The 72,089-nt window shown below is 37.1% G+C and overlaps 1 protein-coding gene across 2 annotated transcripts; it reads left to right on the top strand.

Moving 5' to 3' along the window:
* The first annotated feature begins 43,064 nt into the window (after positions 1-43,064).
* On the top strand, positions 43,065-67,435 carry SCRG1 (stimulator of chondrogenesis 1). 2 transcript variants are annotated; one of them, XM_047717411.1, is made up of 4 exons: positions 43,066-43,214; positions 62,726-62,824; positions 64,817-65,072; positions 67,202-67,435. In XM_047717411.1, exons 2-4 carry the CDS (start codon positions 62,761-62,763, stop codon positions 67,254-67,256), a joined length of 375 nt encoding a protein of 124 aa, XP_047573367.1. In that variant the 5' UTR covers positions 43,066-43,214; positions 62,726-62,760; the 3' UTR covers positions 67,257-67,435. The 2 variants fall into 2 exon arrangements, with proteins under 2 accessions (XP_047573368.1, XP_047573367.1); XM_047717412.1 differs by lacking the exon at positions 62,726-62,824 and having other exon boundaries at positions 43,065-43,214.
* The last annotated feature ends 4,654 nt before the right edge of the window (positions 67,436-72,089 follow it).

The raw sequence follows: 72,089 nt of genomic DNA, 5'->3' as shown, positions 1-72,089 counted from the left end.
AAGCAAATGAGTTAATAAGCCCTTTTGTTTTTCTTAACAAGGCATATCTTAAAATCTAAATGTTAAATCACAGAACATTATTACCAAATCTCTTATTTGATGACATGTGTGGCTAAATGCTTAGGCCTTTTTGTGTGTGGAGGTTATTGCATTAAATAGTGCTAGACAAAATAAGTTGGTATATATCTTATTAAACACGCTATTGAGCAAATGAGGTTAAAAAACAAGGAAAGGATGTCCAACTGTTCTGTTTTGACATGGAGTATGTGTGCGTGTGCGTGTGCGTGTGTGTTGTTTTATTTTCTTTTGGATGACTTACATAGTAAATTGTTCTAAAATTGCTGAATAACAGGACTGCATACTCTGAGAAGCTAGGGAAGTGTTTGCTTCTTTTCTAAAGTAAGTCTGCAGAGAGCATTTGGTAAGAAAAGGACAATGAAAACAGTCTATGTTAACATAAAGACAGGCTGCTTTTTATGTCCTCCTGGACTCTACAGAGAAGAATCCCACCCTCATGAATGAGCAATGAATATTTCTAGTTAATTTAGGCATGTGGACAAAACAAAACAAAACAAAAAAGGGAGAGGAGAAAGCCAGCAACAGGCTTGTACCGCTAACTAACTTAGCACAGTTTTTAGAGATGTTTAAGTAAGTGAAGCAATTAAAAAAAAAACACACCTGGGAGGCTAGGAAGTAAACTGGAGAATAATACTGAAAATGCACACATCAAAGTAGTTGTCACATCTACATGAAGCCTGTGAAGGTGGTGGATCAGCCCAGCTATGAGGGGTCTTGTAAGTGCTAGTCTCTCACCAGGACTCAAATACACTGAAAAACAAACACATCCACAAGTGGTCTGTGTACAGATGTGTACACGGCTTCAAGTTGACCCACCACACATATACAAATAGTTTATGCACTTTGGGGAATGCTATGTTTTGACACGGAAAAGAACGCACAGAGAACAATTGTTTTGCTTCAGTGTGGAGGTGAACTTTGATGGAACTTAGTAAAACACAGAACATTTATTACTGTGATGAATGGCTCTCTGGGGAGTCATTTCCATGCCCTCCCAGCTGGAGTAGAGGGCTGCAGTGACAGCGCTGGGTAAGAAAGGGACAGAACAATAGGTTCTGTGAGTTCAAGAAGCTGAGGTTGCCCTCCCAGAGTGGGTGGTATGAGCATCAGTCCTAAGCAGCACATAATTCAGAGGAGAGTGATGGATTCTTGTGGAATGTGGAAATAACAAAGAGGGTAAAATGAGAGCAAATTAGGAAAGTGCACTTGAATCACCCAAAGTGCTGAGGATTTTTTGTGTCAACAGATTCTAAGATTGAAAAGCCACAAGACTGGTGAGTTCCCTGATCAAATCCAGGACCTACGATCCCAAGCAACCAACAATATTCATCCAAACTGGATGCCACTGCAATTGGCCAACTGGAGCAACTGGAAAACAAGTATCCCTTCCATCCCTTTAAATAATTATTTATTCATTTGTTTGAATTTTTTAAAAATTGCAATACAGTTAAATCAGCATGTCTGATTCACTTCCATTCCTTCACTGTGCAACCTAGGGTCAGGGAAGGCATCAGTTTCTCTGTCTTCCCTCTGTCCAAGGTGTAAAGGTATCTGCCGTACTAAACTGCAAATGCAACATTATCCTTGGTTTTCTCCATCTTAACAGATTTCGCATCCTTTCCCCTGGCCTTGAGCAGGAAATTCTTGATTTCCTCAACTTTGCTAGTTTTGACTAGGAGGCTAACAGGGAGGGAGAAAGGACTTGCATGGCCAGATAGATGCCCTTTTTCACCTTTTCTACAAAACGTTTTTTAAAATACTGGTGCTCTCCAGGGGCGGCTGGGTGGCTCAGTCAGTTAAGGGGCAGACTTCAGCTCAGGTCATGATCCCAAGGTGCCATGATGGAGTCCTGCTTGGGCTCCCTGCTCAGTGGGGAGTCTGCTTCTCCCATCCCCTCTGCCTGCTTCTCCCTCTGCTTGTGCTCTCTTGGTCAAATCAATAAATAAGATCTTTTTTTTTTTAAGATTTTATTTATTTGACAGAGAGAGATCACAAGTAGACAGAAAGGCAGGTAGAGAGAGAGAGAGAGAGGGAAGCAGGCTCCCTGCTGAGCAGAGAGCCCGATGCGGGACTCGATCCCAGGACCCTGAGATCATGACCTGAGCCGAAGGCAGCGGCTTAACCCACTGAGCCACCCAGGCGCCCCAATAAATAAGATCTTTAAAAAAAAATAAAATACTGAAGCTCTCTAAGCAAGAAAACTGAGACCAAGTTAAATGAGACTCTTTCTTGCTGCTCACCTTGGCTATGTTCTTTCATTTATTTCATTGTCCATTTACTTGAGAAGCTCCTGGCAGGACCTGTGGACACGGATGGCTGTTTATTTCAGAAGTCAGATGCCTGGCCACTGTATCTTAGAATCCCAGGAAGGTAACGACTTGGGGAAAAACTCTGCACCGATTGTGAAAAACCCACTTGTAACTTAGAATCGCAGCACCCTGACAGCAGCCCCCCCTCACCCCCTCACCCCCGGAGCCCTCACAGGCAGACAGAAATGGTGTCGTAGTGTGGAAACAACCTGTCAGAACTGCCTTGGTTCTGAGGTTCCATGATTGGTTTTGACACTGGGTGGAGATGATCAAAAGCCCTTAAAAATCAGCCGTGGAGGGAAGTTCCATTGTCTTTTGTCTTTTCCAGCACAGGGTTTCCCTGCTGCCCCCTGCTAGGATAGAGAGGCTGTCAGCACCAGGGCTCCTAGCTCAGACTTTTAATAGAGGGGGAAAAAAAAGAACCCAAACACTGGATTTTGAATCTAAGTTCTAAAAACAAATTAGAACATTTTTATTCTATATAATAATGGATCCTAAATGTCCATTATCAGAATCTCTTGATCATATGGTACTTTCCAAAAATAACAGTTCCAGGAGCCCAACCCAGTAGAGTCTGAATCCCTGGTCCTGGGGTCAAATTTGGCCATCTGAAATTTTAATGACCTCCCAGATGATTCTAATGATTGGCCAAATTAAAGACACAGAGATTTAGTTATTTTTTTTAAACCAAATATTTTTAAATGCATCCCTAGAGATTCCACGAGAACATATGCTTGCATTTTCAATATTCTAATTCCAATACCAAGTCACACTATCTCTTTCCAGTGTCTTGGAATGGTTAGTCTGTGTTTAAAATTATGGCAAATATGGCCCTGCAGAAAGGTTACATTTCATTACATTTTTACTAAAATTGCTGAGTAACTTAATAGATGAAAAAGGAGTTCATAATTCTATTTTAATAACACTCCAGAATGTATCCTATTATTTCAAGGGGTGCTGTGAAATTTTCAAAATGAAAATTCTTTGAGTTCACTTGAATTTCTAAAGTCTGAAAACCACTGCTTTCGATTCAAGGCAAGAATGGAAGGTCTTTCCTCCACTGCCTCTTCTAACCACTCTCCCAGCCTCCCTCCATCTCCAAAGGCACTCCAGTGAAGGAGAAGCTCTCATGGGCATTCTTTTTCCATTGAGGTCCGGTCAGGAAAATAGATACCACACTAGGTGTTTTAACAGAGAGAATTTGATATGGGAAATTTTTTGCAGATGTTGGAAAGCTCGAAAACAGCACAAAGGAACACTAAGATAACAGAGTTAGGTGGCCAGCGGCTTTCTACTCTTGGGGAAGAAGCTGGAATTTCCAGAGCTGGAAGTTGGGGGAGGGCCCCATGGAGGTGGGACCCAGGGCTTAGGGTAGGGCCCTGACAAGCCACTGTTGGTATGTGGGTGCTTTGAGGAGAGGCCTCTTGGATTTGGAGCTCTGACTCAGAAGGGGGCCCCTACCTAGAGCCGCAGCTACCTCACCTCAGACTCCAATGAGGCTCTGCGAGTGTGGAGAGAAGGTGAAGACAGCAACGAATTACTGCCAAGTGAAAGGCCACTGATAGGGTGGTATCTAGAAACAGCCCACAGAAAGGAAGAAGGAAAAGCCCTATCCCTTCCTCCTGCTGCCCAGTCTCTCTCAAGTGTATCCCAAAGGGAAGCCAGATGAACTAAAGAAAAATGTGCTCTCCAGGGTCTTGGCCCTGCACCACAAAGTGGAGTAGAGTAGGGAAGGTTTGGAGCTGGGGGATAGCATGGTAGTCAAGCACAGCAACAAACAATCTCTTTTTCTTTTTTTAAGATTTTATTTATTTACTTGACAGACAGAGATCACAAGTAGGCAGAAAGGCAGGCAGAGAGAGAGAGGAAGGGAAGCAGACTCCTCGCTGAGCAGGGAGCCGGATGCGGGGCTCCATCCCAGGACCCTGGGATCATGACCTGAGCAGAAGGCAGAGGCTTTAACCCACTGAGCCACCCAGGCGCCCCAACAAGCAATACCTTTTGAGTCGAGAGCCGTGAAACTTGCATTGGCAGGAACAAGTTTAAAAGTTTTTGTTTCCAAAACAAACTGGTCAAATAATTTTTTTTTGATGGTCAAATAATTTTCAGAAAAGTATAATCCACTCTTGAAGTGTCACAATGCCCATTAGTATATTAAAGGAACTGAAAAGTCTTGCAGTAAATAAACCTGCTTTATTTTGTTTAATTAGCTATTCCTAAAGTGTGTTTAGTGCGAATGCCTTATTTTTTCAGATATAAGATTCTACAGAACATACAAACTGGATTGTAAATGCTCTTCTAAAAAAAAAAAAAAGGCACTACTTAAGTCTAAACTGCTTTCTTATCTGTTAGTGTTTAAAGCTGGGGAAAAAAAGGACACATCCAAGTGAAAAAGGAAGACAAATAGAATTCTATCTGTAAAGGATTAGATCTATTTCTCTTTCATGTTTCCTGATATCTGTAAAAGGAACATCCTCCTCCGCCTTTAAGCAAACTGTTAGGAAAAGAATTCCTCACTCAACCCCCAGAACACTCACTATGACTAGTAACAGAAACCACCAGCTTCAACAAAATCTGAAGGAGACAGGGGAGTGTTGCAGGAAACTGTATGAATCATCTCAAGAGCCCTGGGATACCAACTGCTCTTAAATACACAGGGTAGCTGGAAAATTACCCCAGGGGCAAAGAACAACTCTGTATTTAAGCTGATAAAAAGAAACTCTATTCCTTTTAGGATTATGGTTATTTCTACCCTGCCCATGTCTGCCTCTGGCTGGAAGAGGCATCTGACTGTAACCCCGGACACAGACTGAGTGTGAAGCACAGAATACAGCACGGTAAACTTTGGGAGTGGGTCTGAGGCCACCATGTGGCAGATACAGATGAGTGGGGAGAAAAGTTTGTCTGCAAAGGTGGGTGCTGAGAGAAAAGGAACAGCCAAGGATGGAGGGAGAGGGAAGGAAAGAGAAAAAGAGAGGCGGGGGGAGCGGGGGAGGAGGCCAAGGAAGAGAAGGAGGAAGCGAAGGAGGAGGAGGGTAGGGGAAGAAGAACGGAAAGGAGTGGGGAATGGAAAGACGGTGGGAGAGAGGAAGGAAAGTATTAAAAATAACTGCCTGATGAGTTTCCTTGGGGATTGACTCTAAATTACCCCTATTTAACTAGAATATTTCATTCCAAAACACCACAATGTCCAACTAATATGAGTGTCTCCTCAAGTTATGCTAATCTGGCTTTTACCTTTGAGCTGGATTTTGTTCATGAAGACAGCTGATTCTTGTCTGGAAATCTGGAAATTTCTTAAGCAAAAGCAGTTTAAATTAATTCTATCTATTCCATTCCTTATCCTAAAAACAGGTCCCAAAATGTTCCAAGCAACTGACTGTGAATGTCAGTAGCCACCACATGACTTGAGCACACTTCCTTTCATCATGACATGCTACCTACAGATCTGACATGATATTAAATCATAATAGGATACGATATTAATACCCAATTCTGGTTCTGAGAAAGTTTTTCTGTCCCACTCATTTAGAAGCTGATCAGTTGAGACAGAAGACTCTGATAGTTGTGTCTCCAACAACAACGTGACAAAGGACAGACGTTCTTGGGACAGAGAAAGGAGAAACCAAGCCTAGTCAAAAATGTACAATTCTAGGGATTAAAATCTACAAAGGGACCTATCTGGCTCAGTTGGTAAAGTGTGTGACTCTTGACCTCAGGGTTTTAAGTTTGAGTCCCATGTTGGGTATAGAGATTAGTTAAATATAAAGCATTTTTAAAAATAAAATAAAATAAGATCTCTTATTCACATCTTAGCAGACACAGTCTCCTTCTGAAATTAGATTTCTTTCACTTTATCTGGCTTCACTTCATAGCCAAAACAACATTTCTGAATATTGCCACAAACCGCAGTCCCCTTTGAAGGTGACATACAAAGGGTTGTTTCTATCCTATTTGTATTCTCTTGCCTTAAAGAACACCACAACCTTCACCTCCTAAATTCACTGGTTTTCTCTTGCTTCTCTTTTATTTGGTTCTCACTCTTTCCACCCTTTTGGAATTAGTCTGCTTTCCAAACCTGACTTCAGCTGGAATACAAATTTGAACTTCCCTTTGCTCACTGGCCTGGAGTTGAAGGCTAGCAGCTGTGCCCCTTCCCAGTGAGCCTTGCTCATGGAGACCCAGCACACGTAAGAAGGAATATTTTGGAAAATAACATGGAGTCCCCTCTTACCCATAAGCAGAACTCTGGTCTGGGTTATTTCATAAGTAAAATATCCTGCAAAAGAACACACAAATTAACCCCTTGATAAATTACCCCAGAAAAAATTACCCTTAGTAAATATTTTAGTAGTGTTTGTTTCTTCTCCTTAATAGTTTTAAAATTTTATAATCTATTTCTGAAGTTTTTAGGGTCTAAGAAATTGATTATGATTACTGTTAATGATTCTGGATTGCTTCTTCATGTTCCTTGTAATTTAGAACTGTGAGTTCGTGTTTGGTGGCACTTTATCTAGAGGAATCCTGAGCAGTGTTGAAAATATGTCTTTCTAGAGAAGACTTTTGGTTATTTTTATTGAGAGCATGGGCATTGTTATTAGCCTGAGGTTGTTTTTATTTGTTAGAGAATGTAGGTCTTTCAGAAGGTGTAAATTCAAACCTCAAATTTGAGTGAGGGGAGCCTAAGGTTTTCAGATTTTTCTTCATAGTCTCAGGATTTTCCTTCCTTTCCCCCTTCCCCATTAGATCAGGCTAAACAAAAGAATTTGCCTTAAACCTGCCTTTGGGAGAAGCTAAACATTTTCAGTTCTCTTTCACAGATAAGTCTCGTCATTCAAGTGTTCTTTACAGTCTTTGATCCAAATTTCTGCCCTTCATAGACCCAAAAATGTGTCTCCTGTACTTTCATAGCCATTAAAACTCAAACACATTATTAACAAGACTGGTAAAGGGGCACCTGGGTGGCTCAGTGGGTTAAAGCCTCTGCCTTCAGCTTGGTTATGGTCTCGGGGTCCTAGGATAAAGTCCTGCTTCCCCTTCTGTCTGTGCCTGCCTCTCTGCCTGCTTGTGATCTCTCTCTGTCAAAATAAATAAATGGAATCCTTAAAAAAGAGAGAGAGAGACTGGTAAAAAAATAAATCCAGAAAAGTCAAGAAGTCATTTCTGAAAATGGATTTGCTTAGTAACCACTTTTGATCCCTTATAGACTTATATCTTCTTAGGTAAAATGAAAAGATTTGTGCAGTTATCTGCTAGCCTCTATCAACAGAAACAATCAATATGGAGAGTGCAGCACCCCTTTCTGAACACCTCTCACAAATATTGTTCCTAAGTTTTCTGGTACTCTCCAAAACAAAACAGATATAATGAATGCTTCCTTATGAGAAAGGTTCTTTGGAATCAGCTTTGAGAAAGAAGAAAGAAAGACAGAAAGGGAAGGAAGGAAGGAAGGGAGATTCTTTTCTTTTTTTAAAAAGATTTTATTCATTTATTTGACAGAGAGAGATCACAAGTAGACAGAGAGGCAGGCAGAGAGAGAGAGAGAGGAAATCAGGCACCCCGATGAGCAGAGAAACTGATGGAGGACTTGATCCCAGGACCCTGGTATCATGACCTGAGCTGAAGGCAGCGGCTTAACCCACTGAGCCACCCAGGTGCCCAGGAGGGGAGATTCTTATCCGCAAAGAAATCTATGCTCTTCCTGGGAAAATCAGGATTTAGACCTTAAATCTAAGATTTAAAACTCTCTCCATTTTCAATTTTTCTTTGGCTTGACTTAAATGGAAATCTTTGAGTGGGAAAATTATAAGACCATGTCTTTATAACTCTAAAATTAACTTTCAAATTGATCAATTTAATCAAACTCAACCATCCATTAAATATATATATATACATATACATACACACACACACACACACACACACACACACACACACACACACTGAGTAAGATTATTTAGAAAAGAATTATTTTGAAAAATTGCCTAGGGTAATGCAAATCTCATATGCTGGATAAAATATCCATAAGCCCTTATGAATTTGAAAACTATTAACAATTCAATTGCTGTCATAATTTTACAGATCTTCTTAGGAATGGTATTACTTAGCCTTTCTTGGGCATCTATTTTACTGATTACCAATACAGAGAGTATTTGGATCTAGCCTAAATTCTTCCTTCTGCAAATCAAACATATTTCCTCTTGTTCTACTCTTAATGGAGACCAGATTCTTACATAATAACCCTTCATCTTCTTGAAGACTCACCCTCTCAGCCATGCATTCCACTGCATTGTCTTAGTTACCCAGCCGCCATGGAGGATATCCTGAAGGGAAAAGTTCAAGATCAAACGAGATGACTCTCCTCATGAAAGAGCAAATACAATTTTCTCCTTTCTAGTTTTATTAACAGTGAAAATTTCTCTTCAAATAACACTCTAAAGCCAAACGTGCACAGAAAATATATCACTTTTAAATCCCACAGAGGCTTGAAAATGTTACTATAGTAAACATTTTTCAACTAACGCTGTTTGTAGAAAAATTATAGTCTGTGTTTTTCTGTCATCAGAATGTGGCAGATTCTCTAATGACTCTGTTTGCTCTACAAACACAATAATTCAGACTGTTTCTGGCACAAATTATATTGTTCAAGGGTAAACTTTCATTCTGTATCTCCCTTTAACTCTGCTTTCAAGGTGAGGTAGAACCCAGCGTTAATCAATTCAAAATCAATCAATCTGGGTAATTAAATTCTATGCCCTTCATTCACCATCTACCTATATCCCTGCTCTTTCCCAGCTCCACCCCAAATACATGCATAAATATAAAGCCTTTTACTCTCAATAATTGGTTCTTATGTCTGACATATACTGTATATTCATACATTTTCCCCATATAGACCCTCTCTTTATAGGTCTATTAATCCTAGAGAGTAACCGTGTATTTATAAGATCATTACAAAGAACAAAAGGTAAAACCATCAATAGTAAGTATACAATTGCTACTTAAGTACTTCTCACAACCAAAGATTTCCATTAGGTACTTTAAATAAGTTACCATATTTCATTCCTTTAGGAACCTGTTATGAGTTGAATTGGATTCCTTCCAAAAAGATACATTAGAATCTTAACTCCTAGGACCTCAAAGTGTGATCTTACTTGAACATAGGATCTTTACAGGGATAAGAGGGTTAAAGTGAGGTCATTAGGATGGGTCCTAACCCATTAGGACGAGTATGATTATAGAAGGGGGGAAATTTGGACACAGAGACATACATATGGGGAGAACACCACGTGAATATAAAGACAGACATCCACAGTCTGAGGAGCAAGTCCTGGGACACATGCTTCCTTCAGAGCCCTCAGAAGAATTCAACCTTGCCAATACCTCAATTTCAAACTTGCAAACTCCAGAACTGTGAGAGAATAAATTTCTGCCATTTAAGACACCCAGTTTGTGATACTATTTTACAGCAGCCCTTGAAAACTGAAGCACAACCCTACAATTTAAGTCTTAGGCTTTTTTTGTAAATAAGGAGACTGAGGACTAGGAAGATTAAAGACCTTCCCCAGAGTCACACTGGCAGTAAGAGCTGGGCTGTCACTTAACAAAGATCTGCTTTGCTCGAAAGCCTGGGTCCTTTCCTCTATATCACACTGTCTCCCAATTTAAGTTGTTGGCTACTTTTTTTCATCTATGTATCTAAGAAAGCACCCACAAACACACACATTGTATATGGACTTACAGACTATACCTAAAATAGTATAGTCAAGGTATTTCTATACTGTTTTTCCTGAGGAGAACTTGCTGAAGACCATTTCACCATGTTTCAGGAGTTACTACAGAAAGCTTAAGACGTAGAAGAATCATTGACCTGGTCTGGGAAAGGCAAGATTATTCACTGGTGCTAAGGGCATCAGTCACCTTGCTCTGGACATTAATTGGCAATTGAAAAGTCATGAGTGGGAGGTTATTAGGATGGTGGGAGACTTTGTCCTTTCCTGATGAACTGAGGTTGGATATGGGGAATACAAGGAAATCTTTGATTAATTTTCCTGGGACAGAGCCCCAATTCAAGTTGGGAGGGACGCGTAGTAAGATACCCAGAGAGCAAGTGGTTAAAAAACAAATATCTGAGAGGAAAGAAGAATTTCCCAACTTTAACAGCTCCTCCAGCCAAACTCTGGACCAATGGCCAGCTATGCCAAGAAAGGAGCTATTGCCTATGGAGGAGTGGATTGTCCACTCCATGAAGTGTCTGGCCAAGGTGGCAAATGGGGACTGAATTTCAGGCTGCATTCCCCCTACCAAGCCGTCTGCCATGGAGTTGTTCTGTGCCTTGTTAGCAAAAGGAGCATCCTTTCCTAATCCAAACAAAGGCATTGTAAATGTTACCTGTGGCCCAAGAAATCATTACCTCAACATCAGAGCATTTATATCAGACCCTCAGATCACTCCTCTGTTCTGGGGAGTAGAGCAGAGCTTGTTGGTTATTGTAGAATCAGAAAGTAGTAGTATATAAACATAATAGTTTTATGTTTTTGAGACTTTCTTTTAAAGTTTTTGGTGGTGTTGCTATTATGGCAGAGTTTCCATTTTTCAGCTAAAGAACTAAAGAAATACAATTCTTACTCTTCCTTTTTTCAGATTAAATTTTGAAGTGCTGGGGCTCACCAGTTGGTTAGATCTTCATATGAGGCCCAGCTCTGCTGTGCAAATTGGGCCAATTTGCAATTTCCTCACTGGAAAATGCAAGTTTGTTCATTCACCCAACATATACTTTTTAGGTGGCTACTATGTGCCTGGTATTGTTTTAATATTCCCAGGGCAAGGTCCATATTCTCATGGAGATTAAATTCTAGATTGGGGGGGGGGGCTCCTGGGTGGCTCAGTGGGTTAAGCCTCTGCCTTCGGCTCATGTCATGATCTCAGGGTCCTGGGATCGAGCCCCACATCGGGCTCTCTGCTCAGTGGGGAGCCTGCTTCCCTCTCTCTCTCTCTCTGCCTGCCTCTCTGCCTACTTGTGATCTGTCTGTCAAATAAATAAATAAAATCTTTTAAAAAATTCTAGATTGGGGTGGGAGGAAAGGGAAAAGACAGACAAGAAGCTAAAATATATGTATAATTTAATAGACAAATTTCTCCCCTCACAAATACATCAGTATGAATTTCTCTTTTGCATTCCTTGGTATCCTCTCAGAGCCATTTATCTATCAAGTAGTGGGGGAGGAGATACAGTAATGGAGTTGGAATACAAAATGATTTAAAGAGTATTTAGTTGCTAACATCCAAATAGGACCTCTAAATCCGCAGCCGGATAGTAATCTGTGAAACCCAGGTGTTTTTTAGCAAACCCAATCAGGAAGACTGACTGATGAGATTATAGAGTTTTACATATACCTGGAGTAATGAGGAGGAGGATATGAGGTGGAGGAAGTTGAAAGTCCCAGTGAGAAAGGGGAGGAGAAGAGGAAGTCATACAGCAGTGTTTTTGTTCTCTGTGCTCATTTCCTTGGGCAGAACCTCAAACACCTGCATGGGTGTGGAGAAGCTGGAGGACATCCGGGTTTGAGGCTCACTCCCACAGATGCAGCACAGGAAGGCTCCCAGATAGGGTTGCCAGATAAACTACAGAAAGTCCAGTCAAATTGGAATTTCAAATAAACAATAAATAATTTTAATGTAAGTACCCTCCACCCCAGGAATATTTGGAATATACTTCCACTGTTTTGTTTTGTTTTTTCCCCCCACAGTTTATCTGAAATTCAAATTTAGCTGGGCTTTCTGTATTTTTATTTGTGAACTCTGGCAGCCCTACCTCAGGAGAACTTTTAGCTTGGGGTCCCTGCCCCCACTGGCATGGAAGTGATGGCTCAGGAGTGTTGATAGCTAGACCTAAGGAAGTATTCTTTAAAAAAATATAATAATAATATTTTACTTATTTGAGAGAAAGAATGCTAAGGAGAGCAAGAGAGAGCACAAGTTGGGGGTATGGAGAGGGAGAAGCAGATTCCCACTGAGGAGAGACCCTGCCGAGGGGCTCGGTCCCAGGACCCAGAGATCATGATCTGAGCAGAAGACACATGCTTAACTGACTGAGCCACCCAGGCACCCCCCAAAGGAAGAATTCCTGTTCCACATGTAAAGCTCTTGGATTGACCTTGAACATAGTAGTCTCTCAATAAATACTTAATTAATTAGTTAATTAATTAAAACCCAATCAATTTTGCCTTCTGGTTATTACCATATCTAACCAGAAGTTGATTATAACTTAATACTATATGAAACTACCAGTGAGCATAAATCATATTTTAAAAAAATTAATGTGAGAATTAATACCCACTCTAAATGCACATGTGCTTTATTATTCCAGTCTCACAAAGCATATGAAAACCACAGCTGTTGATAATGTTTTTGATTTGCCAGATCCTGTAACAGTCCACTTACTTTGCCTTGAACATGGCATTTGTACCACATTAAAATTTGGCAAGCTTAATCTTTGCTAACCACTGGCAAATGTGAACATGCTATAAAACATAAAAATATATTTCAGCCAAAGCCATTATCAGGTATATATTTGTTTGGATTTGACTAAGAACCTCTAATTTGTTCATGTGTACTTGGCATCTTTACATTCTTTGTGGTGATTATGCTTGCAATGAATATATTACATGCTTAACAGTCAACTAGAGCTCTCAGTGCAATGGAGGAGGAAGGGAGAGAGAAGAGGAAGAAAGTTCTATTTCATTTCTGTTGGAGTGAGAATGAACCTCCATAAACTCTTAGAGAAAACTCTTCCATTGGCCACTCTTGTCCATCCGCCAATCCGACCTGCCCCCCACTAAAAATATTTTTGAGTAGTTTGTGTATTCTCTTTCATATGACTATCTTAAGAGAATCTACCTTTGTATGTATCTGGCCAACAAGCCTCAGAAAAAAATTATGTTTTCTGGCTATTGACCAACACAAAACTCAAGAAAACCTTCATCTCTAATATTCAAACCCAATGGAGTTCTTCAGTCTGGAAATCCACACCACCCCTAAAGGCAGAAGAGGTGTAGGTGGGATATGATCTTGAGATTACTGTTCTGATTTGCTCACCCACTCATTTAGACAAAGACAGCTAGAGCATCATCATAGTCCCTCCCCAAAGGACATCATAGAAAAATTTTCATCAGGCCCCCATCTATGCACGTTCCCAAAATTTTAATCACCTCAAAACCTTTCATATATGGCATCTCGTATTTATCTCAGGACATGTTGTAAAGTAGGAAAGGTGGGAATTATGTAATTATTATTTTCATTGCGCAGAATCTATGGGAAAGGAAACGTTTCATGGCAGGACCAAAATTAACATCCATTTAATTTAGCTTTCTATCCATGCCTACCTTTCAGTATCTTAGTGAACCACACTGTATGAATTTTTTCCAGTGCCCTGAAATGGACACATGTAACGAAAGAGGAACACTGAAGATAAATGTACCCACATCCCTGGTTTAAGTTGGATTTAGTTCTATCAAAGAAACACAACAAATCCACCCTCCCAGACAAACTAAAGCAAAACAGAGAAAGAGCTCCTTTGCCTAAAAGTGATTACTCATTCATATATTCAGTACCGAGCTTCTACTAAATTCTAGGTGCTATCTTTGACATTGTTTACTTCACAGAGTGAGTGAGCTAACAAGAACTACTTATCACAAGGCCTGACATGTGGGAGGTAACCAATAACAGCAAATTTCCTTCCTCCTCAAATTCTTATCCTTGAATTAATCAATCAAAATCAATATGCAAACTGTAGAAAACGATCTGCTTCCAATCCAGTATCAGGGTTTAAACCCTCCCTCTATGCAGATGCATACTGTGGCGTTTGGGCCTGAGCTATTAAGCCAGGGAGACTAAAACACACTCTGACAGCATCACGATTTGTGATTCTTGGCTTGCCATTTTGTGTTGTAAAAGAGGAGAGGAAAAGGCAGTCAAGTGTTCTAGTATTAATGGGCTGTATCCATAAACACACACACACATACACACTTCTGGAAAGCTGTGTTCTTAATCTAGGCAATAGATTTGTAATTGAAAATAAGCATTTACTATCTTCTCTGGCTGTTTGACCAAATGTAACTTTTATGTACAAGCAATTTATATAAAGAAACATAACCTTGAAACCAACACTTTCTGCTCCATCTTGCATCCTTTTTACCTCTCTCTCTTTTTAAGATTTAGTTAGAGAGAGAATGAGAGAGTGCACATATGTGGGGGGAGGGTCAGAGGGAGAGAATCTTCAAGCAGACTCCCCACTGCCAACTGGGGACCCCATCTCAGGGCTTGATGCCACAGACCCATGAGATCATGACCTAAGCCCAAACCGAGAATCCAGCACCCAACCGAGTCACCCAGAAGCTCCTTGCATCCTATTTTCTATTTCTATTTGCTCCCACCTGCCCCCCCTCCCCCCACTTGGCTCCCAAGACTAGGTCATATATGGGGGAGAAACCAATCTGAGGCATTATCAGCTTTTACCTTTCAGTGGCTTTCATGATATATGCCAATTGCCACCACTCTATTGATTATGTAGCAATCTACACTAATTCCTGAGACATCCAGGGTGAACAGATTCTTGTATAAACACAGATATAAAACTGGTTGCTGGTCTAACAAGGTATTTAAAGGACTCATCTCTGACCTCTACTGGTCATCTTATTAAAATACAACATCTACCATTCTTTCAGAAGTACTTTCACACCTTCATGCACTCATTTAACAAATGAGTACCAGGCACTGTCTAAGGAAGGACGGTAAACAAAAGAGATTAAAAACAAAAAACAAAAACAAAAACAAAAAACCCTTCCTTCTTAAAATTCAACAGGGGAGACATCTAACCTACATTCATAAATAAATTGTAGAGTATTTTGGAAGGTAAATAAAAGCACTGTTATGAGTGCTTTTAAAAGGAGAAAAGATAAATCAGGTAAAGGGAATCAAAAGCACTGCAAAGGCAGAGCCAGAGAAGCAATTTGCAAAATTAAATCAGATGCCCGGACTAAGTGTCAGAGAGTAGAATGAAGCAGACTTGAAGGAGGTGAGAACCTCAGCAGCTTAAGACCTAACACATAGGTTCTCAAATAAGTTAAATTAAACATCACCCCAGGAGCAGGGTTCTTTTTTACATAGTTTCCAGAGAGATTTTCAAGTCAGCCTGATTTGTGTTCAAACCTGGTATTGGTCAGCTTTTGCTGCAGTAACCAAATTCTCAGTGGGCTTACAAAACAGTATTTATTTTTGCTCACGTTTTATGAGGACTGCAGGCTGTGGGTCAGCCTTAACTCTGACGAGTCAGCTTATCTGGCTTCAGCTCAGCTCCATGTGTCTTCTCATTCCAGAAGCCACAACTGAAGCAACAGACACTCTCTAAGCTATGTTGCTCTCACGGAGGAAGCAAGGCTGAAATACACCTAGTCAGACCACAAAACTTAAAGCTTCTGCTCACATGTGGCAGATATCAAGTCCATTCATATTCTGTTGACCTAAGAAAGTTGAATTGGCCAAGCCCCAAGTCAATATGGACAGGAGAGTATCTCTATGGCTTGTACATAAAAGTATGGCAAGGGCAAAGAGGGAATGCATAATTGTGAACAAATAATATAATATAACTTTAATGAGTTCCTCAACATCTCTGAATCGTAGCTTGTCCATCTGTGAAACAGAAATAAGAACAGACTATCTGTAAAGAATAAATGAGATATTTCTAAATGTATTTATTATAATAACAGGATTATGGTAAGGGATCAATTATTATGTTTTTGTCTTCTTCCAAAGGTGGCATCATCACTCTGGCCCAATCTGTTGGAGGTTGAAAAGGCTATGAGACTGTGTTAGAAAATTAAGAAGCATGGAATTCAAGAAATCTGGATTCAGTTCTTCCTCCAAATCCTGAATGAATTACTAATCTATAAAATGAGGCAGTGGTCTAAATAATCTCTAAATTTCCTTTCTGCTAAAGATCTGCAATATGAAATGTGTACAGCAGGTGGTTTGTCTCTAGAGCCACTGTTTAGTTCTAACACAAGGTGGCGCTAGACAACAACTTAATGAAAGCAGACAAAGGCTTTTTTGTGGTGAAGACTGGAGAGTTCTAAACTATTATTTTCTTCTTATAGATTGTTATAAAACAGAACTCTTGTTATAAAACAGCCTCAGAAAGCATCATTTTGAGGAAATGGCATCCCAAACAAAAATAAACATTCTAGTCCTGGGACCTTGTACTTTGGGAGAGGACCACAGGAACCTAGCGACTGCCCCAGGCAATTTCTAGGGTTTGACTTGGGAATTTGTCAGCTTCTTTTTTTCTTAGCAGAAGGATGAGATACTCTGAGCTGTGATTTAGGATGATACATCCAGTAGCCATGTTACGGGAGCAAGGAGTGTCTATCAAGGGGGAGAATTATTTAGGAGACTCATAACAGACCAGAATCCACATACAAGGATCTGAAATAGAGTAGTAGGAGTGAGCATAGACATGGTAAGATGCTACAGTGAAAGAATCTTTAGAACTTGGCAACTATTTAATAAAGAATTCTTGGGGTGCTTGGGTGGCTCAGTCAGTTTAGCATCTGCCTTCAGCTCAGGTCATGATCCCAGGGTCCTGGGATGGAGCCCCATATTGCATCAGGTTCCCTGCTCAGTGCGGAGCCTGCTTCTCCCTCTCCCTGGCTCTAGCTCATGCTCTGACTATCTCTCTCTTTCTCTCAAATAAATAAATAAAATCTTTTACAAAAAATAAAAAAAGAAAGAAGATTTAAGTAGGAAAAGTCGTTTTGAAAGATGACTATTAGAAAACTAGGTAAATGGTAGAGTCACTGACAGAAAGTGGCAGAATGACTCTGAGTTATCAGTATTGTTGTTATTCCTGTACTTCTCATAAACAGAGAAGAAACCATGAGTGTTTCTGCCTATTAGGTACTGAGGCCACCCTCTGGTATGCAAACGCTGGTCCTAAAAGGGCCAGACTTGCCTGCTGTGGAGAGCATTGAAAGGCTCCCACATGACAATTGGTGTTTCCTTAAAAGATGGTTTTTTACCCATTTTATTGGTGGTTATTTAAAATCTTGAGGCATTTCTCTATTGATAATGAAGAAAGCTGGGCATGTAAGGCAGGGGGTATATGGAAAATCTGTCTTTTGCTCAATTTTGCTGTGAACTTAAAAAATGCTCTAAAAAATGAAATCTATTTTTTAAAATCCTAGAGGATTCTGGAAAGATGGTAGAGTAGGAAGCACTGAGCATCTGTCCCCTCTACTAGGCACTGGTGAAATTAGTCTTATGTAACTATTTTGGAACTCCGGACAGTATACTGAAAGCTTTTAATGTCTGGGGGAAGACTTGGACAGTTAATTTGGTCTCCGTTGTGGGCCTTAGCACAGTAGCAGCTACTCATTCCCCACCCCCAGCCATGAGGCAGGCAGCTGTTCACACGCTCCTTAAGCAGCTTGCATACAACTTGCAGGAGCTATGATAGGCAAAAAGGGACCTATCCTCCAAATATCAGGGATCTGTGCTCTGATCACTGATTGCTGCTTCTGATCACAGAGGTGCAGACAAAGAGGCAGGCAGCCATTGTTGTTGCACCTCCCCCCATTAAGCAAATCTCTCCCCATCTGGGTGAAATGACATCCAGGAGACTTAAAGGGTTAGCACTCTTTCTATACCCCTTTCATTTTCCTTTCCCCCTCATAGTAGTCAGACAGTGAAGACCAGAACATTAAAAAACAACTGTATATATAGGGAAACTCAGAAAGTAACCAGGCACCCAGAGAAAGGCTTAGAAAAGATCTAAGAAGACCTTAAATTTATATCTTGGCCCAGAGACTGCCTACAGAATCAAAAACAAAAACAATAAACAAATACAATAAAAACAACAGCAACAACAAAAACAGTAAACCCTGGAAAAGGAGGAGAATCTGATTTTCAGGGTTACCACATTATTAGAGTCAAATGTTCAATTTTCAACAACAAAACAAAACACAAGGCATACAAAGAAACAAGCAAGATCAAAAGAAAAAAAATATATCTTTAGAAACTGACCCTAAAGGATGCCTAGGTGGCTCAGTTGGTTAAGCCACTGCCTTCAGCTCGGGTCATGATCCAAGGATCCTGGGATCGAGTGTCGCATGGAGCTCCTTGCTCAGTGGGGAGCCTGCTTCTCTCTCTGCCTCTTCCTGCCACTCTGCCTGCTTGTGTTCTCTCTCTCTCTCTCTGACAAATAAATAAAATCTTTAAAAAAAAAAAAAAAAGAAAGAAACTGACCTTAAAAAAGACCAGATAACAGAAATACTAGACAAAAACTTTAAAATAGCTATCTTAAAGATGCTCAAAGAATTAAAGGAAGATGTGAGAAAGTTGAGAAAACAATGTATGAACAAACTGGAAATAGCAAAAAGAAATACAAAACCTAGAAAAAAAAAAGAAGAGAAAAGAAATGAAATTCTAGAGCTGAAAATTTCAACAAATGAAATAAAAAATTCTCTAGAGGAATTCAAAGGTAGATTTAAACAGGAAGAAGAAAGAATCAATGAATTGGAAGAATGTACAATGGAAATGATTGAATCTGAGGAACAGAAAGAAAAAAGACTGAAGAGAAATGAACAGAACTTAAGGGACCTGTGGGACATTATCAAGTAGACCAACATACACATTGTGGGAGTCCAAGAAGGAGAAGAGAGAGAAAGGGGCAGAAAGAATATTTAAGGAAAATAGTGGCTGAAAATTTCCCAAACTTGTGAAAGACATGAATATAAACATCAAAGAGTCTCAATGAACTCCAAGATGAACTCAAAGAGACTCACACCAAGACATATTATATTCAAACTTTCAAATGCCAAAACCAAAAAGATAATCTAGTAAACAGCAAGAGAAAAGCAAATAATCACATAAAAGTGACCGTCAATAAGATTATAAGCAGATTCTTTATCAGAAACTTTGGAGGCCAAAAGGCATTGGGCTGATAGAGTCAAAGTACTAAAAAAAAAAAAAAAAAAAAAAACCTGTCAACCAAGAATCCTATATCCAAAAAATTCTATACCCTTCAAAAGTAAAGGAGAAATTAAGACATTCTAAGATAAACAAAAGCTGAAGGAATTTGTTACTACTGCACCTGCCCTGAAAGAAATGTTTAAGGGAGTCCTGCAAGGTAAAATGGAAAGACACTTGAAGCCATAACAATAACTCAAAGCTGTACTGAGAAATAAAGATAATTGCATGAATAATTATAAAAGCTAATATTATTATAACAATGATTTGTAATTGTACTTTTTGTTTTCTACATGAAGAAACTTATATAATTAAAGAAGAAAAATTCTAAGGCTAAAAGCTAGTATTATTGTAACTTTGGTTTGTAACTCCAAATCTTGCTTTTATATTTTTTAAGAAACTGATGCATTTAAAAAATTATCAGTTTATGTTTTGGGGCACACAATGTATAAAGATGTGATTTTTAAGACATTAATAGCTGAAAGAGGTGGGATGGAGCTATAGAGGAGCAGAGGTTTTGTATATTAAAGTTAGGCTGGTATAGGGATGCATGGGTAGCTCAGTTGAGTGTCTGACTCTTGGTTTCAGTCACGTCATGATCTCAGGCTTGTGGGACTGAGCCCCCCAAAGGGCTCTGTACTGAAGCCTGCTTAATATTCTCTCTCTCCCCTTCCCCTCCCCCCACTCATGAGTATACACACACGTTTTCTCTCTCTCTCTAAAATAAATAAATATAATCTTTTTAAAAATAAATTCAAATTATAGTGTTATAACTTTAGGATATTAACCATGTCCTTTGTTGCCACAGAGAAAATAGCTAAAGTATATTAAGAAAAGGAAATGAGGAAAGAATGTAAATACTTTACTATAAAAATTGAACTAAACACAAAAGAGGATGGTAATGTTGAAAATGAGGGATAAAAAAGTCTATAAGGCATTTAGAAAACAAATAGCAAAATAATAGAAGTAAACCTCCTAATTAGTAATTCCCTTAAATGTAAATGGATTAAACTCTCCAATCAAAAGACAGAGATTGGCAGAACCCGATCTAGGGATCCAACTATATGTTGTCTACAAAAGACTCACTTTAGATCTAAAGACACAAATAGATTAAAAGTGAAAGGACAGAAAAAGATATTCCTTGCAAATAGAAGCCAAATTGAGCACAGGTGGATATACTATTAGACAACATAGAATTTAAATTGAAAAAGTTTATAAGAAGTCAAAGAAGTACATTATATATTAATAAAAGCATCAATATAGCAAGAAGATATAATGATTATAAACCTTTGTGTACTTAACGACAGACCATCAAAATATATGTAGTAAAAACTAACAGAATTGAATGGAAAAATATAACAGTTCTATAACAATAATTGGAGATTTTAATATCCATTATCATAAATAGAAAACTAGACAGAACATAAGTAAGGAAATAAACACTTAGCACAATAGACCAACTCAATCTAACAACCATACAGAACACTTATCCCCAACAACAGCATACCACAATCTTCTGAAGTTCGCATGGGATATTTCACAGGATTGATCACATAATAGGCCACAAATGAAGTCTCAATAGATTTTTTAAAGGTAGGTATGATACAAAATATCCTCTCTAACCACAATGGGTAAAAGAAATCAGTAACAGAAGAAAAACTGGAAAATTCACAAAATTGTGAAAATTAAACAATACACTTTCAAACAATGAGTCAAAGAAGAAATTATAAGGAAAATTTAAAAATCCTTAGAGACTAATGAAAATAAAACCACTACATGTCAAAAATTATGAGGTGCAGAGAAAGTGGTGCTGATGGGGTAATCTGTATCTGTAAGTACTTACATTAAAAAAAAAGAAGACCTCAGATCAACAACCTAACTTTATAACTTAAGGAACTAGAAAAAGAAGAACAAACTAAATCAGAAGCTAGCAGAAGGAAGGAAATAATAAAGATTAGAGCAGGGATAAATGAAACAGATGATAGTAAAACAATAGAGAAAATTTGAAAAAAAAAAACAAAAGCTGTTTCTTCAAAAAGATCAACAAAATTGATGAACAAACAAAAAGGTGGGGGGGGGCTAAAAAAAAAAGAGAAGAATCAAATGACTGAAATCAGAAGTGAAAATGGAGACATTACTACTGATTCTACAGCCATAAAAAGGGTATGAGAAAGTACTATGAACGATTGTATGCCAACATATTGGATAACCTAGATGAAATGAACAAATTCCTGGAAATGCAAAACCAACCAAGACAAAGTCACAAAGAAATAAAAAATCTGAATAAATCTATAACTAGTAAAGAGATTGAATTAACAATAAAAACCTCTTGACAAAAAGAAGCCCTGGACTCAATTGCTCTATTGGTGAATTCTACCAAACATTTAAAGAACTAATACCATCCTTTTCAACTTTTCCCAAAAAAAAGAAGAGAAGCAAACACTTTTTATTTTTTCATTTTTTTAAAGATTTTATTTGTTTATTTGACAGAGATCACAAGTAGGCAGAGAGGCAGGCAGAGAGAGAGAGAGAGGAGGAAGCAGGCTCCCTGCTAAGCAGAGAGCCAGACATGGGGCTTGATCCCAGGACTCTGGGATCATGACCTGAGCTGAAGGCAGAGGCTTTAACCCACTGAGCCACCCAGGCACCCCAGGAAACACTTTTTAATTCATTCTATGAAGCCAGAATTATCCACATACCAAAATCAGACAAAGGCACTAAAAGAAAACTAAAGACTAATATCCCTTGTGAACATTGATGCAAAGGGCCTCAGCAAAACACTACCAAATCAAATTCAAGAGTATATTAACAGGATTATGCACCATAACCAAAAGGGATTTATTCCTGGAATGCAAGGATAGTTCAACATACAAAAAAAAAAAAAAAAAAAAAACCAGTCAGTGTAATACATCACATTAACAGAATAAAGGGGGGGGGATATGATCATCTCAACTGATGCCCCCAAAAAAGAACCTAACAAAAATTTAACACCATTCATGGTAAAAAAAAAACAAAAACAAAACAAAACCTAACCCTCCAAAGACCTAGAAGTAGAAAGAAACTACCTCAACACAATAAAAAGCATATATGAGAAACACACAGTAAACATCATACTCAATGGTGAAAGATTAAAAGCTGTTCCTCTACAATCAGGAAAAAAGGCTAGAATACCTACTATCACTACCTCTACTATGCATACTACTGAAAGTTCTAGTCAGAGCAATTAGGCAAGAAAAATAAGTAAATGGCATCTAAGTTGGAAAAGAAGAAAAATGTCTCTGTAGATTACATGATCTGATATGTAGAAAACCCTAAAGATTACACACACCTTAAAAAAAAAAGGATAAAAAAAAAAAAGGATAATAGAATGAATAAACTCAGCAAAATAGCAGGATGCAAAGTCAACACACAAAAATTTGTTGCATTGTGGGGTACCTGGGTGGCTCAGTCATTAAGCATCTGCCTTCAGCTCAGGTCCTGATTCCAAGGTCCTAGATCAAGCCCCACATCGGGGCTCCCTGCTTGGCAGGAAGCCTGCTTCTCCCTCTCCCAATCCCCCTGCTTGTGTTCCCTCTCTCATTGTCTCTTTCTCTGTCAAACAAATAAATAAAATCTTTTTTTAAAAATTAGTTGTTTCTATATAGTAGCAATGAACAAACTAAACAGAATATTACAAAAACAATTGCATTTATAATAGCATGAAAATGAATAATAAAAATAAAACTTTGGAATTAAGCTAACCAAGGAAGGAAAAGACTTGTACAATGAAAAATATAAAACTCTCTTGAAATTAAAAAAGACAAATGGAAACACATCCCATGTTCATGGATTGGAAGACTTAATATTGTTAAGATACCAATACTAGGGGCGCCTGGGTGGCTCAGTGGGTTAAGCCACTGCCTTCGGCTCAGGTCGTGATCTCGGGGTCCTGGGATCGAGTCCCGCATCGGGCTCTCTGCTTGGCAGGGAGCCTGCTTCCCTTCCTCTCTCTCTGCCTGCCTCTCTACCTACTTGTGATCTCTATCTGTCAAATAAAAAAAAAAAAAAAGATATCAATACTAGTCAAAGCAATCTGCAGATTAAATGTGATTGCTCTCAAAATCCCAATGACATTTTTTGGGCAGAAATAGAAAAACCCATTCTAAAATTTATACAGAATCTCAAAAGACCTTGAATAGCCAAAACAATCTTGAAAAAGAAGAACAAACTGGAGGACTCACACTTCCTGATTTCAAAATTTACTACAAAGCTACAATAATCAAAAGAGTGTGGTACTATCAGAAAGACAGATATATATGCCAACGGAATAGATCAGAGTCCAGAAATAAACCCTTGCATATATAGTCAACTGGGTTTTGATAAGGGTGCCAAGACCATTTCAATGGAGAAAGCACAGACTTTCCAAATAGTGCTGGGGAAACAGAATATCCACATGCAAAAGAATGGAGTTGGATTCTTACTTAATATTAATATATAAAAATTAACTCAAAATGAATTAAAGACCTAAATGTAAGACGTAAAACAATAAAACTCTGTGGAGAAAATAATCAAAAACTTCACAACATTGGATTTGGCAATGATTTTTTAAATGTGATACCATATTGGATTTCATGAAAACTAAACAATTTTGTATATCAAAAGACACCATCAACAGAGTAAAAAGGCAAACCACAGAATGGAAGGAAATATTTGCAAATAATTTATCTGATTAATAACTTGATTAATATCTAGAACTCAACTCCTAAAACTCAACAACACAAAAAAAATCCCATCAAAAATTGGCAAAGCACTTGAATAGACATTTCTCCAAAGATGTACAAAAGTCCAGTAAGTACATGAAAAGATGTTCAACATCACTAATCATTAGGGAAATGCAAATCAAAATCACAATGAGATACCACCTCATACCCATTAAGGTGGCTACAATGAACCAACCAACCAACCAAACAAACAACTACTGGCAAGGATGTAGAGAAATTGGAACCTTTGTGCTCTGTTGGTGGGAATATGAGATGGGACAGCTACTACAGAAAACAGTATAGAGTTTCCTCAAAAATTAAAAATAGATTTATCATATGATCCAACACTTCTACCTCCAGATATATACCTAACAGAATTGAAAGCAGGGTCTCAAAGAAATATTTGTATACCTATGTTCCCTGCAGCATTATTCACAATAGATAAAATCCAAGAGTCCATCAACAAGTGAATGAATAAGCAAAATGTGGGATGTATATACATGGAATATTATTCAGCTTTAAAAGTGAAGGAAATTCTACAATATACTACAAAATGCGTGAACTTTGAAGACACTATGCCAAAATAAGGCAGTCACAAAAAGACAGTTACTGGATGATTCCACTTATGTGAGGTTTTTGGATTAGTCAAATTCATAGAAACAGAAAGTACAATCATGGTTACCAAGGAGGGGGGAGGGGGGCAGGAATGGGCTGTTACTGTTCAATGGAAATAAAGTTTCAGTTTTATAAGATGAAAAAAAGTTATGGAGATGGATGGTGGTGATGGTTGCACATTATGACTATATTTAATACCATTGAACTGTACCCTTAAAAAGGTTAAGGGTAAGGTGGTAAATTGTATGTTATGTGTATTTTACCACAAAAATAAAATTGAAAAAAAAAAACAGTAAAATTCAAAAAAGAACAAATGAATTTTGTGGCCATTCTCTAGCTTCTTGTATGTTAATTGTGGCAACATGGTACCATGAAAAGAGCAGTGGTTAGGGGTGAGAGAGACTGGGTTTAAACCCTAATGTCCAGCTCTACAGTATAATCACTGTACTTCTGTATAAAATTGGCCAGAAATCATCTTCTACGTTACTCTATTGTCTTCAATAAATTGCTGAAGCTCTCTGAGTCTCAATCCCATTTGTATTATAAGAGAAAGAGCATCAATCTCTGAGATTTATCAATAAATCTACAGAGTGTGGCTACAGAGTAAGTAATCAGTAAATGTCCATTCTCTCTCCCTTTAAAGAAAAAAACTGTTAGGACGTTCTTATGTGAACTCTGTCAGATAAATTCAGTATCAGCACAGCCTTGATTACCTGTAGCTACTTTTTAGAAAAAATGCTGAGTATTCCAAGATACTCAAAAATTAAATCTATGAAGCTGGCCTATAGCTTCAGACTTAAGATCTTCACTGATCCACAGTAAATAAAGAGGAAGAAGGAGTTACACAATGCATCTGTGTTCTAATTGCTCAATCTCTACCCAACTGAAACTTTGCTTCATAAGAGATTAGCCATAGCCCCCAAGAGCAATAAACATCCTGAATTGCAAACCCCATTTTGTCACCTCACAGAACCCTTAAAAATCTCAGTTCCAGTGGCTGTATCTCTTATGTTATTTATGAAATGAATATTTTGAGAGAAGTTTCACAATAGTTGTCATCCTTAGTCCTTCAGCCAACTCTCCAGTATAGGAGAAGAAATCAATGTGCAACACTATTATTTCTATTTTGCATTTAAAGGGGAGTAGTTTGCTCTTTTCAAGGAACACAGGGCAATTTCTGGGATGTAAGACTAATAGATAATTTCCAGAGTTGGGTCATCGCTGCTTTCATCTCATTTTGGAGATGGGCAAAAATAATTTATCACCAAAAGACAACGGACAAATGCCCGACAGCAAACAAGTATACAGTATCCACCAAGGGGTGCACAGTGCCAACTGTTTACTCCCTAGGAGGGAGGCAACTAAGCAAGAGTACATGAAGTGTTGGTGTTCCACTTTTATAAGAGTCGAGGATGAGAATGCCAGGACAAGTCATAGAAGCACACATTCTCTCTGATGGAGAGAAATGGGCAAAGTGCCACACTCTCCCACAGCTCCAGTGAGCACTGCTGGCAGAAAGTAAACTTTGGCTTTTACTCTTTTGTATGAGAACACTCCCTGTTTTCTTCATTTAACCCAATTATGTTCCCTTTCAAATTACATGTCCCTTTATTTGATCACATGAGGGGGTCTGCATAGGAACTGTGTTTGGTAGTGTAACATTTCCTTTCTCCCCGCTGGTTGAAGGACATTGGGTACATCATCATGTGGCCTCACTCTAGCCCACCCTCTCAAGATGAAGAGGACAGCAAGGACCACAAGAAGCTAGAAGTTTGCTACTTGGTAAAATTCTATGGTTACAGTGTACTCAGTGAAACTACATGGTCACATATAATACGAATTGTTTCCTGAGGTTCAGGGCTATGAGACTCTAGAACGCATTACAGAGAACATAATTTAGAATTATCTTCTGCTGATTTTAAAGAAACAAGTAAGGAGATGACTTTTGGGGATAGTTTGTGTTGAATTTAAAGAGAAGCATAGATGTTACAGAAGGTGGCCCAGGGCTGCTTGGGTACAGTTTACAGGATGGAAATATGGGGGCAGTGATCCTGGTGTTGTGGGGTCTGATATTCAGCTGTGTAGGTCCAAAGAGTGGATTTTGTTCATATTGTTAGGAAATTAGGTTGCAGAACTAACTTATGCTAACCAAACCCTCAAAAGATTGACACAAATGTATTTATTTGTAACAGCGTGTATAATAAATCTCTCCAGTGACCTCCAAACTTGTTCCCTCAATCCTGCCCATTATTAGGGTAACTGAGAAACCAAATTCATAATCAGAATGTTCCTTGTTGAATGAACATCTAAAACAAAAGAGTTGGATCAACTTAAGGAGTGTTTCATCTTGGTAGTAGAAAAGTCTTCTGAAGGGAATGTGCTTTCTGAGTGATCTGAACACTGGTAACCTCCAGGAAAGGGGTCCCTCTCCTCTGGAAAATGTGAGATGGTCAGCAACAAATTCTCACTGCGTGGTTGCCCCTGTTCTAAACAAATGCAGATGACCTATACTGATTTGTTTTATATCCAGTCATTTTCCTGAACCAGTTTCTGGTTCATCTTGACTCTCCTCAGTCTTCTCAGTCCCTCATTACCAGCTCTCAGAGAAGGTTAATGATGGGTTGTCTCTTCAATTATGTTTTGGTTCTTATTACTTCCTCTGACAGAATGATTTTCAAGAGCTGGGGGCACTTTAATAATCATATGACAAGCTCCTACAGCCTGCCTAGGGGCAGGAAGATGCCTCCAATAGGCTTGTTCAGCGCCATTTATTCTGTTCATCTGTGGAATGTGTTTGTAATGTGTTTTGTTTATTTTGCCTCCACACGTACTTGCTTTCCTAGAGGAAGAGATGAATAAACCACCCTGCCTTCCCCCCAAGAAAGTAATTTTTTCACCTTAGGTGGGCCATCTGTTTCTCCTAACACAGCTCTGCTTTGAGTAGAATTGAATACATCTTGTCCCAGGCATTTTGCCAGCTGTAGGCTCCAGGAAATGGAGCAACTAAAAGTGGTTTCCTTGTGATGTCAGGGCTTTTTTTTTTTTTTTTTAAATGTAACTTATGGAATTGCCATAAAGGAAATTGTGCATCACTGTTCATAGGAGTGGCTCACAGAGTGGCAGGAATCCCAAAGTAACCAAACTGTTTATGAATTTCCTAAGAATTAATCCTGTTGAGGCATGAGGGTACATCTGGCAGTGGGCCTAATGAATGGAGGGGAAAAGTGAGTACTTGCTTTGGAGCCAAAACAGACCCCTTAAGCTAAGGGTTTCCAACCCTGGATGCAGAGCCAACTGACCTATGGAATTTTCAGTCTTCATGCCTTGGTCCCACACAACTAACTGCTTCTGAGGCCCAGCCATGTTGAGAACAATTCTCCTAAACCACTGGGGATCAAAGATCTCTACCTAACTTCTCAAGCTATTGGGGAGAAATTATCTAGGACAAAATGAGTGTCAACATCTACAGACTGCACAACAAAAGAAATGATTAATAACCTATAGAAAGGGGAAAATATTTGTAATCACATAGTTGATAAGGGGCTATATCTAAAATATATAAAGAACTCAAGCAACTCAACAGCAAAATACAATAACAAAAGCAAATTATCCAATTAAAATGGGCAAGCTTCTGCTTTTCATTCCATAAAAATAGGACTACCCTATGCTCCAGCAATTCCACTTCAGGGAATATATGGGAAGGAAAGGAAAACAGTATGGTAAAGAGATATCTGCATCCCCATATTCATACCAGTAATATTTACAATAGCCAAGACACAGAAACAACATGTCTATAGGCAGATGAAGGGATAAAGAAGCTGTGGTATATGTATATATACAATTGAATATTCATCCATTAAAAAAAGGAAAGAAATCCTGCCACATGTGACTACATAGATGGAACTTGAAGGCATTATGCTAAGTGAAATAGGTTGGACAGATAAAGGCAAATACTGTATGATTTCACTTACATGTGGAATCTTAAAAAAGAAAACACCAAACTCATAGAAAAAGAGATCAGACTTGTGGTTACCAGAGATGGGGCTGTGGGGGGAAAGAACTGGATAAAGGTGGTCAAAAGGGACACACTTTCAATTACAAGATAAATAAGTACTGGGAATGTAAGGTACATGATTACTATATGTGCTGTGTGATATATTTGAAGGTTATTAAGAGAGTAGACCCTAAGAGTTCTCATCACAATGAAAATATTTTTTTCTTTTTTTTTAATCTATATGAAGTAATGCACGTAAACCTTTTACAATAAATAGAAGTCATTATCCTATACATCTTAAACTTATACAGTGATGTACGTCAATTATATCTCAATAAAACAGAAAAGAAATGTACAAGCTTAATCTAAAAAATGGCGAGCTATGGGAGGCAAAGCAAACTGAGGGTGGTATGAGGCTCAGGTTGTTTTCTGATATAGTTATCCAGAGACTCTGGGTTGTAATAGGAGTAAATCACCAAGAGAGTAAGGCAGCCTTAGTTTGGTAACCTTGGGCAACTCAGGCAACGAAGGGGATTTTTTCCAGCATTAGCTCAGAGATAGAGCATTGGCAAGAACAACATATTTGGGAGAAGACTGAGATTTTCTGAACTACTAGGAAGAAACTGGGTCATGGCTGATAATTCAACTAATACACACTGGCATAGCATTCTTACAGGTTAAAATATAGAAATACTGACCTAATGGTTGGTAAGTAGCTTAAATTAGACCGTATATTACTGAATGATATCATCCAATGGCCGCTAAGTAGGGGGTAAAGGGATTAGTGCATCTAGACAGTGGGGCATGAGTTGAGCAGACCAAGATGGTAGCTGGGAGGAATCTAGCCCCTGCCTGCTGCCCAGGAGGGACCAAGGTTTGGCAGGAGTGTGGGACAGGCCTGCTAGGAGCAGTTTTGTAGGCGGGGGCAGAAGCAAAGGCCCCCCTGGTATAGGCTCTAGAACATAATGGACAGCCCACCTAGTCACCCTCACACTGCAGCCTGGTGCCAGAACCAACCACCATCAATTTCATGAGGAAGTCAATGAAAGAGTTTGGTGCAGTTTCCTCTGTAAAACCGTAGCTTAGAGACAGGCAACATTTAGTTTCGTGATTGCTTATTAAACATAAGACTACACAAGTAATTTCTAAAAAATAATGACTTAAGAAATCATTAGAATGATTTGATGACCATTTTGACTTACACCACATGGTAAGTAGTTTAATGATAATTTAGAGAGCAGAAAGGAAATATTTTTAATGTTTTGCCTATATACCGATTTATTGAATTCACTTTATTTATACAACTTACAATTGTTAAATATGTTACACTTGTCCTTAGATTGGGCACAGAGTGGAGCTGGGGAATAGTGATTCAGCTGGTGGAGTTTGAAATGGTTGGTTCGACTTGGGCAAATGTGGGTTTCAATTGATTTTTAAATGAAATGTTATTTTCCATTTGTTTCAGAGAATTGAGCCTACCAAACCTAGTCAAGATTTCCAAGTTATTACTCTTCTCATACTTCCTGAATTTTCAGAAGGATCTGCTCTGCATCTGCAAGGTATAAACTACACACACACACACACACATAAGAAAGACAAAAAAAGGAAGAAAAGAAAAAAGAAAAAAAGGCCATGTTAAGTTTTTTTTGTTTTTGTTTTTGTTTTTTAGTTTAGTTTTTTTTTAAGATTTTATTTATTTATCTGTCAGAGAGAGAGAGAGAGCACAAGCAGGGGGAGCAACAGGGAGAGGGAAAAGCAGGCTCCCCACTGAGCAGGGAGCCCGACGTGGGACTAGATCCCAGGACCCTGGAATCATGATCTGAGGCAAAGGTAGATGCTTAACTGACTGAGCCACCTAGGTGTCCAGCCATGTTAAGTTTTTAATAACTTCGCCAGTGCAGTGAAGGCCAGAAGTTCATTCATTCAACAGATAGCTATTAAACACTTACATGGTGCCAAGCAGAGCTCTAGGCTCTGAGGATACTTAACACAATAAAACAAAAATCCTTACTCATGGAGCCAACAAGAGATTGCCGGCGATGGTCATTATACAAAGGCAAAGGACAGATGGAATCAAGGAGAAAGCTATGATCTCTTTTCGGCACCCTCTCCCTGTGCACTCTGCCCTCCTTGAATTAGAGTTACTAGAATACTGTCATTAGCATCACAGAACTGTGGAACTCAGTCTGTCACAGTTAACAATCATTTGAGTGGGTGCCAGGAAAAGGTCCTTGTCCCAGGTGTGTTGCTCCTTTTAGTATCTAAAATTCTACCATTTGAGATGCATTTTCCAAGTGTTCCTTGGGATCTAGTCCCTCAAGTTGCTTACTTTAGAGGAAAAATATTTGGTGGGTAAATAAATTTGACAAACACTTAATCTCTTGGAAATTCACAATAAACTAATATTACATATAATCTGCATGACCTCTCCCAGTTTGGATTGCAAAACGGGGCATCTTCTTTATTTTTCTAATTACTTGCTTAAACCTCCATTCCTCCTTATTTTACGTGATTCCGTATCTCCCTCTCTCAAGGACTCACTGTTCCTCAAACTGTCCAGGAACCCTGGGAAGTTACTTAGTCCAAAAGGAGCTGTATTATTTCAAAGTTCCACGTGGAAAGAACTAATCAGTCCATTTAAAGTTCTGATTTTCATCACTTCTACACTGTGTCATTATTAAAAACTTGCTTATAAGGATGTCCTTTCAGCTGTAGAACCCTGCGCAGGCAGCAGAGTGGCACTGAGGACACAGACTCCCAAAATGACAGCTTACTGGTTTTACACTCACAGAATCAGCCACTGTTCCCTAAACATGACAGCTTTGCCAAAGTGGCCAGGCGTAATTGGGTTTCTAACCACAGCTACACTCTGTATCTAGAACACGCCGTCCCCACAAACCTCTGGGGCCTGGTGTTAAGCCTAAGTCACTATGCCAGATTCCTTATTTCTTCTTGGAGGAACTTCAAGGGGTCTTGCTACCAGGGGATCTCTGTCAGGGTTTTTTCAGCCCTTCAGAAAGTTCTAATCTCCAAAGGACAGGGAATAGGTTCTTAATCCATTTCTTCCTGGAGGATCTTTGGCTTTAGTTAAGTTTAATTTAGCATATCAGGGGGATACTGGGAAGAATAATCTCTGTATTTTCCTTTCCTCTGAGACATATATATCAATTTACCTCATATTGGCATAATTAAGAGTATTCAGGGAACTATTAAAGAAGATCCAGGGAATAAACGTCTGATTCTGGCTTGCTGCTTTTCCATCTAAACAAACAAAGGAACAAAGGTTCAAATCACTGTGAATGTTTCTGGGAAGTTGGAACACTTAAAAACTATTGGTTGTAAATAGTTTGGCCCTATTTGAGAGGTAGCTAAAACATGGGAGTATATGAGCCTGTCACTTATAAATTTTAATGGGAACAAAGGGTAGAAAGAGATTCTAGGAAGTTGAAGGTAATTAGGCATCTGAAGGGCCCCCTGTTACATGGGGAAGAGAAAATGAAAGAGAGAGATTTTTCCCTGTTTAGTTTTTGTACATTAAAGGGTGCATGTTAATCTACAGAAGCTCCCATGTGATACATCATAAGGTATGTTCTGCTTCAGAGAGAATCAGACTCCCATGAACTCTCTCTTAAATTCCTTCTGCTAAACTAAAGCCCTCAAATCCTCCAGGCTTCTTGGTAAATCAGTCCTCAACTCTCAGTGAGTCAAGCTCCTAACAGAGAAATCCCAGAACCTTTTTGGTCAGGGAATGCCAGCATTTGCCAACATGGCTTTAGAATCATCAATTTTCTGATACTAAAAAAGTCATGTATTGAACTAGTATATATTTTTTTTAAGATTTTATTTATTATTTGACAGAGAGAGAGAGAGATCACAGTAGGCAGAGAGAGAGGGGGGAAGCAGGCTCCCTGCTGAGCAGAGAGCCCAATATGGGCTCGATCCCAGGACCCTGAGATCATGACCTGAGCTGAAGGCAAAGGCTCAACCCACTGAGCCACCCAGTGAACTAGTATATTCTTAAGCCCCTCATTCTCCTGGTACTTGGTCTTCTCCAGTTTTTCAAATATTTTATGTCGGGTAACTAAATACACAAAATAAACATACCATTCAATGTTAAAGCTTCCTTGATGCCAGGATATTTTATACTCGAGCTTGACTGGACCAATCAGCATAAGCCACTTGGATACTATGGGAAAATACAGTGAAAATTCTGTAAGGTGGTAACAATGTGGGGGCAATTTTTGTTAATGCATCCACAAAGAAGGAACAACCTTTGAATACTAGTATTAAAGGCAAAGACTAACTTGCAATTTCATAGAAGACAGTGTTACATAAGACTTTTTTTCCTTTTCCTTTGGTAGAACTGCTACCATGTTTTAAAACTTTAGTGAACATACTTGTTTCCCACTCTAATGTATACCCATATCCTATAGAACCACAGTTATGTTTTAATAGGAATATGCTGTATGTAAAACATCATGTGTTAAAAATGAAATGTCCAGGGAAAATATTTCCATTGCTTACTATTTCTTAGTACTTCATGTATCCTATCTGACATGTACACACAAAAAGGAAGCTGGGTTTACTTATCTAATATGGTGTTGTATTTATTACTTCAAGTTGCAAAGGCCTGTATTTGGATTTCCAAACATGTAATTCTCAACATGTTTTGTTAGTGAGGGAGCAATAAAAGGAACATTTTGCAGCTAATTCAACACCTATAAATTTCCTGTTTGTAATATGAAAGAAATGGCTTTGGTAGACCACAGGTCTGCTCATATTCTAAAAAACATTAAATGTAATATTTCTAAATTGCCCTATATTTAAAGTTCTCTTATTCCATAAAATATTTATGGGTTCATTATTTATATTTTTATAAAAGATGGTACCTGATTCTGAACAGATTTTTTATGTGCAACTGTTCATTATTTTTTAAATAACTATATTTGAGAGGCATCTAGGTGGCTCAGTTGGTTAAGTGACTGCTTTCAGCTCAGGTCATAATCCCGGCGTCCTGAGATCAAGTCCTGCATTGGGCTCCATGCTCAGTGGGGAACCTGTTTCTCCCTCTTCCACTCCCTGTGCTTATGCTCTTTCTCTCTCCCTCTGTCGAATAAATAAATAAAATCTTATTAAGTAAATAAATAAACAAATAAGTAACTATATTTGAGAAGCCATATAAAAGCTAGATGATTACAAACCAACAAATTGAAAAAAAATATCAAAAAAGATATTGATCAACTTATTTCAAAATTCATGTCCAAACAAAAACTGCTCATAAATATGTATAGCACCTTTATTCACAATTGCAAAAGCTATAAGTAACTAAGACATTCTTTTTTTTTTAGAGTTTATTTGTTTATTTGACATGGATCAGAAGTAGGCAGAGAGGCAGGCAGAGAGAGAGAGGAGGAAGCAGGCTCCCCGCAGAGCAGAGAGCCCAACGTGGGGCTTGATCCCAGGACCCCGGGATCATGACCTGAGCCGAAGGCAGAGGCTTTAACCCACTGAGCCACCCAAGTGCCCCACTAAGATGTTCTTTAACAGACAAAAGGATAAGCAAACTGTGGCATATCTATATAATGGAATATGATTCAGTGTTAAAAAGAAATCAACTATCAAACCATAAATATATGAGGATAACTCTTCAATACATATTGCTAAGTGAAAGAAACCAGTCTCTACAGTCTACATACTATATGACTCCAATTATATAAGAGTCTGGAAAAGGTAAAACTAGAAATGGTAAAAAGATCAATGGTTGGCTGGAGTTCCGAGCAAGGGGAAGGCCAAGTAGATGAGGCACAGGAGATAATTTGGGGCAGTGAGACTATTCTGTATTGTAACGTAATAATGATGGATACATGATGCCATGGATATAGCATCATAGGCCTTTATAGCATAGCATGCAAATAAAAATATTAAGAGGCTGGGGTATCCCAGGATGGAATGCAGAATGTGAAAACACAATCTAACTGTATTTAACATGTAAAAAAAAAACAAAAAAACACCCTCACTGAAGGGTGTGGTGGAGGGAAAGGTGCTGACCTAAGTAACTTTGGAAGTAGAATCTATAAGACTGAAGACAAAAAGACACTACACAGCGACCCCTCCGTGGCTGTCGGTTAAGCGTCTGCCTTCGGCTCAGGTCATGATCCCAGTGTCCTGGGATCAAGTCCCATGTTGAGCTCCTTGCTCAGCAGGGAGCCTGCTTCTCCCTCTACCTGCTGTTCCCCACCTTCTTATTCTCTCTCTCTCTGACAAATAAATAAAATCTTGAAAAAGAAAGATACTATACACAAGTACTCTTGATGTACTCTACTTGATAAAATTATTTATCACAGGATACAGATTGATAATTCTGATACTGCTATACATGCATACTGTAATTTAACAACTGAATAAATGGCAGATGGTAAAGGACAGGCTTCTCACTGTCTGGGTAGGAGGAGGTTACAGATAATCAAAGGGAGGAGGTTAGAACATTTCATGCAGTAGTGGATTCAAGTTGGAGACATCAGTATAAACTCATGTTTAGCTTGATACAGATAAAATCGTTATATAGAGAAATTTGTATAGATATGTGTACATATATAGATTAGTATACACAAGGAAAAAGTATATATATTTCCTTGCTCTGTGAGCTGGCAGGGTCTAGAAGTTATGACAAACCAGTAGCATTGAGCCTACCTAGTAACTAGACTTTGTTTCTAATCCATTCTCTCTTAAAAGAAACCAGGGCTTTTTGGAGAAATAGTTGATTCTGAGACTAGGACAGGAAATATACAAGATCAGTCTAGAGCACCTTCGAGTAGCAGGAACATAAATGTTGGGGCAAAAAAAAGAAAAAACATAAAACCCAAACACCTGAACAGGGTATATATCAAAAGGACACAGGATATAGTTTGAAAGAGCTCCCAGTGGCCAAAGCTGGAACAATTAGAGCAACAAAACACTTTCTAAAAGTAATACTTGATTATAATCCAAAGTATAAAATAAATATCCATGAGTCCATACTGGGATAAATAAACAAATAAATGAATAAATAAATAAATGAGGGAGAATAGATAAATCTCATGTACAGAGGAATTTCAAAAAATCTACGTAGATACTCTGTCCTCAGGAAGATGGAACATAACTCCCCACTCCTTAAGTGTAGGCTGCATGCACATATGACTTCCTTCCAAAGAGTGCAGTATGGAGAGGGGGAGGACAAGAATAACTTTAGAGGAACCCAGCAAACACTACCCCAGCCAGATGACCAAAGCTACTATCAACAGTGATAAGTCACATTCACAGTATGTACCCTTCATATGATGTGATGAAAATGGCACTTTAACTTTGTGGTGTTCTTCCCAAAAATGTATAACCCAAATTTAATCATATAATAAATACTAGCCAAATCTTGTTTGAGGAATATTCTGTAAAACTCCTAACCAGTACTCCTCAAAACTTGTCAAGATCAGGGGTGTGTGGCTGGCTGTCAATAGAGCATGTAACTCTTAATCTCTGGGTCGTGAACTCAAGCCCCACGTAGGATATAGAGATTACTCGGGAAAAAAACTTGTCAAGATAATCAAAAACCAAGAAGAGATTAAGAAACCATCACAGCCAGAAGCCTAAGTAGACAGGACAAGTAAACATTATGTGGTGTCCTGGAGGGGATCCTAGAATAGGATATTAGGTAAAACTAAGAAAAAAAAAGAATAAAGTATGGATTTTAATTAGTAATAATGTATTAATATTGACTAATTGTAACAAACACACCACACTAATGCAAAATGTTAAATAATAGAGACTGCGGGGTATAGCGTATATGGGAAATTTCTATATATTAGCATTTTTTTCAGTACATCTAAAACTATTCTAAAATTTAGAACTTTATTAAAATAATATTGAGAATCATACAACGATAGAAAGTGGAAAGTGGAAGGGACCATAAAAAATCACCAGTTAAACCCTCTGTTTTATAAGGGAGAAAACAGGGTGCATAGCAGAACTTAATAGCCTGCACTTTGGAAAAGGCCTTAAATAAACATTGGTGGCTAGCTGCTGAACTTTGCCCTCAGTGACACTATAATATTAGTCATAGCACATAATAGACACTCAATAAATAATTACTGAATGGTGAATAATTTCCAAAAACCTACCCTCTACCCAAGTATTTTGTCCATTCAGTTTATTTATTAACTCATTCATTCAACAAATTTGCGGAGTGTCTGGTATCATAATTTTACTCCTGGAACTACAATTTCTTAGAAACTCTACCAAAGGAATGTCATTTTGGCAATTTTCCATATCTGACTTTGTAGGAAACTCTATTTAGCTGATTCAAGTTTATAAGTGTCCAAGGAAGAATTGTTTCAAGCCACGTATTAACAGGAAATAGATTGAGGAGGCATGAAAAGAGAAGGATGGCTCTTAGGAATCACAAAGAAGGGGCGCCTGGGTGGCTCAGTGGGTTAAGCCGCTGCCTTCGGCTCAGGTCATGATCTCAGAGTCCTGGGATCGAGCCCCGCATCGAGCCCCGCATCGAGCCCCGCATCGAGCCCCGCATCGAGCCCCGCATCGAGCCCCGCATCGGGCTCTCTGCTCAGCAGGGAGCCTGCTTCCTCCTCTCTCTGCCTGCCTCTCTACCTGCTTGTGATCTCTCTCTGTCAGATAAATAAATAAAATCTTTAAAAAAAAAAAAAGGAATCACAAAGAATATGTGTGGTTCATTCACACTCAAGTTATGGGCTACAGCATTTTTGAATAGTACTAGGATCTCCAATCTCTCATTCTATTCCTTTTACTACTTACTGAGGCAATAAGCTAAGAGTATAGTTTTGTCTTGCTTTCCAGTTTCAGCTGTGTGATCTTGGCCAAGTTACCTAATCTTTTTGAGGTTCAGTTCCCTCATCTGAAAAATTACCTCATAAAAGAATGTTGCTTAGTTTCAATAAATCAACATTTCTAAAGTGTTTAGCACACTTGGCAATGACATTATTACTACTAGTATTATTAGTATCATTGTTATCTTTACCAACCAACCAGATGCTTGTACCTCTGAAATAATTTAGGGCAATAACTCAGGAACTACAAAGAACACATGTTGGCACACTTAATCTTTTGATTTTTCTAGGTTTAATAAGTGGGTTGTTTCCAACAAACCACAGAATTATTGTTGGGATCTGGGCTATGACTTTATTTACCGTCAGTCCAGTGCCTCTTTTAGACTGCTAGAAAACTAAAGGGGTTCTTTTCTTTTCTTTTTTTTTTATTTATTTATTTGTCAGAAAGAGAGAGAGAGAGCGAGCACAGGCAGAGGCAGAGGGAGAAGCAGGCTCCCCACAGAGCAAGGAGCCCGATGTGGGACTCGATCCCAGGACGCTGGGATCATGACCTGAGCCGAAGGCAGCTGCTTAACCAACTGAGCCACCCAGGCGTCCCTAAAGGGGTTATTTTCAAGTTCCTTTCCTTCTTGTCCTCTTTCCCTGCCCAAGTTTGTTTTCATGTTAACATTATCATTCATTCTAAATATTCCATGGGCTCCCTAAAAGTGGGTAAGTTTTTCTTGATAAATTTCTCTCCTGATGTTTATCTTTTTTACTTTATTTCTATCATACTTAAAGATCACATTACTCGGGGTGTTTACCACCTCTATGTATAAATGCTGAGAAAAAGTCCAGCCCTCCCAGAGGGTGCCTCCCTCTCCGTGCCCACATAAAAGAGGGCTTGTGTTTGCTATTCTGACTGAAAGTGTCTGAGCAAGAACTCTCCCTCTCCAATCCCCATTAGAGCCCCGACTGCCTGTGTGGGAATTCCAGCAGTTCCTGAAGACATCAGCCCTCTGAGACTGCCTCTTGGAAACAGTGCGCTCTGCCTGTGGTGGTGGCACCAGCTCAGCTCCTCCCACAACAGCTCCTTGGTACTTCTGCTGCCTCCTCCAGGGCCTCCCTTGAGGTTGCTCAGTAAAGTCTGCTTTCATAAGTTCTACTTCAGTGGCAGAAAGCTAAGTTTGAGTAATAGAGGTTATTTGTTCAACCCAGTTGCAAAAACCATTCTAAGCACAAATGTTCCAACTTCAGAGGAAACCTTAAAGGAAACTTTAAATAGTTTTAATCAAAAAGAATACTATTTTACAGGGTTCAAAAATAATTAAGTTAACACAACAGGTTAATTGTTTCTTTTTAACTGATTTTAAAAGGGATTTTCAAAGATCATTTTATCTGTGGCTCATTATCATTGCAACAAGCAGAATGAGGATTCATTTTCCACTAGCATAATTATTTTGAAACTCCTTTTGTCAAGAATAGTCACAAAAAACAGGTCCTACTTCTCTCTTAGGAGGAACGTGTGAAGGTTGAAACCAGCAGCTGCTTCCCCACACTGCCAATCTTAGTGACTCCAGAAGGATTTGGGCCCGAGGGAGATAAGAGAAAGGGGTCAATTACGGAACAGAGGAGCAGTAGATTCTAAATCAGGGCATATGCATGAGCTCCCAACTAGAAACCAGAGGAAGAACTTATGTGTGTTCCCATTTTCTTCATAAGCTTAGGATGTCCAACATCTAAAATTATTTGTATTTAAGACATCTCCTGAGACTTCAACTGATTGGAAGAATTTTGTTGTTATTGTTTGTTTGTTTATAAAATACTAATCAGCTTGCTTTTCAAATTTAAAAACAATACTTTTAACATAATTGCTTAAGTTCTATATCAAACGTTTCTCTACTCATGAATTGACTCTGTCATTAATTTGCAGGGTTTTCTATTTGTAACAAACCTGATTGGACATAAGGGTGATAACATAACCTATATAAATCACACACACATGTAGTAAATATCACATGAAAATCTAGCAGAACATATTTTCTAGAAATGTGGACAATATATTTAAATGTCCTAACCTATCACACTTAAGAGGTTTACTTTGGGAGGCCCCAGAGACTGTCTCAAAAAGAGAGATGGTCTCCAGAACAACATAAATCAGGGTTTGACAAGGTCTTAGTAACTGATAGTCAGGAGAGAAAACAAAAACAAACAAAATGCCGTATATAAGAAGATAAATAGTGGCTTCAGATTTGAACCCCAAATTAAAAGTCACAAGGGCAACCTCTCCAATTGCAGGCCTTGGTTTGCAATTCCATTGCTTTTCAAATGGGAAAATCTGTGTGAAGGACATCAGGATAAATAATAGAAGATGTTTTTAAATTTAACAACATTCAATAATTCTCCCTAGAAATGGTGGGGTGTCTAGAAAGTAATAAGTAAATGTTTGAGACACAACAAGGGACTAGGAAGCCAAGATCAAAATGCGTTGTTTAGGGGAAATCTTTCCTAAGTGTCTAGGAACATGATCCAAAGGCATTAGGTAGTCATTTCATTGTCTAGAGCTACTGGCACCACTTGAAGCAGGCATGTAAGAAATATGGCGGCAGGCATATTAGGATTTGAATATTGTTGAATATAAAAATGAGTCAACAATTCTCACTAGCTGTGGAATAAATGCAAGGAAACAAAATGAGCAGTGCAATAAGGGAAATAAAAAAGAATCAGACACACAGGGAAAGAACAGTAAAACAGAGAAAAAGAGAGAACCTGTTTATAGTAAAAGCAATTTGGGTTGGCACTACACTTCTAGTCCAGATTAACTGACATGGGGGAAACAAGATGAACAGCTCTTAAGATGGAGTGAAGGCTGAATAGCTTCTATTAGTTTCTATTTTCCTCTTACACTTATAAAACTCCACACCCACAACCCACATAGTCCAATTTTAAAATGGGCAGAAGACCTGAACAGACATTTCTCCAAGGAGACATTTAGCTGGCCAGCAAACACATGAAAAGATGCTCAATAGGGATGCCTGGGTAGCTCAGTTGGTTGGGCATCTGCCTTTGGCTCAGGTCATGGTCCCAAGGTACTGGGATCAAGTCACGCTTCGGGCTTCCTGCTCAGCAGGGAGTCTGGCTCTCCCTTTGCCTGCTGCTCCCTCCGCTTATGCTATCTTTCTCTCTCAAATAAACAAAATATTTTTTTAAAAGATGCTCAATATCACTCATCATCAAGAAAATGCAAATCAAAACTACAATGAGATATCTTCTTAAACCTTTCAGAATGGCTAAAATCCAAAACAGAGGAAACAATGAGTGTTGGCAAAGATGTGGAGAAAAAGGAACCCTCTTGCACTGTTGGTGGAATGGCAAACTGGTACAGTCCCTGTGGAAAACAGTAAGGAATTTCCACATAAAGTTAAAAATAGGGTTGCCTGGGTGGCTCAGTTGGTTAACATCTGCCTTAAGCTCAGTTCATGATCCCCGGGTCCTGGGATAGAGTCCTGCATTGGGCTCCCTGCTTCATGGGAAGCCTGCTTCTCCCTCTGCCTCCCTCTCTCTTTCTTTGTCCCAATGAACAAATAAATAAAGTCTCAAAGAAAAAGTTAAAAATAGAACTGCCTTATGATCCAGTAATTGCACTACTGGGTTCTTACCTCCAAAATACAAAAATGCTAATTCAAAGAGATATACGCACCCCTATTTTTACAGCAGCATTATTTACAATAGCCAAGATATGGAAGCAGCCCAAGTGTCCATCAACTGATGAATGGATAAAGAAGATGTGGCATATATATACACAATGGAATATTATTCGGCCATAAAAAGAATGAAATCTTGCCATTTGCAACAACATGGGTGGAGCTAGAGAGTATAATGCTAAGTGAAATAAGTTCGTCAGAGAAAAACAAACACCATACGATTTCACTCATATGTGGAATTTAAGAAACAAAACAAATAACCAAAGGAAAAAAGAGAGAGAGAGAGACAAACCAAGAAACAAACTCTTAACTATAGAGAACAAAGTGATGGTTCCCAGAGAGGAGATAGGTGGGGGGATGGAGGGTAATAGGAGATGGGTATTACGGGGTGCACTTGTCATAAGGAAAACCAGGAGATGTATGGAGTTGTTGAATCACTATATTGTACAACTGAAATACCTATAATGTTGTATGCTAACTATACTGGAATTAAAATAAAAAATAAGAACACTTGAAACTCAATAAAAAATAAACTCACTCATTTCTATTTTCCCCTCCTGCTCCACCAAAACTGTTCTTCCTTTTGTATTCTTTTCCCTAGATGAATAACGCATTATCCATTCAAGGCTCCTACAAGTTGATAAAGTCTCCTTCCCTTCTTTCAACTACCTCTACCCTAAACATAAAAACCTAATTGATTGCCAAATATTTTTAGCTTTGCTTCTTATCTTCCCTTCTGGGTTACCACAAGGGCCCCTCTTCTGTCCCTAGCTTCATTCTTCCTACATCATCCTTCTTTCACACTGCAGTTAGGGCTTTCGTCCTTTTTAATACTTTTCTCATCTTTCCATTTGCTTTCAGAGTAAAATCCAAAATTTTCAATGTAGCATATGGGGTACTTCATCAACTTGCTTCTTTCTAGTTCTCTAACTTTTTCCTCTGCCGTCCCTAGATCCAGCTACATTAAACTACTTGGATCACCCCAGAGTTGTTCCCCTCTCCTTCACCTTCCTGCCTTTTTTAATAAAACCTAGAATGCTCTTCCCTCCATTCTCTGTCTAGATAATCCAGATTCTAATTTTTCCAACTCCTTCCATGTTACTCGAATTTGAATTTTTAAAAATTAACCAACAATTAAAGGATAGTTAGCAGATGCTACGATTCCAGTGCAGTTGCTCAAAACAGAGTGAAATTCCTTTTATGCCTTTATTTGAGACACAGATTTCTTTTTTCAGTCATTTTATTTTCTACTTTCCTTTGACTGGTAATTACTCACTGGGTGAGGACTTGGAGAGTTTGAACATATATTCAGCCAAAACATTATAATAAGAGATCTAGATGGTGAGGAAAACTGAGTGAAAAATCACAAAGAAACTGAAAGAGGAAGAAGTGCTCAGCTATTTGCCTAAAATCACATTAGCCATTTCTCCTCCTTCTCTCCTTCGCCTCTTTTTCTCTCCCTGTTCTCTCTGTTCCCATCTGTCTCTGTGTCTCTCTCTGTCTCTGTCTGTCTGTCTGTCTGTCTCTGTCTCTCACACACACACACACTTCTCCTAAGGTTAAAACTACTCTGTGTTCTTTTTAAATCCCTCAGGTTTTACATTTTATTGCTCCAAGAGTCTGCCTCCCTGAAGTTCTTGTATAGACCAGTTATTTCCCTCTGTAAAGAAGCTGCTCAGTTCTGCCTTGCCTGGCTTGGAAGAATCCAAGGGAGGCAGTTCTTTCAGGCCTGTCTCTTTTCCACTCCCCTCCTCCCCAGTCCTGGCTGGATCAGTGAGTCTGTCAATCCCAGGCAAGAGACAAGGCAGACAAAGGTTTATTTGTAAAGAACCTCCTTCTAGCACCTCCTTTTTTCTCCTTTTGCCCAAACGCACCCAGTGAATTGGAGCATTTAAGAAGATTCCTCTGCCAAGAAGACCAAAAGGAACAGAGAAGAAAGGGTATGTATTTTTTCTTAAATATCATTTTGTATCACTTATTCTATTACAAATTATTGCCATAGACTAGACAGAAATGTATTTATGTGTTGAATCAGAAGGGAAAGGGATTCTCTAAGGAGATGGATATACTCTGAAAAAGATAATGCTTCCTAGGATAAAAGAAAATAGTCAGATTAAAAGGGACTAGAAAATGTACATTCCTTAACTGGGAGAGTCACTTAATCATAGGTTTAAAAAGAGACAGCTCCCTCACTGTGATTCCTGATTACTGCCTATGGCCACTCTGAATCTGATCCCATGTAATAAGACCTTATTATTCCAACTCTCAGAATCATACGTGAATAATGAAGTATATAAAGTTAGTCTTTTAATGCAGTAGATATATCTCTATATTACCTATTCTATGTGAAGTTAACTGCAATGTCTAAGAAAGGAAATTTTTTTTTGCTCTTAAAATCCCGATTCCTAAAAAGGAACTGGTATAAATGTGTGATACAAAGAGGGAATTCACTGAATTCATCCTTGGTGTCCCCACCATAGAACACACTACAGTGTCTGTGCTGCTAAGATAAAGGGAATACTTTTTCCCTTTCAGGCTTTTAAAAATTCCTCTTTAAGATTCCTTAACTTAGTTATGCAAGCTATGAAAATCTCCCCAAATCCTTGTCCTTTTCTCCAATGCTGATGATCTATTGTAGCCAGAAAAATAAATAGAATGATGCAAGACTGAATATTAATATCATCTTACAGCATTCTCTGAATGCATTCTCTGAAGGAAGATTACTTTCAGGAAAGATGTGAACTTCATGTTTCCACTGATGAACGTCTCTTGGGTACTCGAGTGGATCGTGCCTGGTTTAATGATGTTTGAAAGACTTATCCACTTTCTCGTACCACTTCTTCTGTAATACACACTTTAAGAAGTTCTACTTCACGGTGCTTTCTACCACAAACCTCTTCTAACACAGTTAGTAAGAAAGAGAAATTTTTTGAAATGACTTTTTTTTTTTCATCACCCAAGAAAGATGAATGGGAAACATCACAGGCTAGATGGCAATTTTAATCTCTTCCAACTATAATTTTTGATATTTTACATGTCAAGTTCTGGGTTGGAAATTTCATTTGTTTTTGCAGCCTTTGCTTCTCTCTTGCTGTGTTTTGAAAGAAATCTGAAAATGAACTGCCCTTTCTGTCTAATTCATCAACTCTGTTTCACTCCACTGCTCTTAATACCAGTTCCCAGAATTGACATCAGTTGCCTATATGAGCATTGCACCATAAATCTCTGAACACTTAAACCGTATAGCCCTGTTAGTTTTGGCCATTACATGGGATAATTTTTCTTTTTAAGTCTTCATTTAACTCAATGATTCAAAAGCCTTCTGATGGCAAATACCCTCATATAATCAAAATTTGCAATTCTATATTTTATGATGGTGACCATGATTTGTTGCAAGGTGTTGGAAATACCTTGCCCATGATTCTATATCCTCTGCATTGATCCTTTGAAAATTATGCCATTATTCGAATATGAATGGAATCATACAGTTTTAGGAACAATATTAATTATATAAATTTGAATCCAAAAACCAATAGATAACTATCTAAGGATCTCTTGCTTATTCCTTTCGATATTCAGATTTTAGCTTTGTTTTCTTTTGTAATTTGGAGGTACTCCAAGAGGAATTTTAAGTGCATGTACTTCAACTGAAATAGAAAAGAAAATAGAGCAATTTGCTTCAGATTTGCCAAAGTCATCTCACTCTTACTGGCACTTGAAAATATATGGTCTTGATGGATTGCCAAGGATTAAGTTTGGTGTCTTCTAATGAAAAAAATAATGTATCACATTAGAACATACTGGTCGAAGATATTTTTCCATTTGCCCCACTCAAGTAAAAGAAGAAGAGAAAACTTCAGTTCAAACATGTAATTTATTAAGTGTTAAAAAAAATACTACCAGTAAGTTCTTGCCAGGTGTGGAATTTTCCATCCTAGTATGTGACTGAGACTGTGACAGAAACACTATTTTGTGCTCTGGCATGGACATATTCAGAAGAGGTGCATGGTATGGCAACATACCCACTTTTCCAGCAATTTATTTGTTCATTCCTTCAGTGAATGTTTTTGGAACATTTACTGTGAGTCCAGCATTAAAGCAGGCGCTCTAAGAGATGCAAAAGAAGTTATAGTCCTTGCCTTAATGATGCTAGCATCTCCTTTTCCAGTCCTCTGAATATTGGCTTGCCCCAGGTCTCAGTCTTTTGTTGCTTCTCTTCTTAATCTATTCTCACTACCCTGCTAGTCTCATAGCTATAAATATGATCAATAAACATCCTGATGTCTCTCAAATTTTTATTTCTAGCCCTAACCTTCAGACACATAGTGCCTACTCAATATCTTTCACTTGGATGTCTAGTAGGCACCTCAAACTTAATTTGTCTCAAATTTAACTCTTAAATTTTCCCCAAATTGACCCCATCTAATTCTTCCTCAACTCAAAAAATGTCAATATCACTTATGTCAAAAACCTAAGAGTCATCCTTGCTTCTTATCTTCCATCAACTTTCCCCAATAGCCTTTTTCTTCTTCCAATGTTGTCCCACCACAACACATCTTTGTAAAGCAGTCAGGGATTATTTTTTAAGTCATTCATCAGATCATGTTTCTATTCTATCAAAAATCTTACAATGGTTTCCTAATACATTAAATAAAATCCAAGTTCTTAATCATGTTCTATAAGACCCTTTAAGACATTTCCATATCTTCCTTCCTGATTCTAGGTAAATATTCAGAACGACAAATTTACTCAATGGCCAAATGCCTTTTGGTGAATTTCCGATTCCCAACTGTAGCCATATTCTCTATCCTTAAATTGTTTATGAAAAATATTGACAATTACAAGGCATTATTCAGTCAAATTCACAGTTCTTAAAGAATGGATTACATAGGGCAACTGAGTGGCTCAGTTGTTAAGAGTCTGCCTTCGGCTCAGGTCATGATCTTGGGCTCCTGGGACTGAGCCCCACATCGGGCTCCCTGCTCAGCAGGAAGCCTGCTTCTCCCTCTCCCATGCCTCCTGCTTATGCTCCGTCTCTCTCTGTGTCTCTCCCTGTCAAATAAATAAATAAAATCTTTAAAAAAAAAAAAAGATTACACATGAGTGCTATAGGCACATAGAACAAGGGAGCTATTAAGAACAGCAGGCTGGGGCGCCTGGGTGGCTCAGTGGGTTAAGCCGCTGCCTTCAGCTCAGGTCATGATCTCAGGGTCCTGGGATCGAGTCCCGAATCGGGCTCTCTGCTCAGCAGGGAGCCTGCTTCCCTCTCTCTCTCTCTCTCTGCCTGCCTCTCTGTCTACTTGTGATCTCTCTCTGTCAAATAAACAAATAAAATCTTTAAAAAAAAAAAAAAAAGAACAGCAGGCTGGATCTGGCTTCTTAGAAGAGACAAGTTTGAGGTTTGTCCTCAATAGATGGTTTGGTCAGAAATTAACATAAAGGGAAGAGGTGAGAGGGAACAATAAGGCAAAGACACATGTGTAGGATTGAAGAGATGACTGAAGAGATGACTACTAGCTGAGCAATAGTGAATGATAAATGTGGAGGAGAAGTGGAAGGAAGGCCTTAGGATTAGCCTTAGGAAGTTAACCATCTTTTAGATACCATGAAACCACTGCAGGAACTTCCTCAGGATTTAAAAAAAAAAAAAAAGTGTTTTCAGAGAATCATTCATGTAATACCACATACAGGGGCTATGCATTGTATTAGCCACTGGGTATGTGGTAGTGAACAAAATAGACTGCTTTTATGAAGCTTTCTGTCTTAAGGGAATGATAGACATCAAATGAGTAAACTCATAAATATATAATTTAAAATGTGATAAATATCATTAGAAAAAAGAAGGCACTATGAAAGAATCAAGTTGAAACTACTTTAGATTGGATGGTCAGAGAAAGCATTTGAAAATTGACATTTAAATTGAGAACTGAAAACTAAGAATAAGCCAGGCAAGTAAAGCACATTCCTTCTAGCATATATAAAAATCTTAATGGAGGAAGAAAGATTTCTATTTAATTACAAGGAAATACTCTATGTATCTTTATTGCAATATATTTTTTAAATGGGTCAGATGAGCTATCTTCTTTTTTTTAATAGATTTTTTTAAAAAAATTTTTAATGATTTTATTTATTTGAGAGAGAGAGAGCTAGAGAGAGAGAGAGCATGAGAGGAGAGAGATCAGTGGGAGAAGCAGACTTCCCACCGAGCAGGGAGTCCGATGTGGGACTCAATCCCAGGACTCCAGGATCATGACCTCAGCCAAAGGCAGTTGCTTAACCAACTGAGCCACCCAGGCGCCCCCAGATAAGCTATCTTCTAACAAAAAACAAATTATCAAAAATAACTCAAGAGATAGAAACTATGTAATATTTAGGACATATTTATATTATAAATTATTTATTATTTATCTGAAATTTAAATTTAACTGAGTATCCTATATTTTATCAATTATATTTTAACAATATTAAATATCATCTGAGTTTCAATATCATGTATATAATCAGGGACACAGGACTGTAAAAGAGGTCAGGGAGTGGTGATATATGGATTTTGAACTTACCTGCTTTTACGTAGCAGGGTGTAGTGGAGACACTCTAAGGAATATACCTCAGTTAATACAAATCTTTGGGATGAGTTTGTCCTCAGCTTTTCACCCATTTATCCTTTTCCCCTTTTCTCATTATCTTATAACCCTGTACTTCCTTCTTAATAACTTTCGCTGGTACAACCTCTTTCTCTGACTTTTCTTCTGCCCAGTCTACAAATGTTAGTTTCCCAATGTTCTGTCCCTGGCCATCTCAAGTTTTCCTTAACACCCTCGCCTTACGCATACCAAAAAGAGATATACCAAAATGCTAACGACCCTAATCTCTACATGGAAACTCTAGCTGTATTTTATTTATCTATTCTTTTCTGTATTATCCATGTTTTAGACTATTACTACTTTTTAAAAAAGTATTTTAAAAAATCCAATCAGGCTTCTGGCTATAATTAGAACCATCTAATGGAAAGAAAGCTTAAGCAGGTAAGAGTCATGAAATGAGTTCAAAATGACACTTATATACAGGAAACATATAAAAAGTAATAAGAGTCTAAGCTTAGTAAATGCATGACTTTTTCCAAAAGCCACAAGAATTAAGACAAAATTAAGCTAATTACTAAAAATAAGAACAACATGATTGCATAGTGAAAACAAACAAAAAAACAAACAAATCTAGGGAGACCCAAACTGTAAAATATATGAAAAATGCTAATGACTAATATAATACAAAAATTGTTCAAACACAATTGGTAAAAAGGTTACAAAGAATTTACAACTCTCTCTCCACCCCTCTCCCTATACTTAAATTTTTGATAGAGAGTAATCTGGTAAGGGAGGTTAGAGAAAAGGGGAGGGGTCTTCGTTGTTGTTGAATCTTCTGATAAAAGTACACACACACACACACACACACACACACACACACACACATATTTTAAGATTTATTTATTTTAGAGAGAGAGAGCAAGAGAGAGAATCTCAAGCAGACTTCCCAGTGACTGCGGAGCCCTACCTAGGGCCCAATCTCATGATCCTGAAATCATGACCTGAGTTGCAATCAAATCAATGCTTAACCAACTGAGGCAACCGGGTTCCCCTATAACTATATATTTTTAATTCAGTAAGAGCTGACTAGAATAAATGACAGTTTTGATTAAAAAGGGAAACAAACCAGAAACTGGGAAGCACATCTTAAAGTCAGACTATTTAGAAAAAAATGCAATACAATACAATTTAATCAAAACAATAGTACTCGATGATATCCAAATTTAAGAATTTGACAGCTCACTAACATCTTCCCATACTAAATCGTTCCCTGCAACTTGATATTGAGTTTAGAAATCTGAGAAATTCCTCCTTCTCTGACCTGACTATATATAAGCATATAGAGATTAGGATATATTATTTATTCTTTCACGAATATGCCAGGCATTGTTTGAGGTGCTTGGAATACACATCAGACAAAACCCTGTCTTCCTGAAGCTTACATTCAAGTTCTAGGAGATATAATAAGAATATTTTTAACAATTTAGAGGTTCATAAATGTCATAGAAAAGTAGAGCGACTAAGGCAGATTGAGAGTATGTGAGGGGAGATACAATTTTAAACAGAATAGACCTTACTGAGGAGCAAAGTGAACAAAAACTTGAAGAGGCTGAGGGAAGCAGACACGCAGTTAATCTGCTGGAAGAGCTTTCCAAGCAGAGGAACTAACCAGAGCAAAGGCCCTAAGGCAAGAATGTGTCTAGTATTTTTGAGGATTAGCTAGAAGAGAAAGAACAAGGGAAAGAGTAGATCATTTCAGAGAGAGAGATAGCAGGAAGCCAGATTGCATATGGAGGCCACCACAATCACTTTAGCTTTAATTGAAGTTATTGGAGTGATTGGGAGAGGATAGGTGTAGTTATTAATATTTTTCTTAATTCCTTTGCACTGCTGGTACGTAGGACAGTGCCTGGTATAAAGGAAATACTAAAAAATGTCTGTTACATTGAACCGAATTAAACCACCTTGCTCCTGTTTTTCTCTGTCACACATACTTACTTAATCACTTTATCAGTGAGTCCTGCATCAGTGCTATTCTTTGACTCCCTCACTTTCCCAATATTGGCTGCTCTTCTCCTGAATACTCTTGCCAGCTTGGTCTTGGTATGGGCAGAGGAATTCTAAGTCACCTGAAGCAGTATATGAAGATTTGGGCCCAAAGATAAAAGAATGATTTCAGGCTGTTTTTCAGCAGGCTATATCAACTAGAACAAAATACACAAGCATCATTCCAGAAATCAGAAGGGCACACTGAATGACTCCTTCTGCAAACCATAATGGGTCTTATTTGTTGTGTTTTGGAACATTATAACTCTTACCCTATCCAAGAGATGGGAGTCAGAACAACCATAATCCAATTTAGGAAAGGTTGTGGAAAGGAAAAACATAGTTCTGAGACTTTGGCTTAAATATTAAAATTACCAGAGTACCACGCAGCTCATTTTTAGAATCTGTAGTTTGGGCATCTGTCCTTCATATTCCTCCAAAAATAGGTGCAAATGGTAATAGTAATATAGAAAGCTTTGCTTCTACCCAAGATGCAGTAGAAAGAACCAGATTTACTCACTCCTCTGAAATAACAACAACAAAAAAAAAACCCAGACAAAACATTTGAAACAACCTCTGTCAAAACACTGGGTTTCAAGCAAGGAAGGACATGGTCCTGTGAGAGATGGGAAACAAATGAGGTATAATTTCTAAGAAGAGGGAACACAGAATCCTGCAGATTGCCTGAATTGAGAAAATGGAGCTGAATGTCAGAGAGAATAAAACAGCCACAATTCATAGAACAGAGTGTTGGAGAGAAGAAAGATACGTAGAAAATGCTGGATGTCTGCAGAGGGCCCCACTGAAATATTCAGAGAACTGGTTCGTACATGCAAATGAGAAAACTATCTATGGCCAGGGAGAAAAATCTGAGAGGATTAGAGAACAGAGTGTCTGGCACTCACAAAAAGTCAGGCTTACTCACAAAAACAAATTGAAAAGAGCTTGTAATTCATTGGCCATTGGGTAGAATACTCAGGAAGAAATGGCCTCAGTAGTGAGGAATAATTAGCCCTCGGCTGAGTTAGAATCATCTAACAAATCATAAAACCAAGTCCTGAAGAAATCAAACTGTTTCCAAGTAACTTAGTTACATCTCAGCACAAGAATATTTATAAGAATACAAAAATATCCAGCACCCCACAATGCAAAATTTAAACTGTCTGTAATCTAATCAAAGACTACCAGGATGCAAAAAAGCAGGAAAACATAATTCATAACTAGAATAATCTATCAATTGAAGCCAACCCAGAATTGATACATTTGTTAGTATTAGTAGCAAAAGATAATAAAACAGATACATTTTTAAGGTGCTGAAAAAAATCCAAACTATCAATCTACCATACCATAACCAGCAGAAATTTTTTTTAAAAAAGGAAAATAAAGACAGTTTCAGATATGCAAAAATTTAAAGAATTCCTCACCAGAAAACCTACACTATTAGAATGTTAAAGGACATCATACGGGCATAAGGAAAATGATATCAGATGGAAATGTGGATCTACACAGAAAAATGAAGAGCACTGGAAATAGAAACTACATGGATAAACACATAAGATTTTTTCTCATTATTTAATGCCCTAAAATACAATTGTTTAAGCAATAATAATAATATATTTTGAGTTTTTAGCATATACATCAGTAAAATACGTAAGAGTGTTTGCATAAAAGATGGGAGAAGAAAAATGGAAGTATACTATTGTAAAGTTTTTATACTATATGTAAAGCATAATATCATTTGAAGGGAAATGGTAAGTTAAAGTATATACACTATAAATCTTAAGGGAACCACTAATATAACAAAATGAAGAATTATAGCTATGAGCCAACAAAGGAAGTAAAATGAAATCACACACACAAAAATGTTCACTTAATCCAAAAGAACACATACAAAGAGGAAAAAAGGAACAAAGAGCAAGTAGACCAAATAGAAAATAAAATACAAGTTGATAGATTTAAACCTAATGATGTCAGGGCACCTGGGTGGCTCAGTGGATTAAATCTAATGATGTCAATAATCACATTAAATGTAAATGACCTAAATGTTCCACTTAAAACTCAGAGATTGTCAGTTTGGATTAAAAAAAAAAACAAGACCAGGGCACCTGGGTGGCTCAGTGGGTTAAAGCCTCTGCCTTTGGCTCGGGTCATGATCCCATGGTCCTAGGATCGAGCCCCATATCGGGCTCTCTGCTCAGCAGGGAGCCTGCTTCCCCCTCTTTCTCTCTACCTGCCTCTCTGCCTACTTGTGATCTGTCTGTCAAATAAATAAAATCTTTAAAAAAAAAAAAAAAGACCAAATGATAGACTACCTCTAAGAAACATATTTGAAATCTAAAATGAGTAAAAATAGAAGTATAGAAAGATATATTCAGGGTCAGAAAATCCAATATTATTAGAATGCCATTATTCTCCAAATTTATCTATAGGTTTAATGCAATCTTAATCAAAATTTCAGAAGGCTTTTTCTGTAGAAATTGAGAAGCTGATAATACAACTTACACAGAAATGCAAAAGATCTATAATTGCCAAAACAACTTTGTGAAAGAAGAAAATTTCAGGGCTAATTTCACCTGATTCTAAGAATTATTATGAAGTGACAGTAATCAAAACTATAGTATTCACATAAAGATAAAGAAATAAATTGATGAAAAAGAATAGAGCCCAGAAACAGGCTCACAGCTAAATTGAAAACTGATATTTGACAAAGATGCAAAGGCAATTCAGTGGAGAAACAACAATAATTTCAAATATGGTACTAAAATTACTGGACAACTATATGAAAAAAAATGCAGAAAGAAATTCAACCACACCACTCACTAAATAAAAAATTAACTATAATAGATCACATAAATGGGAAATCTAAAATTATAAAACTGGAAAAAAAACATAAGAGAAAAACTTTGTGGCCTTGGATAAGGCAATGTTTTCTTATATATGACAATGAAAGCATTTTTTAAAGAGAAAAAGAACATTGATAAATCAGACTTCATCAGTTTTAAAAACTTTTGCTCTTTGAAGCCCACTGTTAAGAAAGTGATAAGGAAAGTCATAGATAAAGAGTAAATGTTTAGGAAGTACATATCTGATAAAGAACTTGTATCCAAAATTTGTAAAGGACTCTTAAAATTCAGGAAAACCACCCCAATTTTTAAAAGAGAGCAAGAGATTTGAACAGGTTGTTCACCAAAGATGAACAAATAAGTAGATGAAAAGGGGCTCAACACCATTAATTATTAGGGAAATGCAATATAAGACCACAATGAGACACTAGAATGGCCAAAAATGAAAAAGACTGAACATACCAAGCCTTGGAGAGAATGTGGAGAAATTGGAACTTTCTCATACACTGTTGGTGGGAATGTAAAATGGTACAATCACTTTGGAAAAACAATTTGGCAATTTCTTATGAAGTAAAACATAGTCCTATCATTCAATGCAACTATTCTACTTTTAGGTTTTCAAGAGTAGTAAAAGCTCTGACCTTACAAAGACTCATACACAAGTGTTCAAAACAGCTTTATTTGCAACAGGCCAAAACATAAAACAACTCAAATGTCCGTCAACAGGTACATGGATAAACAATCTGAAGCTTATATAATGTAACACTAATACTTCTCAGCAATAAAAAGAAATCAGCTATTGATACCTGCAATGACATATATAAATCTCAAAATAAGTATGCTGAGTGAAAGAAGTCAGAAAAAAGGAGTACATATTTTATGGTTCTATTTATATGAAACTGTAGAAAATGCAAATTTATCTCTGGAGATAGCAAATAAGTTATTATCTGTATAAGAGTGGAGGGAAGGGAGGAGGTAAGAGTGATGAACTACAAAAGGGCAAGAGGAAACTTAGGGATAAGTTTGATTATGGTAATGGTTTCATGGGAATATACATATGGCAAAGCTTATCAAAATTTATACTCTAAATATTTGGTGTTTATTATATGTCAATTTTACCTCAATAAAACTGTTTAGAAACTATATTAGAATTTTGTTTTATATCTTAATATATTGTTTAAAGCTTAATAGTTGTGGTGATTCCTGCCACAGTAAATGTTCAGTGAATAGAGGGTATAATTAACTTTCTTTGAAGATTAACCTGAAAAAAAAAATGTCAAGAAATGTGGCTCTTTAAAAAATATCACCTATCTAATGGGTATAAAGTAGGCCCTAAACTGAAGTAATTGAGAACTAGAGCACCTCAGAAAATTATATTTTTTTAAATATAAAATTTAAACTATGATCTGTAAAAAGTTTATTGGAAGGCATTATTATCTGTCTATATAGTAGATTGTGATGAAATACAACACTGTCTGGCTCTATCAAATTGGAAAAAATATAAAGTGAAATAGATCTCATGTTTGTCTTTTTTTCCACTCATGTTTGGAATTGGAATTAAATTAAATATTTAAAATTCTAAAAAAAATAAGAAAAGTCCAAAATAACTAATTCAAATTAGATTATGAAACAAAGAAAATATTAAGCTCCTTTGGAGTAAAAAGAAATATTTTTAGTTATTAAGCTTAGAAAAAAGCAGTGAATATGTTTATTCAAAAATTTTTATCAGACTTCTGGTTTCCAGTTCCACATGTCAGGTGATTGGAAATCACTATTCTTTCTAACCATAAGTAAAAAGCTGAACGGACTGAAAAATCAACAACTTTTCTTGGATTCATAAGAGAGGGGAGGACACAGGGGAAACCATGCCCCCAAGATTAGGAAGACAGGCAGATGAACATAGGGATTAAAGTCTTCCCAGAGCCAAGACTCATTAGTAGAAACTGTCATGGAACAAGTGCCAGGGTAAAAAACAAAACAAACAAACAAACAAAAAACCCACCACCAGACAAAAAACCTGAACCTGACTGATGAATTGGTGAAGGCTCACTGTGGACAACTCTGAGAGTTAACAGCTCCACAAGGACCCAGTCATGGGGATCCCCCACAATATTGTGAGATTTACCTATAGGAGTGAACCAAGTACACACAGTGAATAATAGAGAAAAATCCTCCCAGGGTTTCATCAGTGGGAAGAAAAAGGAATCATTTTGAAATATGCCAGAGGGCTCTGTTCTTAATTAGGCCTGCTCTCAGGAGAAACTAGTTAACCAAAACCTAACCTGCTGAGGTATTATCAGAGCCTAACTGACCTAGTGAAAGAGAAACATCCAACTGCAGCTGGGTCTAGGCTTGCTGTCCGACCAAAGAGAGTAGGAAAAAACCCCAAGAAATCCTTATGAGAGTCACAGTTCAGAAGCATGGACTTGCTAAAAGACTGAGACCTAGTTATAGGCCTATAAAATGCTTCCTCTCCCTCACATCTCACCACATTACTAAAGGCCTATTTTCAGCAGCTCATTTTACTTGGTACATTGTATGTGGCTATCAAGAAAACATTATAAGGCATACTAAAAACAGATAAAATGAGTATCAGAACCAGATATGGCAGAGATGTTAGAATTAACAGGCCAGGAATTTAAAAAACTATGATTAATATACTAAGGACTTCAATGGATAAAGTATACAGAATGCAAAAACAGATGGGCAAAGGAAGCAGAGAGATGGAAATTCTAAGAAAGAACCAATAAGGAAGCTAGAGATGAAAAACACTTCAAAAGAAATAAAGTTTGCCTTTTATGGGCTCATTACCAAACTGGACATAGCTGAGGAGAGAATCACTGAGGTAGAAGATATAATAAATGAAGCCTCCAAAAGCACAGAATAAAGACGAGGGTGGGTGGGTGGGTGGGGAGGAACAGAATATCCATGGACTGTGGGACAACTACAAAAGGTATAACATACTCCTAATGGGAATACTAGAAGGAAAAGAAAGAGAGAAAGGAACACAAGAAATACTTGAAACAATAATGACTGAGAATCTACCCAAATTAATGTCAGAAACCAAACCACAAATTCAGGAAGCTCAGAGACCACCAAACAGGATATACGTCTGAAACACTACACACAGATGTATAATTTTCAAACTACAGAAAATCAAAGGTTAAAAAAAAAAAAAACTTAAAGAAACCAGAGGTAAAAAACACCTTACTTAAATAGAACATAGGTAAGTATTATATCCAACTTCTCTTCAGAAACCATGCAAGGGAGAAGAGAATGGAGTATATAAGAAGTAGTGCAGAGGATCATAGGGGAAGGGAGGGAAAACTGAATGGGAACAAATCAGAGAGGGAGACAAATCATGAGAGACTCTTGACTCTGGGAAACAAACTGAAGGTTGTAGAAAGGGAAGTGGGTGGGGGAATGCAGAAATTGGGCATTAAGGAGGGCACATGATGTGATGAACACTGGGTGTTATACACAATTGACGAATCATTGAACACTACATCAGAAACTAATGATGTACTACATGTTGGTTAATTAAATTTAAATTTTTAAAAAAGAAGAGAATGGATGAAATATTTAAACTGTTGAAAGAAAAAAATTTCAACCCAGAATTCTGTACTCTGCAACCTTATTTTTCAAACATAAAAAAGAAAGATTTTCTCAAATAAAAATTAAGGAAATTTGTTGCTAGTAAACCTGCTTTACAAGAAATGTTAAAATAAGTTCTTTTGAGAGAAAGAAAGTAATATAGGTAAGAAACTCAGACCTACATAAAGAAAGGAAGAGCATGGAAGGAGAAATAAGTAAAAGCAAAAGAAAAATTTATTTTTATTATTCTTAACTGATCTAACAGATAACAGTTCGTTCAAGATAATAGCAATAATAAAAAAATAATAACAATGTATTCAATTATGCATATTTATGTATAGATCACATATACATGCATATGTATGTTTATATACAAGTGAAACAAATGACAGTTATGATACAAGGAATGAAAGGAAGGAATTAAGATAATTTGTTGTTACAGGATACTCAAACTGCCATGAAGTGGTATAGTATCTGTGTGTGTGTGTGTGTGTGTGTGTGTGTGTGTGTGTGGCATTTTATTTATTTATTTATTGTGGCACCTGGTGACTCTGACTCTTTTAAGCATCTGACTCTTGATTTTGGCTCAGGTCATGATCTTAGGGTTGTGGGATCGAGCCCCAAGTTGGGTTCCGTTCTCAACAGGGAGTCTGCTTCTCTCCCTCTCCCGCTACCACCCCTCCCCCGGCTCAATAAAGATGTATTTATCTGAAAGAGACAGAGTGGGGGGAAGGGTGGAGAGAGGGACAGAGAAAAATCTCAGGCAGACTCCCCACTGAGACAGGAGCCCGACATGGGGCTCAATCTTACAACTAAGATCATGACCTGAGCTCAAATCAAGAGTTGGACATTCTACTGACTGAGCCAGTCAGGCACCCCAAGCTATAGCATTTTTTGAAAGGGGATGTAGATTAGTTGAAAATGTATATTTCAAACTCTAGGGCAACCACTTTAAAAAAAAAGTGAAAAAAAAAGTGTAACCAATATGCTAAGAAAGGAGAGAAAATGGAATCATATAAAATGTTCAATTAAAACCACAAAATAAGGCAGAAAGAAAAGGTCAAAGAAAAATAGGAACAAAGAACAGGGCAACAAATAGAAAACAAAAACAAATATGGTAGCTATTAGTCCAAATATATCAATAATCACTTCGGATGTCAATGGTCCAAATGTCCCAATTAAAAGATAGATCATCAGAGTAGTTCAAAAAATATGACCCAATGTTAAACTATGTATATAGTGCTTTATAATTTACAAGTATTTTAAAATATTTTTTTCATCAGGATAAATGTACTCTTTAACCCCCATTTCCTATTTCACTCATTCCCCCACCTACCTCCCTTCTTAACCATATTTTGTTCACTGTAGTTGGAAATCTGTTTCTTGGTTTCTCATTCTCCCTTTTTTTCCTTTGCTCATTTGTTTTGTTTCTTAAATTCCACATATGAGTGAGATCATGTGATGTTTGTCTTTTTCTGATTGATTTATTTCACTTGGCATTATTCTCTCTAGCTCTAGTCATGTTGTGGCACATGGCAAGATTTCATTCTTTTTTATGGCTGAGTAACATTCAGTTGCCCCCCCCCCCAAATTCCTATGTTGAACTTCCCACCCCTAATGTAACTGTATTTAGATATAGGGCCTTTAAGGAGAGAATTAAGGTTAAACAAGGTCATAAGCAGAAGATCCTAATCCAATAGGACTAAAGAAGAGGAAGAAACACCAGACACTTCTCTCTCTCTTTCACTCCCCATATGCACAGAAGAAAAGCAATATGAGGGCACAGTGAGAAAGGCGCCATCTGGTAGCTGATGACAGGCCAAATCTGCTGTGATCTTGGACTTCTAATGTCAAGAACTGTGACAAATACATTTCTGTTGTTTAAGCCACCCAATCTGTGGTATCTTGTTATGGCAGTTATTATAGGTGTTAGTAAAGAATTGAGAATGATACTATGACATCAACAAACAAGGACAACAAACAAACAAACAAAACATGACCCAACTATATGTTATCTACAAGAAACCTACTTCAAGTATAAAGACACATAATAGAGACACCTGGCTGGTTCAGTTGGAGGAGAGTGTGACTCTTGATCTTAGAGTTGTACATTAAAACCCCACATTGGGTGTAGAGATTACTTAAAAATAAAAACTTTTTAAAAAGATAAAAAGTAAGTGTATGGAGAAAAATACACCATACTAATACTAACCAAAGAAAGCAGGAGTAGCTATATGAATTTGAGATAGAGTAGACATCAAAAGAAAGTTATCAAGAATAAAGTAGGGATGCCTGGGTGGCTCAGTTGGTTAAGCCACTGCCTTCGGCTCGGGTCATGATCCTGGGGTCCTGGGATCGAGTCCCGCATCGGGCTCCTTGCTCGGCAGGGAGCCTGCTTCCTCCTCTCTCTCTGCCTGCCTCTCTGCCTGCTTGTGTGTACTCTCTCTCTCTGACAAATAAATAAAATCTTTAAAAAAAAAAGAATAAAGTAAAATATTCTATAATGATAAAGGGGTTAATTTTCCAATAAGACATAACAGTTGTTAACAAGTATGTGCTTAACAAAAGAGCATCAAACTGCATTAGGTAAAAACTGATAGAATTGTGAGAAAAAAACAGGTGAATTCACTATCCATATATCATAGATTTCAACACCCCACAAAAATGGAACAAATCCAACAGGCAGAAAATTAGTAAGGACATAGTAGAATTCAACAACACCATAAATGAACCAGTTATAATTGAGATCTACAGACTACTTCATCCAATAATAGCAGAATACACATTCTTCTCAAACTTACATGGAACATACATCAAGATAGATTGCATTCTGGGCCATAAAACATGATTTAACAAAGTGAAAAGAATAGAAATCACACAATTTCTTCCCTCAGACCATAATGGAATTAAACTAAAAATCAATAACAGAAAGATAAGTGGAAAATCCCCAAATAGGTGGAGATTAACACAATTCTAAATAGCACGTTGGGGCTAAAAGGAAATCTCAAGAGACTTTTAGAATATTTTGAAATAATGAAAAGGAAAACAACTAATCAAAAGGTGTGGGATGCAGCAAAAGCAGTGCTTGGAGGGAAATTTATGAATGCATTAAGTGCAAATATTAGAAGAAATATCTAAAATCAATTATCTCAGTTTTCACTTTGGGAAACTAGAACAAATTCAATTTCCTCCAAAGTAAGCAGGTGAAAAGGAGTAATAAGAATTAGAACAGATAAGTGAAACAAGTCAGAGAAAGACAAATGTCATATGATTTTACTTATATGTGGAATCTAAAAAACAAACAAAAACAATGAGAAACAATATTTATAAATATAGAGAACCAGTGGTTGCCAGAGGAAAGGGGATTGGGGAATAGGCAAAACAGGTAGAAGGGATTAGGAGGTACACATTTCTGGTTATCAAATAAATAAGTTACAAGGATGAAAAAGTACAGCATAGGGAATATAGTCAATAATATTATAATAATTTTGTATAATGACAGATGGTAACTACATTTATCATGGAGAGCATTTCATAATGTACGTAACTGCTGAACCACTATGTTGTACACTTGAAATTAATATATGTCAACTATACTTCAATCAAAAAATAAGAGGAGAGGGGCGCCTGGGTGGCTCAGGGGGTTAAGCCTCTGCCTTCGGCTCAGGTCATGATCCCGGGGTCCTGGGATCAAGCCCCGCATCGGGCTCTCTGCTTGGCGGGGAGCCTGCTTCCCTTCCTCTCTCTCTGCCTGCCTCTCTGCCTACTTGTGATCTCTGTCAAATAAATAAATAAAAAACTTTTAAAAAAAAAATAAGAGGAGAAAACTAGGAATTCAAACAATGACTGGCTTTTTGATGATATGAAGAAATTATTAAATTTTTTTAGCATTTTGTCCCATTGTCTTATGATTTAGCATTTTTTTAACATTTTTTTACATTACATTTTTTTTATATTGTGTTATGATTTTTAAAAGTTCTTACCTTTAGTGAACTATACTGAAATGTTCGTGGATAATGAGATGACTAGAATTGGCTTCAAAGTAATCAATATTGAGGGAGAAAGAAAAGTGGAGGTACAGGTGAAATAAGGGAAGCTATGGGGTGATAAAAATTGAAGCTAACAGATGAGTACATTGAGGTTCATTAAACATTATATCTATTTTGTATGTATTTGAAGTTTTTTTACAATAAAAAGAAAATAAAAATCAATACCTTAATAAAAATGATTAGAACAGAAATCAGTGAAATTAAAAACAGGAAATCAATAGAGAAAAATCAATGAATCCAAAAGCTGGTTCTTTAAAAAGATTTAAAAAATCAATAAGCTTCTAGCCAAGTAAACTAAGAAAAAGAGGACACAAATTACTAATATCAGAAATGAAAGAAGGAACATCCTACAGATCCCATGGAAATTGAACATAAAGCAATACTTTGAACCATAAATCTGTGCCCATAAATCTGTTAAAATAAATGCCCATAAATCTGTTAAACTAAATGAGTGAATCAACTCCTTGCAAGACACAGTTTGCCAAAATTCACACAATCTGAATAGACCTATATCTATTAAAGAAATTGAATTAATAATTAATAACTTCCCCAAACAGAAAGCACCAAGCTCAAATATGTTCCCCTCTAAATTTTATGAAATATTTGAGGAAGAAATTATACCAATTCTCTACAATCTCTTTCAGAGGATAGAAGCAGAGGGAATACTTCCTAACTCATTCTATGAGGCCAGCATTACTGTAATACCAAAACCAGACAATGACATTGCAGGAAAAGAAAGCTATAGACCAATATCTCTTGTGAATATCAATACAAAAATCCCCATTAAAATATTAGCAAATTGAATCCAAACAAGTATAAAAAGAATGATATACCACAGTCAAGTGTGATTAAGGTCTGCAAGGCTAGTTCAACATTTGAAAATTAATTAATGTAATCCATCACATCAATAGACTAAAAAATCCACATGATAGTATCAATAGATGCAGAAAAATCATTTGAAAAAACCTAACACAGATGCATGATAAAAACCCTCAGTAAACGAGAAATAGAAGGGAACTTTCTCAACTTGATAAAGAGTATCTACAGGGGTGCCTGAGTAGCTCAGTTGGTTAAGCGTCTGCCTTCAGCTCAGGTCATGATCCCAGGGTACTGGGATCAAGCCCTGCATGGAGCCCTGCATGGAACCCTGCATCGAGCTCTGCATCGGGCTCCCTGCTCTCCCTCTCTCTCTGCACTTCCCTGACTTGTGCTCTCTCTCTCTCTTTCTCAGATAAATACATAAAATCTTAAAAAAAAAAAAGACTATCTACCCAAAAACCTACAGTTAACATCCTTAATGGCAACAGATTTAAATCTTTCCTACTAAGCTCAGGAACAAGGCAAGAATGTGCCATCTCACCACTCTTTTTCAATTCATACTGAAAGTCCTTGCTAATATAATAAGACAAGAAAAGGAAACAGAAGGTACATAAAGTAGGAAAGAAGACATAATACTGTCTTTTCAGATGACACTACTGTCTATACAGAAAATCTAAAGGAATCAACAAAAAACCTTCTGCAACTAGTATGTGATTATAGCAAAGTTGCAGGATACAAGGTTAATATACAAGCATTAGTTGCTTTCCAACATACAAGCAATGAATAAGTGAAATTTGAAATTAAAAACACAAAACCATTTACATTAGCACCACCCCCCAAAATAAATTATTCAGGTATAAGTCTGGCAAAATATTTAGAAGATTTATATGAGAAAAACTATAAAACTCTGTTGAATAAAATCAACATTTGGATATGGTTATGCCTGTTAAGATATAACACCAAATATATAATCCATGAAAGAAATAATTGGTAAGTTAAACTTTATTATAGTTAAAATATCTCTGTGAAAGAAAATGTCAAGAGAATTAGAAGATAAGCCATAGGCTGGGAGAAAATACTTGCAAAAGACACAGCTAATACAGGACTGTTAGCTAAAATATACAAAATATACAAAAAACTCTTAAAAACTCAACAATAAGAAAACAACCAACCTGATTTTAAAAATAGGCCAAAGACCTTAACAGATTCTTCAGCAAAGAATATATACAGATGGCAAATATGTATATGAAAAGACACTCCACATCATATGTCATCGAGGAAATGCAAATTAAAACAACAATGAGATCACTACACACCTACTAGAATGGCCAATATCCAGAACACTGACAATACCAAATACTGGTGAGGATATGAAACAACAAGAACTCTCGTATGTTGCTGGTGGATATGTGAAATGGTACAGTCACTTTAGAATACAGTTTAGAAGTTTCTTACAAAACTAAACATAGTTTTACCATATAATTCAGCAACTGTGCTCATTGGTATTTATCCACAGGAGCTGAAAACTGATGACCATACAAAAACTGGTCCATGGATCTTTACAGCAGCTTTATTCATAATTGCCAAAAATTGGAAGCAGCCAAGATTTCCTTGAGTAGGTAAATGGATAGATAAATTGTGGTACATGCAGACAATAGAATATTATTTAGTACTAAAGGAAACGAGCTGTTCAGACATGAAAAGACATGGAGGAAACTTAAATGCATTTTACTAAGTGAAAGAAGCCAATCTGAAATGACTACATATTGTATGATTAAACTATATGACATTCTGAAAAAGGTAAAACTATAGAAACAATAAAAAACAACAGTAGTTTACCAGAATTTAAGGAGGCAGAGAAGTATAGGCAGATCACAGAGGATTTTTACAGCAGTGAAAATATTTTGTATGATATTGTAATGATGGACAAATGTCATTATACATTTGTCCAACCCACAGACTGTACAACACCACACATGAAATTATGGCCTTTGGGAGATTATGGTGTGCCATGCAGGTTCATCTTTGGAAAAAAAATTACCATTCTGATGAGTGATGTTGATATTTAGGAGACTATGCATGTGTGAGGGTAGAGGGTATGTGGGAAATCTGTACCTCCCTTTCAATTTTATTGTAAACCAAAGACTATTCTAAAAATAATTGTCTTTTTAAAAAATCCATAATATTACCTAAATTAATTCACCTTTGAGATGTATCTAGTCACTGAAAGCTTCACACAAAAATTTCCTTCCAACAACATTGTTTTCTTCAAAGTACAATATACGTATGTGTCTTCTCCTCTTTTTAATATTCCGTGGTAGGAAGGATCTTTTGGCATCTGTCAACGAGATGAAATCTGAATGGCTGAGGGTTCTGATTCTGGTTCCTCCACTATTTTGCCAGTTTTCCTTTGCTAAAATAGCCCCCATTCTTTTCAAGTCTAACCTGAAAGCCAGAGAAGCCTGAACCTAAACAGATGATGAAAAAAAGGTGGGAAAAAGTAGATGATGAATATTCCACAGTTGTATGCAAATACTATATTTAAAGAATTCTCTCCTGGAAGAGAAAAACATTTGTTTGGTATGACCCCAAAAGCTCAAACTGGGACTGGTTGGTAGAAGCTACAGAAAAATGTTTTACAGTCAGGGAAATGTTAGAACTGCATCAGTAGAATATATTGATTTAGCCAATAATGATCTCCCTGGCATGGTAGGTGTTCAAAAACTGGCTAAATGTTTATTAGGGGAAATTGAAGCCTCTGTTTTCAATGAAGTAAACTACATGAGACAAAAATTCACAATATTACTAAAAATTTGCAAGAAAAATGAGCCCCAAAATATTTCTGGTAGGTTTCAAATACTTAATTAAACTATATGTACAGAATATTATTTCTCAATGTCATAATAGATAGGTTTTTTTTGTTCCTGTTAGAGTGGAACCCAAGTTCTTTGACATTGCTTTTGTTAGGATATCCAAATCAAGAACCACTGAACTTGGGACACCTGAGTAGTTCAGTTGGTTAAGTGTATGCCTTTGGCTCAGGTCATGAACCCAGGGTCCTGGGACTGAGTCCCAATCAGGCTCTCTGCTCAGCGGGGAACCTGATTTTTCTTCTCCTTCTGCCTGCCACTCCCCATGCTTATGCCTGCTTTTGCATTCTCTCTCTCTCCGACAAAAAAAAGACAAAAAAAAAAAAAAAAAGAACCACTGAACTTGATGATGGTATTTGTTCTAGAAATTCACTGGAGTTTTACCACCTTAAAAAGCAGTTTTTCTCTACTGAATATACTAAAAATAAAAAATTACTTTGGGTACTTAAAAATGCAGATTCTGGCTCTTACTATCACCTCCTCCTGATCCCCAGCATTTATTTAATATTTTGTTGTGGAACCCAGGCATTTGATTTTTAACAATTATTTTAAGAGATTTTTATTGTCAACAGTCACAAAATTACGCTTTGAGAAACACAAATAAGAGAGTAGAAAAGATCAACTCCTAATCTTTCTTTCCAAATATTTATGAGAATGCTACAGAACTTTATGTTCAGATGAATTCCATCTTTTTAAAAAACAAACACTGACACATTTTGCTTTCTCTTCTATCTTAGGGCAAAAAGCCAAAATGAAATTTATAGTACTTGCTGTCACTGTTGGGCTAACTTTGCTGCTAGGAGTCCATGCCATGCCTGCCAATCGCCTCTCTTGCTACAGAAAGACGCTAAAAGATCGCAACTGTCACAACCTTCCGGAGGGAGTAAATGACCTGACAAAGATCGATGAAAATGTCCAGGATCACTTCTGGGATGGGAAGGGATGTGAAATGATCTGTTACTGCAACTTCAGCGAATTGCTCTGCTGCCCAAAGTAAGGAAATGTAATTACAAAGTATATGGGTATGAAATGTATGCATAACAAGTCTTTTTTAAGATAACTTTATAATGTTTGCTGGGATTAATCTCCTGTTTTAGTAAAATCCTACTTAAATCTCAGCTATTTTCTAGGATCATCACCATTGTGTATGAAACTGAATGTTTTCACTTAAGAAACAGAGTTTGGCAGATTTTAATAAAACAAAATAAAACTCAGAAAATTAGTAACACTCCAATATACTAAATTCTAAATTCCCTATCTGACTTTTATCACACACACACACACACAAAATCTACCAGTGGGAAAGGTCAGCTTCAAGGTTGATATCTTAAATCAATTTGAAAACCAATAAGAGGCTTTAGATAAAAGATCCTAGTAAGCAGGGCCAAGTAATTGGACAGAGAAGTGGTCATGGTCAAAGAAAGAATTTCTAGCTCTATGTATGAGTTAACTGGAAATGAACTAAATAAAAATTATCTACTGACTTGGAAAATAGAGGCATTTTAAGTATAATACAATGGCAGATAAATCAGTATTTTTGTTTCCTCTTTTTTAAAATCATCTTCTTCTGGTTACTGAAGAGCTTCAAATACTATGATCTTGGCTATTTCATACTGAAATTAGCTCTTTCAAATTACTTTCAATATATGTCATCATGTTTTCCTAGGTGAGATATGAGATAGGAAAGAGAATCATCTTATCAAGGGAAGATGCAGAGAGGTAAAATGACCAGCATCATCCCACACAACTCGCTAATATCAGTACCGAAACTAAAATCCAGGTCTTCTGATATGAACCAAATATTTTTCCTACCTAAGCACTTGGTTCTTAACGTATGGTTCCCAGATCAGCGGCTTCAATATCACCTAGTTCTCTTTAAAAACGAATATCCATCCTCGAGCCCTAGACCAGACTTACTGAATTAGAAAGACTGGAGGTGAGGCATAGCAGCTATGGTTTAACAAATCCTGTAGGTGATTCCGATGCATGATAAAGTTTAAGAATCGCTTGTACTAAATGATATCAAGAACATGAGTGAAATAATTCCATTAAAATGCCTTAATTTTTCCCAGACTACATAAATGAAATGCTATTTAATATTAAAATACCATGTTTGCTCTTTTGTAATTGTAAGACCTGAAGCCAATTTATTGAGAAGTACTTGTATTTAATTTATGATATAATTTTTTGACCATCTGTGTTAATGGGTAGTAGAAGTCTGGATACACAAAAGTAATTTCTATCTGATTTTAGTTACTCTTTCCCCAGTACCAACAGATTTATCTTACTAAGTATATTTCCTTTTTTACCCCTATAAACAAAAATTCTAATTTGCCATCCTATATTCTTCTCATTTGTATTGAGATATAATCGACATAGAGCACTGTTTATATTTAAGGTATACAGCATAATAACTTGACAGACATATATTACAAAATGATTACCATAATAAATTTAGTTAACATCCATTACTTCATTAGTTACCCCAAATTTTTTATCCTTGTGATGAGAACTTTTAGAATTTACTCTCTTAGCAACTTTCAAATATATGACACAGCCGGGTAAATGATACTTACATTACAGTTTACATACTAAGTATATTTCTAATGAGCCATAATCATGATACAATTTTATATTATTTTCATGCATTTTTATACTTTACCTAATGTGATCTTTTCAATAACAGTAGAGTTGAATAACTTAACATTTGTCCTTTTCCTATAAAACGTAGAAATTTATTTATTGATTTTCTAAGAATTTTTTAACCTTCTGTTTCTTATCTATGGATTTAAACTTCATGGCCCATCCCCACTCATATCAGAGAAATAATACTTTTGGTATGATCATAAGGTTTTGAAATCATTTAATTTTTCCCTTTCCTAATAGATAAATGATAGCATAATATCAATGGCAAAGGGGAGGAAAGTAGGAAACTTGATTACCTTCTTGGTCTTTGTTGCTCCTGTGGCAAATCCTCCCACGCATTCTCTTTGTACTTTATTTCCTAAAAAAGAATAGTTACGTCTGAAATCCTGGAAATCATTGTCCATTTTTAACCCAGTAAAGACTAATAGATATCTTAGTTTTCAGCAGAATTTAACTGGTGTCCTGTTTTCTTTCAGAGATATCTTCTTTGGACCAAAGATCTCTTTTGTGATTCCTTGCAACAATCATTGAGAATCTTCATATATTCCAGGGAACATCATCTCTCATTTCCCACAAATTGCAATATGTTGACATAACTATATTTCAAGTTTCTGTCCAGTGCAATAAAGCAGATTCCATAAATTCCTACTTGTCTAAGACAGTAAACTTGTGTTAAGTATAAGTAGTAATAAAAATTAATTCAATTTAAATTCTCTGTGGACATTGTTGGCACTGGTTAAAAATTTGGGGTAAAAAATTTTCATCTCTATGAGGTGTTCAGTAGGCACAGGATTTTTTAATAGTTGATTAGCCATAATCCTTGCTCAAGGGTTGAGAACTTTTACTTCTTAGTTGACAGTTATTGACCATGTATACTTAATGAGAAGAATCAGATATAAATTGAGGTTCTTATAAGGGAATCTAGAAGATTTCTAGTAAGAGGGTAAAAGGGCTGGGGCACTTGGCTGGCTCAGTTGGTAGAGCATGAAACTCAATCTCAGGTCCTGACTTCCAGCCCCATGTTGGGCATAGAGTTTACTTAAAAAAAAAAAAAAAAAGATAAAGGGAGTCCATATTTAAGTACTTATTATGCATGCCAAGTATTTTAAGTGCATTTTTACTTTGCTCTCTCAAAAAACAATAAAAACCTTCATGGTAAGTATTCTTAAACCCATTTTTTAGATACTAACTTAAGATATTTGCTAAAAATCAAATATAGCCCATACACTACATTCATACACAGCTGTACCCTTAAAATTGTTTATCCGTGATGTATCAGTTCTTCTTTAGAATAACATACATTAAAAGAAACATGTAATGGATCAGGGTTAAAGTCACATGAATGTTAAAAGTAAATAATACAGATGTCTTGAAAGGTATTTTCTTTTTTTGTTTGTTTGTTTTTTATAAAGATTTATTTATTTATTTATTTGATAGAGAGAGAGAGAGAGAGCCAGGGAACACAAGTAGGGGGAGTCGGAGAGGGAAGAAGCAGGCTTCCCGCTGAGCGAGGAGCCCAACACAGGGCTCAATCCGAGGACCCTGGGATCATGACCTGAGCCGAAAGCAGACGCTTAACCGACTGAGCCACCCAGGCACCCCTTGAAAGATATTTTCTGATAGAGGCAGCTTTGGACTATGCCCTATATCTTAGGAGGTATGCATTGACTAGTGGCCATCAGAGGTGATTTCAGAAAGTCCTTCATGCTATAAAAATGTATTAAATGCTTGCTAAGCGCCAGCTATGATTTAGATTTGGGGATGCAGTAATAAGATGGACTTGTCCTCTTGGAACAGGTATTCTAACAAAAGTGCAGTAATTACAAACACTTATTTATATATGTGAACCCTGCTTGAAAGGGGGCATGTAGAGGGCTATACAAAGTATTATTAAGGGGGAAAGTTTGAGAAGTACCATACCCTGTAGCAAACCAAGAGATATCATTTTGTCAATAAAGGTGACATTATTTAGGGGCACCTGAGTGGCTCAGTTGGTTAAGATTCCAACTCTTGATTTCAGCTCAGGTCATGATCTTAGGGTTGTGAGATTGAGCCCCAGGATGGGCCTGTGATGGGCAGGGAGCCTGCTTGTGATTCTCTCTCCCCTGTCCCTCCCCAGTCACACTCTCTCTCTTTAAAAAAGAAAAAAAAAGTGACAATATTTAATTGAAATACATACTTAGAGGTCCCTGTTGTCTATTCAGTATCCAGTAAGTGTTGATGGGCTAGACCAAACAATTCTGAAGTACTCAGTATTTAGTCCCTCTTAAAATCTACACAAAAATAAGTTAGAATATGGGACGCCTGGGTGGCTCAGTTGGTTAAGCCGCTGCCTTCGGCTCAGGTCATGATCCCAGCGTCCTGGGATCGAGTCCCACATCGGGCTCCTTGTTCTATGGGGAGCCTGCTTCTCCCTCTGCCTCTGCCTGCCACTCTGTCTGCCTGTGCTCGCTCTCTCTCTCTCTCTCTCTGACAAATAAATAAAATCTTTAAAAAAAAAAAATAAGTTAGAATATATCTTTCAAATAGTATGACTTCCTACAAAAATACATGAAGAAGAATTGTTTAAAAAAAACTAATTCAGGGCGCCTGGGTGGCTCAGTGGGTTGGGCCGCTGCCTTCCGCTCGGGTCATGATCTCGGGGTCCTGGGATCGAGTCCCGCGTCAGGCTCTCTGCTCGGCAGGGAGCCTGCTTCCCTTCCTCTCTCTCTCTGCCTGCCTCTCTGCCTGCTTGTGATCTCTCTCTGTCAAATAAAAAAAAAAAAAAATCTTTAAAAAAAAAAAACTAATTCATTATTTCATCAACGTAATATGATTTGATTGGGCTTTTTTCTTCAGTGAATTAATTGGTATTAAAATCAGATGAAATAATTTAAGTCTTATATCCTTTCTAGAACAGTGCATAGAACAGATAAATAAGAAAATCATCAGTAAACCTGCTTCATTTTTTACTTGGTATAGACTGCTTTTGAGGGAGGAAAAAGTGTTAAGGATTCAGTATCCCTATTTTTAAATGACACATCAGTGTGAGAGCATCTGTGAGGCAACAGTGCCTTTTGAAGGAAATGTTCCCTTATTACTGCAAACAAAAACTGATGAGAAAAATAGTATTTGAAAAAAAGCTGAATATTTAATGGAATTTTATAGATTATGATGATTATTCTTCATTGTATACTCCCCTTTCTGGAAATAACTTTTGTAATATGAGATTAAGTTACATTGTTTTAGAAATGAATGTATAACAGAAGCACACATTCTTCTTTATATTATCAAATAGGTATAAAAATATGAATGTTCACATAACTTACCTTATGTAACTTTTCCCAAGTACATCAATATATTTTTAAAAGCAAACACTTCATTCAGTTTATTAATAACTATATCCTTTGTTTTTTCCATAGCTTTTAGCTACAAGAAAAGATAATTAAGCTTTTATTAAAAATTTACTATTTTTCTTAACACTGTCTTACAACTGAGTGTGGTAGGGACTGTCATGATCCCTATTCTATTGCCAAAGCACCAAGTTTTAGAAAGATTAAGGAGCGTAAGGTTACATTATCAGAGCACTAGTGCCAGGTTTTGAATAGGGCCAGTCTTACTCTAGCATCTAGAATCTATAGAACCACTATATTATTTAGTAACATCATCTATTTCCTTTTTAGGAAAACAAACCTTTACTGATATGGGACACATGATTGTACACTTCAGCTAGCTCGTATAAGCTAAATGCTTACTGAATTAACAATTTCTGTATTTTTATCTTAGATGTTTTATATCCTTTTCCATATTATGAATCTGAGCACAGAGTTGAGAATAATACTAACAGCTAATCTCTTCTTGATAAAATTTCTTTTCCTCATCAAATCTGTCAGAATGCCTTGAATATTTTTGTTTGCTGGGGTTAAGTACTAATCATAAAAGATTATTAGAGAATTGGAGAACCCAAATAACAAGCAACAACTACTGGAGGTAGGGAAGGACAGACAGATAAGAACATTCACAGATCTTGAAACTTTAACTTTCTTATAGTTGTCAACAGGTATACATGAGTTCTTTCCAAAATAAATCATTTTTGCAAAATATTATGACAAGTGCTTTTAAAACTTAAATAATTCCATCAATAGAGCATTACAGGTTTTAAAATAATTTTCCCAAAAAGAAAAAATAACCAAAGTCATGTATTTCTGAGTCATTTTGCATTAACAGCCTAAGCCTAAACTTTTCTCTCAAAGATTTGAAGAGAAATGGATATTAGGAAATTATAGTAAATTGGGGTGCCTGGGTGGCTTGATCTGTTAAGTGTCTGACTCTTAGTTTCAGCTCAGGTCATGATCCCAGGGTCTTGAGACCAAGCCCTGCATTGGACTCCACATTCAGTGTGTAGTCTGCTTGAGATTCTTTCTCCCTCTATCTCCCTCCACCTCTGTTTTTCCTCTACTTCCACTCTCTCTTTAAAATAAACAAAATATTAAAAAAAGGAAAATCATAATAAATTGACACTGATTTAATTTTCCCCTTTTACTTCTATAGAGTTCTTATCACCATAATGGGCTCATCTTTACAGAGTGGTATACCTGGAGAGAAATATGTGGCATATATGTAGCCCTTACCGTCTAAGAATTTTACAAATAAAAACCTCTATCAGCATTATCCTGATACCAAAGTCAGGCATGGACAGTACAAGAAAACTCCAGACCAATATACCTTATGAATATAGATGTAAAAATCTTAAAAAATTATTAATATACCAAATCCAATAGCACATTAAAAATCTCAGAATATACATAAATACCACTAGAGGTAATAAAAAAATTCAGCAAAGTTGTAAGGAATCAACATACAAAAATCAGTTGTGTTTCTGTACAGCAGTAATGAACAATCCAAAAATGAAATCAAGAAAACAATTTTATTTGCAGTAGCATCAAGAAGAATTAAGAATCAGAAATAAATTTTATCAAGGTGGTGAAAGACTTACATACTGGAAACTATAAAATATTGCTGAAAGGAATTTTTAAAAACCAAAATAAATGGAAAAACATCCCATATTCACAGATTAGAGTACTTAATATTGTTAATATGGCAATCTTAAAGTGATCAACAGATTCAATAAAACCTTCATTAAAAATTCTAATGGTTGGACGAGGGGAGAATTTGAGAGATAAGTGACACCATAAGATGAAACAACATTAGAATAATTGGGATTCCAGAAGAAGAGGAAACAGAGAGGGGAGCAGAAGGTATATTGGAGAGAATTATTGGAGAGAATTTCCCCAATATGGCAAAGGGAACAAGCATCAAAATCCAGGAGGTTCAGAGAACCCCCCTCAAAATCAATAAGAATAGGTCCACACCCCGTCACCTAAT

This window comes from Lutra lutra, chromosome 2 (genome assembly GCF_902655055.1).
Source record: "Lutra lutra chromosome 2, mLutLut1.2, whole genome shotgun sequence".
NCBI classification, from domain to species: domain Eukaryota; kingdom Metazoa; phylum Chordata; class Mammalia; order Carnivora; family Mustelidae; genus Lutra; species Lutra lutra.
Note: the sequence above shows the minus strand (reverse complement) of the source record. Positions and strands in the feature narration are given on the sequence as shown.

Excerpts from the sequence above, each read along its gene's own strand:
- SCRG1 (XM_047717411.1), top strand. The coding sequence starts at position 62,761 with ATGGATCTTTACAGCAGCTTTATTCATAATTGCCAAAAATTGGAAGCA. Across the intron at positions 62,825-64,816 it reads AGCAGCCAAGATTTCCTTGA|GGCAAAAAGCCAAAATGAAA; the intron begins GTAGGTAAATGG and ends CTTCTATCTTAG. Across the intron at positions 65,073-67,201 it reads GAATTGCTCTGCTGCCCAAA|AGATATCTTCTTTGGACCAA; the intron begins GTAAGGAAATGT and ends GTTTTCTTTCAG.